The sequence below is a fragment of the Leptodactylus fuscus genome, chromosome 8 (assembly GCF_031893055.1).
Source record: "Leptodactylus fuscus isolate aLepFus1 chromosome 8, aLepFus1.hap2, whole genome shotgun sequence".
In the NCBI taxonomy this organism is placed as follows: Eukaryota; Metazoa; Chordata; class Amphibia; order Anura; family Leptodactylidae; genus Leptodactylus; species Leptodactylus fuscus.
This window is the reverse complement of record NC_134272.1, coordinates 90,294,517-90,362,739: the sequence shown is the minus strand read 5'-3', so window position 1 is coordinate 90,362,739 and position 68,223 is coordinate 90,294,517. Positions and strand designations below refer to the sequence as shown.

The window sequence follows — 68,223 nt, the reverse complement described above, 5'->3', positions numbered from 1 at the left end:
CAGGCAATGTCAAAGAACTTTGCAGGGAGCCTCAGACCAGTGAGGAGCCTCAGACTATCCTGCAGGGTTATAGATGTACAGTCCCTCAATGCCGGCTGGAGACAATAGAAGGTCTTACATACCCTGGTGTATAGATCTCTCCTGGTCTTACTCACCAGATAGGTCTTTTCAATACCCCATTTTTTCAGGCACCTTATGCCATAGTCCAGATACTGGGGGAGGTAGTCACGAGTCGATCGACCCCTCTTAAGGCTGCCGCCTCGCACCCAGGATTCTGCAAAAGGCAATATCCAGTCCCTGATACTATTTACCCACAGGGAGCTGTTATCTGAGTCCAGGCAACCAAAATTTACTTTTAGAAACATGGAGTCAAAAAACACCCTTGGATTTAACATATCCAGCCCACCCTCTCTCCTCTGTAGGTAGGTTATCCCTCTTTTTACTGGGTTCAACCTGTTCCCCCACAAAAGTTGGAAGAACAGGCTAAAGAGCCTAGCGGAGAAAGATTCTGGCAAAGGAAAGACAACAGAGACGTACAAGAAGACAGGGACCAGGTAAGTCTTCAACATTTTAACCCTTTCTCTATAGGTCAGCCTCCAGTTCTTCCATCGCTGAACCTTTGCATTTCCGGATTCCAACTTTTCTTCCCAATTTAGTCTGCAATTATCATCCCTCCCGAATTTCACCCCAAGGATCTTAATATAGGAGGAGGCCTGGGCAAACTGCGGCAGATCAAATGTAGGACCAGTATGACCCGTCCAGAGAGCTTGACTCTTCTCAAGGTTGACAAGAGACCCGGAGGCCTCTGAGTAACTTCTGATGGCTGCAGACAACATCTCCACCTCACGAGGCTCAGATATCACCACAGTCACATCATCCGCGTAGGCAACAACTCTCAGGGGCAAGCAGTGGGGGACCGGCGCCCCCTGAAAATCACACTCCTGCAGTGACCTAAGAAACGGGTCTATGGCAAACACATACAGTAATGGACTCAGTGGGCAACCTTGTCTCACCCCTGCCTCAACCCTGAAAGCATCACCCTGCCAACCATTAATCAGAGGAAAGCTCTCCGCCTCATGGTACAAAGTTCTCAGCCAATCCACAAATTGTCCCGGAATACCGTACTTTGTCAAAGTCGCCCATAGATACTCATGGTCTACTCTGTCAAAGGCCTTAGCCTGGTCAAGACTCACAACATATCTCCCACACCTCAGAGCTTTACATCTCTCAAACATCTCCCTTATCGAGATAACTGCTCCAGAGATGTTCCGCCCTTTAACTGTGCCAAACTGTGAGCCTGCCAACAGTGCCGGGGACAAACAAACTAATCTAGAGAACAGAATTTTTGCAAGAATCTTCCTATCGACATTCAAGAGGGCAATCGGCCTCCAGTTCTTGATGTCACTAGGCTCTTTACCTTTAGACAGCAGGATCAGGGAGGACACTCTCATGGATGGAGGCATCAGGTGGTTTTCTAGACTAGTTTTGTATACATCCACGAGAATTGGTGCCAAGAGGTCTCGGAATTTCTTATAGAACTCAGCTGTAATCCCATCTGGACCTGGTGCCTTCTTCAGATGTAACTTATCTATGGCCTCTTTCACCTCCTCCACTGTTAACTCTGCTGTCAAAGGAGAAAAGTCCAAATCATTAGTATCAGGACCTGGAGTTGCCTCCAAGAATTGAGCCACCTTCTCTCTATCCAAAACCTTCTTCTGAAACAAGTCAGCATAGTAAGTTCTCACCACCCCCAGGATACCCTCCCGAGACTCCTGTAACACACCCTGGGAGTCAGTGAGACCTGTGACCGATTTATTTGCCACCCGCTCCCTGCAATTCTCAAAAGGATCCGGAGCCCCTAAGGACCCATAATCCCGTTCAAGAACCAGGGATGTATACCTGCGGTACTGATACTGACTGATCTCAGATTTCAGCCGGTCAATCTTCTGTTGGTTATCCCCGCCCGCCGAATAGAGTGACTCTAATTCTTTCCGCAGCCTGAGATACTGGCTATACTTACTCTTCCCCTTCTTAACTGACAGTCTCCTTAAGAGGGATCTGATCTCCTCCTTGACATCCTCCCACCAGTCTGCCATGTTGTCATAAAACACCACTCTCTCAAGCTGGTTCTGAAATAGAGAGTGGACACAACTCCGGACACAGTCATCGTCCAAGAGGCTGGAATTGAGCTTCCATAGGCCTCTCCCAATATCAGGGCGTTTTGTGGAGCCCAAGCAAAAATACAAAGCCAGATGGTCAGAATAAGGGACTGTCTTTTCACTTTTCTCACTAACATGCTCAGCGGGACTGACCAGAGCTAAGTCTATCCGACTGCATCTACCAGCGCAGGAGTAAGTGAATTTTGGTTTCCTACCACCCTCAGTAAACACATCAGACAGACCAGCCTGTGAAATAATTCTGCTTAAGACCTTGCAGTCCCTGGTGAGAGGCCTACCAGTAGGTCTGTCACTGGATGACATGGTGGCATTGAAGTCCCCTGCCATGACTACCGGAACAGATGTAAACAAGTACTGCTTGACTTCATCAAACAGACGTGCCCTTTCAATCACCGACTGCGGTGGACCATAGATATTAATGAGTCGGAGCCTTCTGCCTCGGATGGTAACTTCTAAAACCAGGCACCTCCCCATCAGAACCTCAGTGAATCTGTGTATGGTGACATCAGGGGTGTTAAACAGTATAGAAACCCCGGCATAAGGTTCCACAGCCAGAGACCAGAAGGACGGGCCAGATTTCCATTCTCTCTCTGCTTCTCGTATTAGTCCTAAAGTATTTAAACGGGTTTCTTGTAAGAAATAGACATCGGCATCAAGATATCTCAGATGTTCATACACTGCGTGTCTTGTCCTCCTTGCTCGGATGCTATTCACATTACTAGAGATAACTTTAAGATAGAAACCTGCCATCAGAACAACTAGGAATATGAGAAACAGAGAGATGGGCCCCATTGTCATAGATCAGAGTCAGAGGTGTCCTGGTGACCAGCTGTTTCCATGTCTGATTCGGACTGCCCCTCATCTCGGTGGGGTCTCCTCTTATTGGGAGGATCGCCCTCTGGTTCATCCTCATACTCCGCCATCATTCGTGAGAGTTCTCTGTCTAGTTCTGCTTCTCCGTCTGACTCTGATAGGACACTAAATCTATTCCCCGTTGCAGTGACCTCGCCTGCACTACTTACTCTCATCTTTGTGGGCTTTTCTACCGTGGTCCACTCACCCTCAGGCTTACGGCTGGCTTTATCCTTCTTCCTCCTTTTATTATTGTTGGATGATCGGGCAGGAGAAGAGACGACCACTGAGGGTTGTACAACCTGCTCGACAACCTCCATGGTCGTCTCAATGGGACCTGACTCGGCCTGGTCTTGGGTGGTATCACCTGTATGTGGTTGAGGCTCCGCCTCCGTGACTACTGACCCTGACAATAGCGCCTCCTCCTCCTCCTGTATGTCATCAGCCGCTGCCAGCAAGTCCTCATCAGGGCTATCCTTACAGATGTTATGCCAGGCATCAGGACAATCTCTGTGGGGGTGACCGATCCGACCGCACAGGTTACACCTAATGCTTTGGCATGTGGCACTCACGTGGCCCATTTCATTACATAGGCTACACTTTACCATGGAGCATACACTGGCCACATGGCCGGCCTTCCCACACTTGAAGCACCGGCGAGGCTGACCCGCATAGAAGCAGATCCCTTTTTCTCGGCCTATAAAGAACGAATTGGGCAGATGTTGGGTTATGTTGTTCTGCTGACGCAACTTCACCAGGACCCTCCACCCACCGGTCCAGACCCCGTCTTCATCCCTGTTCTTAGTAAGATCGGACATGAGGTCACAATGCCTCCTGAGCCAGATGACAATGTCCTGAGGGGGAACGGCTTCATTCCAAAATACAATTGTGACAGAGGCTGTATCTGGCCTAGAGATGGGGATGAAACTGAACTTATCCCAACCTTCCGTATCTCTCAACCTGGTGAGATTGGCCCAGAACCGGTCCAGATCAGACATCAGCTTAAAACTAACATCATACCCCTGGCGGTCAGGAAGGTTTATGACGGCCAGGATATCAGTCGGCACAAAGCCCATCTGGGTACATAGGAGCTCTCGGACCACAAACCTCCTATCCGGCAGATCCTCCTTGGCACCTCCGTGCCTAAACCTGACTACATTCCTCCTCCTGAAAGCCTGGCCTGTATAATTGGAGTTTGATGCAAAAGATGGAGCACCGCGGCTCCAGGCATTCCCTGAGGAGGTACGGCCGGATCCGCCATCTTGGCGTGTTTGTGGGCGCTGTGTGGGCTGCTGAGCACCTGTACCACGTGGTTCTGCTACTGTGCGAGTATCCAGAGGGGGAAAGTCCTGCACACTGGACTGTCCTGTGTCCGCCCCACCATCAACCTCTATGTCTGCAATATCACCAGACTCCAGAGACTGGACTGCAGAGGGGTCTGACGCCATAGATAGTGAAGGATCCCCCCCAGAAACACCTTCCCCTGCTGGGCCGTTATCACATACAGGAATATCCATAATATCAGGCACATTAGTCAGACAATCAGCGGCAGCAGAGTCCTGCACAGCAGAGTCCATATTAGTATTATAGTCAGCGGCAGCAGAGTCCTGCATAGCAGAGTCCATATTACCACTACAGTCAGCGGCAGCAGAGTCCTGCACAACAGAGTCCACAACCTGTAACCCCAAATATGTTACTCCCCCAGTACCTTCAGGTAAGAGTCCATAGTCCTGCTGCAATGACTTGTCTCCTGGGACTTGTGGTGTCTGCACAGCTGCTACTTCATTACCATTAGGCAGGGGTCCATGACCTGGTTGCAAAGTGCTGGTTGCTGGGACTTGTGGTGCCTTGCTGAGAACTGCTGCAGGTTTTTGCTGTTGCTGAACACTGGTCGCTTTCCCGTACAAATTCCCTTCCTTAAAAGGGAAACTTGCTGGCTGCAGAACTGGTTTTACATGGGACTGCTGGCTGCCACCTTGAGAGGGTTCAGACCCAGCTTTAGCACAAGGTGATGGTGACTTCTGGTATTCCTGGAACCGCTGCTGGTTTCTGTATGATTCTCCCACCGGTCCCATTTGCTCCAGTACAGTCTCGGTCTCCCGTACGTTCTCGGCGAGCTCTTTCGCCAGTGCGCTCAGCTTCCTGTCCAGTAACACCAGTTTCTCAGGGCATGCAGACTTTTTTAGATTATACGCACATTCAATCTGTCTCTGCAGATATATTTTACTGGCCTTCAATGTCTCCAGTCGCTTGACCAGTGCTGGGATCTCATCTGCCAGGCGCAGTTCTGGTGCTCGCTCAGTAGCTGTGACAGTCTGTGCATTGTTGGAAAGCTTTGCAGGTTGGTTACCCCCAGTATGGCTTCTGGTTGGTGTAGCCTGTGATTTCTGACATGCTACGGCTGTTGTCACTGCCATGGGCCCACAATGTCCAGACTGGGGACTATGTCCCAGTTTATTTCCAGTGACTGTACTGCTGGTACCTTGAAGCTTCCCCGCTGGTCTCCCTTTGATCTCCTCCACTGCCTTCACTACATTTTTGTAGTTACCGCTTCCAGATCTTGTCCGCTCAGACCGTACCAATACAGACTGCTGCATGTTCTCCTGCATGGTCTGCTTCTCCAGGGATGTTCTCCTCTGTCTGCAGGAGGGTGGGGTGGACTGGACACCTGCAACCTGCAATGGAGTCTGCACAGGCTGCAAAGTTTGCTCCTTACATTCAACCATTTTGCTTGGTTGTTGCACCGTACTACTGCTTGCTTCCGTTACTTCTTCCTTTACAACTTTCTTCCCATCTTGGCTTGCTGCACTAGGACTGCTGACACACTGGACACGATTCCCATTACTGGGGACTTTAGGATTTCCATCCATTTTTTTAGTTGTCTGGGAATTGCTTCCCAGAGAAGGCCTTGGAGCCTGGGCCTTGGCAGGGGAACTTCCCCACCCAGGGCGGCCCCGCCCTGGGCTATCTCCAGACATCAGGAGCCTCAGGAGAGCTACAAAAACACGTCCTCACAGCTAGGAGGTAGTATTATAGTAGTTATATACTTATACATAGGAGTAGTATTACAGTATTTATATTCTTGTACATAGGAGCAGTATTATAGTAGTTATATTCTTGTACATAGGAGTAGTATTATAGTAGTTATATTCTTGTACATAGGAGGTAGTATTATAGTAGTTATATTCTTGTACATAGGAGCAGTATTATAGTAGTTATATTCTTGTACATAGGAGTAGTATTATAGTAGTTATATTCTTGTATATAGGAGGTAGTATTATAGTAGTTATATTCTTGTACATAGGAGCACTATTATAGTAGTTATATTCTTGTATATAGGAGCAGTATTATAGTAGTTATATTATTGTACATAGGAGCAGTATTATAGTAGTTATATTCTTGTACATAGGAGCAGTATTATAGTAGTTATATTCTTGTACATAGGAGGTAGTATTATAGTAGTTATATTCTTGTACATAGGAGTAGTATTATAGTAGTTATATTCTTGTACATAGGAGGTAGTATTATAGTAGTTATATTCTTGTACATAGGAGGTAGTATTATAGTAGTTATATTCTTGTACATAGGAGACAGTATTATAGTAGTTATACTCTTGTACATAGGAGGTAGTATTATAGTAGTTATATTCTTGTACATAGGAGCAGTATTATAGTAGTTATATTCTTGTACATAGGGAGTAGTATTATAGTAGTTATATTCTTGTACATAGGAGTAGTATTATAGTAGTTATATTCTTGTACATAGGAGGTAGTATTATAGTAGTTATATTCTTGTACATAGGAGCAGTATTATAGTAGTTATATTCTTGTACATAGGAGGTAGTATTGTAGTAGTTATATTCTTGTACATAGGAGGTAGTATTATAGTAGTTATATTCTTGTACATAGGAGGTAGTATTATAGTAGTTATATTCTTGTACATAGGAGGTAGTATTATAGTAGTTATATTCTTGTACATAGGAGCAGTATTATAGTAGTTATATTCTTGTACATAGGGAGCAGTATTATAGTAGTTATATTCTTGTACATAGGAGTAGTATTATAGTAGTTATATTCTTGTACATAGGAGTAGTATTATAGTAGTTATATTCTTGTACATAGGAGTAGTATTATAGTAGTTATATTCTTGTACATAGGGAGTAGTATTATAGTAGTTATATTCTTGTACATAGGAGTAGTATTATAGTAGTTATATTCTTGTACATAGGAGCAGTATTATTGTAGTTATATTCTTGTACATAGGGAGTAGTATTATAGTAGTTATATTCTTGTACATAGGAGTAGTATTATAGTAGTTATATTCTTGAACATAGGAGGTAGTATTATAGTAGTTATATTCTTGTACATAGGAGCAGTATTATAGTAGTTATATTCTTGTACATAGGAGGTAGTATTGTAGTAGTTATATTCTTGTACATAGGAGTAGTATTATAGTAGTTATATTCTTGTACGTAGGAGCAGTATTATATTAGTTATATTCTTGTACATAGGAGGTAGTATTACAGTAGTTATATTCTTGTACATAGGAGTAGTATTATAGTAGTTATATTCTTGTACATAGGAGGTAGTATTATAGTAGTTATATTCTTGTACATAGGAGCAGTATTATAGTAGTTATATTCTTGTACATAGGAGTAGTATTATAGTAGTTATATTCTTGTATATAGGAGGTAGTATTATTGTAGTTATATTCTTGTACATAGGAGGCAGTATTATAGTAGTTATATTCTTGTACATAGGAGGTAGTATTACAGTAGTTATATTCTTGTACATAGGAGCAGTATTATAGTAGTTATATTCTTGTACATAGGAGTAGTATTATAGTAGTTATATTCTTGTACATAGGAGTAGTATTATAGTAGTTATATTCTTGTACATAGGAGCAGTATTATAGTAGTTATATTCTTGTACATAGGAGGTAGTATTGTAGTAGTTATATTCTTGTACATAGGAGTAGTATTATAGTAGTTATATTCTTGTACATAGGAGCAATATTATAGTAGTTATATTCTTGTACATAGGGAGTAGTATTATAGTAGTTATATTCTTGTACATAGGAGTAGTATTATAGTAGTTATATTCTTGTACATAGGAGCAGTATTATAGTAGTTATATTCTTGTACATAGGGAGTAGTATTATAGTAGTTATATTCTTGTACATAGGAGCAGTATTATAGTAGTTATATTCTTGTACATAGGAGGTAGTATTATAGTAGTTATATTCTTGTACATAGGAGTAGTATTATAGTAGTTATATTCTTGTACATAGGATTAGTATTATAGTAGTTATATTCTTGTACATAGGAGCAGTATTATAGTAGTTATATTCTTGTACATAGGGAGTAGTATTATAGTAGTTATATTCTTGTACATAGGAGCAGTATTATAGTAGTTATATTCTTGTACATAGGAGGTAGTATTATAGTAGTTATATTCTTGTACATAGGAGCAGTATTATAGTAGTTATATTCTTGTACATAGGAGTAGTATTATAGTAGTTATATTCTTGTACATAGGAGCAATATTATAGTAGTTATATTCTTGTACATAGGAGGCAGTATTATAGTAGTTATATTCTTGTACATAGGAGGTAGTATTATAGTAGTTATATTCTTGTACATAGGAGCAGTATTATAGTAGTTATATTCTTGTACATAGGGAGTAGTATTATAGTAGTTATATTCTTGTACATAGGAGTAGTATTATAGTAGTTATATTCTTGTACATAGGAGGTAGTATTATAGTAGTTATATTCTTGTACATAGGAGCAGTATTATAGTAGTTATATTCTTGTACATAGGAGGTAGTATTGTAGTAGTTATATTCTTGTACATAGGAGTAGTATTATAGTAGTTATATTCTTGTACATAGGAGGTAGTATTATAGTAGTTATATTCTTGTACATAGGAGGCAGTATTATAGTAGTTATATTCTTGTACATAGGAGGTAGTATTACAGTAGTTATATTCTTGTACATAGGAGCAGTATTATAGTAGTTATATTCTTGTACATAGGGAGTAGTATTATAGTAGTTATATTCTTGTACATAGGAGCAGTATTATAGTAGTTATATTCTTGTACATAGGGAGTAGTATTATAGTAGTTATATTCTTGTACATAGGAGTAGTATTATAGTAGTTATATTCTTGTACATAGGAGCAGTATTATAGTAGTTATATTCTTGTACATAGGGAGTAGTATTATAGTAGTTATATTCTTGTACATAGGAGCAGTATTATAGTAGTTATATTCTTGTACATAGGAGGTAGTATTGTAGTAGTTATATTCTTGTACATAGGAGTAGTATTATAGTAGTTATATTCTTGTACATAGGAGGTAGTATTACAGTATTTATATTCTTGTACATAGGAGCAGTATTATAGTAGTTATATTCTTGTACATAGGAGTAGTATTATAGTAGTTATATTCTTGTACATAGGAGTAGTATTATAGTAGTTATATTCTTGTACATAGGAGTAGTATTATAGTAGTTATATTCTTGTACATAGGAGGTAGTATTATAGAAGTTATATTCTTGTACATAGGAGCAGTATTATAGTAGTTATATTCTTGTACATAGGAGGTAGTATTGTAGTAGTTATATTCTTGTACATAGGAGTAGTATTATAGTAGTTATATTCTTGTACATAGGAGCAGTATTATAGTAGTTATATTCTTGTACATAGGAGGTAGTATTATAGAAGTTATATTCTTGTACATAGGAGCAGTATTATAGTAGTTATATTCTTGTACATAGGAGTAGTATTATAGTAGTTATATTCTTGTACATAGGAGTAGTATTATAGTAGTTATATTCTTGTACATAGGAGTAGTATTATAGTAGTTATATTCTTGTACATAGGAGGTAGTATTATAGAAGTTATATTCTTGTACATAGGAGCAGTATTATAGTAGTTATATTCTTGTACATAGGAGGTAGTATTGTAGTAGTTATATTCTTGTACATAGGAGTAGTATTATAGTAGTTATATTCTTGTACATAGGAGCAGTATTATAGTAGTTATATTCTTGTACATAGGAGGTAGTATTATAGTAGTTATATTCTTGTACATAGGAGTAGTATTATAGTAGTTATATTCTTGTATATAGGAGCAGTATTATAGTAGTTATATTCTTGTACATAGGAGGTAGTATTATAGTAGTTATATTCTTGTACATAGGAGTAGTATTATAGTAGTTATATTCTTGTACATAGGAGCAGTATTATAGTAGTTATATTCTTGTACATAGGAGCAGTATTATAGTAGTTATATTCTTGTATATAGGAGCAGTATTATAGTAGTTATATTATTGTACATAGGAGCAGTATTATAGTAGTTATATTCTTGTACATAGGAGCAGTATTATAGTAGTTATATTCTTGTACATAGGAGGTAGTATTATAGTAGTTATATTCTTGTACATAGGAGACAGTATTATAGTAGTTATATGTTTGTACATAGAACAGTATTAATAATACATTTTATTTCTATATCGCCAACATATTCCGCAGCGCTGTACAGTTTGTAGGGTTCAAGTACAGATAGAAAGATACATTACAAAGAAAGTCCGATGGTGCCTGGACAAATAAAGTTATCGTGAAACATCCTGTAGGGTAATGTGGGAGCTGGAACAGAGGAGGGTTTATTTTAGGGATTCTAGTGACGGTATGGGAGGGTTTACATTAAGACATGTGATAAGATAAAATGTGTCTTTAGTTTGCGTTTGAAACTGTAGAAATTGGGAGTTAATCTGATTGTCCGGGGTAGAGCATTCCAGAGAAGTGGTGCAGCTCGGGAGAAGTCTTGTATACGAGCGGGGGAGGTTCTGATAATAGAGGATGTAAGTGTTAGGTCATTGAGTGAATGGAGAACACGGGTTGGGCGGTAGACAGAGATGAGGGAGGAAATGTAGGGAGGTGCGGCATTATGGAGAGCCTTGTGGGGGAGGGGGGTAACTTTATATTTTATTCTGTATTGTATAGGCAGCCAATGTAGTGACCGGCACAGACCGGAGGCCTCGCTGCAGCGTCTAGCCTGATAGATGAGCCTGGCCGCTGCATTCAGAATAGATTGTAGAGGGGAGAGTTTAGTGAGGGGAAGACCGATTAGTAAGGAATTACAGTAGTCAAGGCGAGAATGAATCAGAGAGACAATAAGTGTCTTTAGTGTATCTCTGGTAAGGGCGGTAGATTTTGTGCATTGCTTGAACAATTACTAAAACAAATATTAAGTTTGGCTTAAAGTGTGGCAATTACTTCTGGCTATCAGAAATGTCTTCTGAAGTTTTGTCACTTCTTTGGTAGATGAGTCGCTGAGGGATGATGAGAGTTGCAGTTATGATTATTGTGGCAGTGAGCGGTGTTGCCCTGTAAACTTGGAGCGGGGGGGGGGGGTTGACTCTAATAATAATTTCACTGTAACTCAGCAAAATAACCACATAGTGCAAGAATAACGCAGGATATAAACAGTGTCACCTGCTGGGAGTCTCAGGGTTTGACCTGGATAAGAGGGATCACTATGCAGCACCAGCTGGTTTATTCTGGGGTCATAACCCACAATATTGGGCAACAGCCGAGGCAAAACCACAGTCAGGAGGTGATAGAATCTGAGGACACAGGAGGTGCATCTGTCTGTCACCTATGCCCAGGCCGTCTGCCTACACAGTGGGATGGGCACCGCCTGTGTGTGGTCTCTAAGCCCAGAGCCAATGTAAACTTGTAGCAGGATTTAAGGCTCCATATTGGGAGACAATATAAACTGTGGGCAAAGCTGCCAAGGGAACACCAGAAATATCCGCCACACAGGAAACCTCCACAAAATACACAAAGATATGGCGAGTAATCTCAGCTACTACCGATCTGCTGTACATTGTAGATCGACATTGTTATCAGTTACAACGAAGTGGAATTCAATATTTTGACATTATTTACAGAAAATGTAACTCAGAATCAGTACAGGATAAGTAATGTAATGTATGTACACAGTGACTGCACCAGCAGAATAGTGAGCACAGCTCTGGAGTATAATACAGGATAAGTAATGTAATGTATGTACACAGTGACTGCACCTGCAGAATAGTGAGCGCAGCTCTGGGGTATAATACAGGAGAAGTAATGTAATGTATGTACACAGTGACTGCACCAGCAGAATAGTGAGCGCAGCTCTGGAGTATAATACAGGATAAGTAATGTAATGTATGTACACAGTGACTGTATCAGCAGAATAGTGAGCGCAGCTCTGGAGTATAATACAGGATAAGTAATGTAATGTATGTACACAGTGACTGCACCAGCAGAATAGTGAGCGCGGCTCTGGGGTATAATACAGGATAAGTAATGTATGTACACAGTGACTGCACCAGCAGAATAGTGAGCACAGCTCTGGAGTATAATACAGGATAAGTAATGTAATGTATGTACACAGTGACTGTACCAGCAGAATAGTGAGCGCAGCTCTGGAGTATAATACAGGATAAATAATGTATGTACACAGTGACTGCACCAGCAGAATAGTGAGCGCAGCTCTGGGGTATAATACAGGATAAGTAATGTAATGTATGTACACAGTGACTGTACCAGCAGAATAGTGAGCGCAGCTCTGGAGTATAATACAGGATAAGTAATGTAATGTATGTACACAGTGACTGCACCAGCAGAATAGTGAGCGCAGCTCTGGAGTATAATACAGGATAAGTAATGTAATGTATGTACACAGTGACTGCACCAGCAGAATAGTGAGCGCAGCTCTGGAGTATAATACAGGATAAGCAATGTAATGTATGTACACAGTGACTGCACCGGCAGAATAGTGAGCGCAGCTCTGGGGTATAATACAGGATAAGTAATGTAATATATGTATACTTTGTCTTCACTTGTCATCTATATTGTATCTACTCTATACCCCAGTGTTGTAGATAATCCTAGTATTGCCCTATATCGCTGTTACATTGGGACATTTCGGGGCGTCCAGCTGTGCTGAGGGCAGTTCCTAATGATTATGGAATCAGTAGGGGGATTAACAGAAACAAGCGCAGAATTTTGTGGCTGTCGGTCTGGTATGTACAGTCGTCCTTTCATCTGCTCCCAGCAAACAAGGCCTAGAAATTCTTTCTGTAATTCCAGTGTCTTGTTTCCTCTGCATCTCAGAAGTAAAGTGTTCAGAGTCCTGGGAACCAAACGCAGCTGTAACGTGAGCCAAGAACTTGTCGGCAGAGCAGGTAGAGCGCAGACAGTGGTGCTGAGGCTTCGTCACACTCGCAGCTTTTCCAATATGGAAGTACAGGACAGCGGGGGACACATTAGAGGAGAACTGCACCCACAAAATATCACTTAGCTGTTCATTAATGCACCATCCACAGGTGCATCTGCTTCTGAGAAAGCTGGGTGACAACCAATAACAGCATGTACAGTATTATCTACCTTTCAGGAGTTTTGGAAAGCTGGGTGACAACATAAATGTTTCTGTGCCACATAGACGTGTGGGAAAGCTGGGTGACAACCAATATGGGGATACAGAAGGGGGAGCAGCTGCATATCTTGCCATTCAGGAGTCTGGGAAAGCTGGGTGGTAAATCTTGCAGATCCTCTGTATTGTTTGGATTTACAGGGGGGTTGTGGTTGTATATTGTGGATTATCTATTTATCTAGAATATTTTTATGACATCACAGATTTGAAGATTCCTGAGAAGATTTTCCTGTGATCCCTGGAGACATCGGGGAATTCCTGGGTTGTATCTCCAGATCAGTGTGCGGGGGTATAAAGGATCAGGGCTCATGGGGCGGGCAGAGATGGTGGATGACATTAAATAGTAATATACCCCTCCCCCGATACACAGAGACTCCCATCATCCGTGTATGTCGTCATCACCCTGTTATCTGGTTATTATTCACATTCTATAATGATGAGAGATGAGAACCTTTAGTGCTGCAAATACTGGCAGTTATTAAAGGGGTCTTCTGACCTTACCCCATTCACTCTTTACATTGGATTACAGTTTGTCCATTTAGAAGCTTCGTGTATAGTCAGTGCCTCCATTATCTATTGGAGATCCGTCTCATGTGAGGTGGTTGCTGTTCAGTCCACCATGCTTTACACTGCAGCTCTGCTTGTTCAGACTGGCTACTGGGCATCAGCTCAAGCTCTGCAGAAAGTCAGTGCAAGAAGGGAAGATTAATGTTACAGACTACTGCAAACTGCAAGGAACAGCCACAGACTGGAGGCGGAGTCCAAATAAAGGGGAGGGGCCTCCATAAGGGGGGGGGGGGGGTCTTCTTTAGGCCAGGGCCCCATCTGGTGTAAAAATTGCAACGTTTTACAATCCCTGTAAAGTGAATAGGATTATAGCGAATCCCATTCACACATTTCTCCAAAATTCCCGTAGCGGCCGCTGTGATTTACAAAACTGTCACAGAATGTCCATTCTAACCCCAGACACATTGGCGGCGTCCCTGTAGGTGTAATGGAGGCAGAAAGTCCAAAGAGGAGAACTCTGCAAACATTCTGTGAAAATCGCTGCGGGAAAAACTGCGATGTGCGGTGATGTGCGGCCGCTGCTTATTTCCTCTCGGTGCGGCGAAGGGACGAAACCTGCTTGGTAAAATCATTATAGAAATAGAAAATTATTATTGTTATTAGAGAGGAGCGAACAGGGAAATGGTCAAAGTTCGATTTGATTCCAGTAGCCGCTCAATACTCGAGTGTTCGATCGAATATCGAACCCCATTATAGTCTATGGGGAATAAATACTCGTTTAGGGGAAAACCACTATTCACCTCAGGAGAGTCACCAAGTCCACTATGACACCCCAGCAAATGATGCCAACACCCTGGAATGCAACTGGGACAGCAGGGGAAGCATGTCTGCGGGCATCTAATAAGCACAAGTACCTGTATTACGTCGGGATCCCTGTCAGCTTGCGATAAGCGGGAACTGACTTTTTCCCATAGGAATGCATTGACCAGCATTGATTGGCCGAATGCCATACAGTGTACAGCATTTGGCCAATCAACGCTGGTTCTGCCAGAGGCTCATCTGTGAGGAGGCGGAGTCTAAGATCGGTCCACAGCAGTCTCCATTCTGGTCCGATTTCAGATGTAGCAGAGCTGAGTGTGTGCTGAACCCTGCTACATACAGTATGAGATATAGCAGAACTGGCTGTGACTGGAGTATAAAACCTGATGTAACAGCAGAATAGTGACTGCAGCTCTAGATGTTATCATTATTAGTTATTATTAGTTATTATAATATCCACCAATATTAATATTATAATTACTTTATCATTGTATTATTATTCCCATTATTATTATTATTATTATTATTATTATTATTATTATTACTATTTTATTCGTACTAGAAGTAGCAGTATATTATATTATATTACATTACGTTGCATTGTATTATATTACAATATACTAGGAGTACCCCCCCTTCCCCTCGCAGGCGCAACCCTGGGGCTTCTTTCCATCACCCCTCCTCCACGACCCCGGCCCTCTTCCCACCCCATCCACAAACCAAAAGAGCCGGGCTGACATCATCTCAGGTCCTGCAGCGGAGCTGGAGCAGACTTTCACTGGTAACATTCAGGATTTCGGGGGCTGGAGCGGTATACCAAGTAGCCTATCGATCCTTCCTGATGGCCATCTAGGTATATGTGAAATCTCACGTCAATCCGTTCAGCCGTTTGGGGGAGGAACAAACATCAAAACATCGAAACACACAAACTTTCACCTTTATAATATTAGTAGGATGATATCACATTACGTTACATTGTATTATATTACAGTATATTACATTACGTTACATTGTATTATATCATATTATAGTAGGTTTGTGATTTCTTTAATGCATTAGGTATCAGGCATCAGAATGAATAGTTGGGATCGCTATCTCTGAGTGTGCAGCCGCTGGTCATTGTCCTGACTATTTGGGGTTTTCTAATAGAAATGGGTCCCATATTCTATAAGTATATCTATATATATATATATATCATTGTAGTGTTCAGGGCCCTGCACAGACCTAGAAATAAATGTTGAGCTCTCTCTGCCTGTGGACAGTATTAAGGGGCGCTCCGCAGCTCAGTGTAGACGTGTGATATATTGGGGGGATTTTCCAGTTACAAAGTTACAATTGTTTGTACAAGCTTCATTTTATACTGTGCTCGCAGCTGTTTTTAAGAGTGGGTGTGTCTTAGAGTAATGGGGCGTGGCCTTTGTCAGCAATACTGACCTCAATAGTAACATAACATACAGTAGGCTCTCTAACTCCCCCTAGTGGTGGTGGAGGGGTTATGACGACCATCAGACCTGAAAACTGTAATGAATGACAGAGTATAAAGTATCGCTCTTCTTCTTTTCAGCTGTCACTTTCTGAATCCTTGTGCAAGTAAAAGGAAGTCAAATAAGTTTCACAAGTATTTGGTGTCACAGAAGAAAGTAGAAACTAAGTGAGAGAATAAGTATCCAGAAGAGCCACAGATTGCTACAATGTAACCCATATCGTTACAATGAGTGCGCGGAACACAAAGGGTTCACAATATACAGATTGACACTATAAGAGCAATATAATCCATTTAACCCCTTAAGGGCAGAGACAGTTTTTGCTTTAGGGCTCAGCAATTTTCCCAATTTTGTTCCCCAAGTTCATTCATTCCTAGCTGGATTGTAGCTGGTTGGGGGTTTGTTTTTTGCATGATGAGTTGCACTTTCTATTGATATTATTCGGGGTATTTACAACGTTTTGATTATTATTTATTCCTCTTATGATTGGCAAGATGGATTTGTGGATTTTTTACGCCACTCGCAGTGTTAGATAAATGTGCTATTTGGGCTGTAGGGGGCGTTGCACATGCGTCTAGGCTAATCCTGTATTGTATATTTATTATTTGGTTACAATATTTGTCGACTTGTTTTAAAATTAGAATTTTGCATTTCTTTAAATTTTTTTGTTTTTCTTTTAACACCCGCTATTGGAATGCAGCAATCCTATTGGTTTGGCTGGATGAGGGCGCTTTATTGGGGTCTGGGGGTATTGTTTATTTTTAAGGAGAGTTCCATGAACGTTTAAGGGGTATTATAGACCATGCAATGCCAAGAAGGATCATCTTACCCATCATCACCACTAGGTGGCGCACTGTGCACAACTCCTATTCAGATAGCTATATAAAGCTGTTTACAGATCGCCCTCTTGTGGTGACCACAGTGAATTTTTCACGCCTGTATGTGGGGTAGAGGGAAGCAAAGGTCATTTGTGATGAAGCGAAGCAGCGGAACCTTATCATGTATATTAGATAAATGCTTCGGATCCTTAATGCTGTTTGTTTTCGGCAGAAAAAATAGTAACATTAGATTTCCTTTAATTCTCAATGTTGTATCACAATCAGCCCAAAGTCACCCCCACGATGTGGGGACCTTTGTGAGAAGTCAGCGGATTAAGTGCCTCTCTCAGGCCTCTTACAGGATGCTCTGGGCTCCGCTCCATCAGTGATTAGCATTGTTGGCAAGACAAGAAGCAAAGTCTTGAAAGGCAGATAGATCTCTCCTCGCAGCAATCTCTATCCAGGAGGGAAAGCAAGACGACAGAGGAGAAGGCAAGGAGACGAGGGGGAGAGGCAGATAGAGATAGAGGGGAAGTGGAAGGGTCGGTAACAAAGTCAGCCCTATAATGTGCCCTGCGGAAAGAGAGACAGATACACATCCTGAGTATACGGGGCCAGTAGGTTTCCTTATACAGACCCCCTTCCCAAATAGAATAACTGTAAATCTCTGACAACCCCTAATCTTCTATTCTGATGTTTCTAAGTAACAAATAACAAATGTAACAAATAACAAATGTAACAAATGTTTCTAAGTAACAACTTCATGGCTGCCATTATATCATCCATAGAAGTTGTCACTCTGCTTTCCATAGACTCTGAATGGCAGATAATCACATTGCAGGGAGTCTATCACCTCCTCGGTAACTGCTGAAGACGCTGTAACATGCTATTTTTCACAACCCCATGAAAGGCGTAACCTTTGACCCTCCAGCGCCCCTTTATCTGTTGGAGAACGCACCCCTGATGCTGTTAGTTTGCCCCCCTTGGACCTCTGATGTCACTGAATCCTGCACAAGTACAATCTGGTCCTATAGTCCTTGGTATAAAGGAGCATATAACACATGCCTAGGTTAGTGCGCATGCGCCGCCCTCACAGCATCAGGGGTTAATCTCCAACACATACAGAGGTGCTTGAGTATCAAAGGGAACGCTCCAATCTCCTAATTTCCATATGGAATAAAACTTCCATTTTGCTGCGTCCACGGGACTGTGAAAACTAGCAAAGGCAGGATAGTTATTCCTGTTCCATCACAATGGTGGCAGATTACAGCGACCGGGCAGATGATCGACTTCCTGTGAATATCCTTCAAGTGATTGTGTAAGATTTAGGTTTTTCTGCCCCTTTTGTCATTTAGGGAATATTTCCATGAACTAACCAAAAGTAAAGACCTGGAAAATGGTGAAGAATCGAAGCTTATCAGGTGCTGAAATATCTGCAGCGAATACTCAGGAGCGGTGGGGGCTAGAGAAAAAAATGCAACTGTGCCGGAATCGGTAAAGTGGTAACAAGTGAAAGCTGCAAAGAGTTGGAATTGGTGGAAGTGGTGAAGGGTTCCTTTAAGTAGTTACTCAGATCAGAGTGCTGGACAGGAAGGAGCTGTCCATACCTCCCAACTTTTGAAGAACTGAAAGAGGGACAAAATGTGCGTAGCGCGCCGCGGCAAATTTGGCCACGCCCACTTTTGTGTTGACTCCGCCCACTCGTTAATTTTTCATGTGCCCGCACACAGTATAATCCTCCTACAGTCACCCGTAAATTATATGTCCCCCTCTATCTCTCCCCCAGTTTCATATACACCCTTCATCTGCCCCCAGATTCATGTCCCTCCATCTCTGCCCCCAGATTCGTGTCCACTCCATCTCTGCCCCCAGATTCGTGTCCTCTCCATCTCTGCCCCCAGATTCGTGTCCCTCCATCTCTGCCCCCAGATTCGTGTCCTCTCCATCTCTGCCCCCAGATTCGTGTCCTCTCCATCTCTGCCCCCAGATTCGTGTCCTCTCCATCTCTGCCCCCAGATTCGTGTCCTCTCCATCTCTGCCCCCAGATTCGTGTCCTCTCCATCTCTGCCCCCAGATTCGTGTCCTCTCCATCTCTGCCCCCAGATTCGTGTCGTCTCCATCTCTGCCCCCAGATTCGTGTCCTCTCCATCTCTGCCCCCAGATTCGTGTCCTCTCCATCTCTGCCCCCAGATTCGTGTCCTCTCAATCTCTGCCCCCAGATTCGTGTCCTCTCCATCTCTGCCCCCCAGATTCGTGTCCTCTCCATCTCTGCCCCCAGATTCATGTCCCCCATCTCTGCCCCCAGATTCATGTCCCCCATCTCTGCCCCCAGATTCATGTCCCTCCATCTCTGCCCTCAGATTCATGTCCCCACATCTCTGCCCCCAGATTCATGTCCCTCCATCTCTGCCCCCAGATTCATGTCCCCACATCTCTGCCCCCAGTGTCATGCCGTCCTCTCCTTCATCTGCCCCCAGATTCACGTTCCACCTCCACATTAAACTTACCTTCTCCTCCGCTCCCTCGTCGCTCTCTGCCCGCCTCTCTTGCTGACACATGCGGCTGAAGGAAGGAGCTGACACAGGTCAGCTCCTCGCTTCCCCGCTGCCCGCCTCTCTCCCTGACACATGCGGCTGAAACTGCTCGCGTGCTCGCTTCGCCGCTGCGTCTCTCTCTCGCTGACACATGCGGCTGAAGCGAGGAGCTGACCTGTGTCAGCTCCTCGCTTCGCCGCTGCCGCTGGCTCCTGTCTTGTACATCGCGTCTACAAGCCAGGAGCCGGCGGCAGCGGCGAAGCGAGGAGCTGACACAGGTCAGCTCCTCGCTTCAGCCGCATGTGTCAGCGAGAGAGAGACGCAGCGGCGAAGCGAGCACGCGAGCAGCTTCAGCTGCATGTGTCAGGGAGAGAGGCGGGCAGCGGGGAAGCGAGGAGCTGACCTGTGTTAGCTCCTTGCTTCAGCCGCGTATGTGATCAACTCAGATCGGCGTCCTCTGGACGCCGATCTGAGTTGAAATCGAGACATACCTCCCTCCAACCGGGACCGCGGGACATGTCACCCAAATCGTGACTGTCCCGCGGAAATCGGGACGGTTGGGAGGTATGGCTGTCACATGACACTGTGCTGACCAATGGCTGCTAGGGCTGAGCCGATCTTGAGATTTTAGGATCGTTTTTAAAATCCGATTTTTGATCATTTTCCAGCCGATCCCGATCGTGAAATTTGCTCGATCGCCAATCAGGATCTTTTCCGATCCCGATCACTGAACCCTAATGGCTGCACAACGTTACATCAACTACCGCGACAAACGTGTGCCTCAATATGATCAGCTTCTGGCATAGAGGGAATGATGAAACCCCCCCATTGTGTTTTTGGGCTACCCCGGGTGGTTGGAGCTTTCTGCCTATCCCGGGGACACCTACATGTGACTCCATCCTAATCCCAGGGTGCGAAGACGTGGAGATTCCCTTCATGGCTTTATAACCTTCCTCCTATGTCCCGGCCGCTCGCGTTTCTCATCCAGATGTTTCATGCTCAAAATTTCCAACCAGACAACTTTTTATTGCGTCTCGAAACCTCGGAGAGATTGAATTATGGCCGATAAAATCTACGAAGACAAAGTGAAGAGAAACTCGGCAACTTCCCAACAGCAGAGCGGAGAGCAACGAAGTCAGCGGCAGAGAGCCACGACCGTCCCAGCGTCTCGGGTTATGGAAAAGTCTCCGATAATCTCACATTGTGCAAGACCCAACTGAAAGGATGTGGAAAAAAAGTGAATTTGCTTTTGTGTCTTTGTCCTCAGAGTTAATCCCATCATTTGCAGACAGTTTTCTTCTCTTTTCTTATTTGCTCAGTTCTTATTGGGGAGGGAGATGGAGAAATGCAGAATATCCTGAAAATTCTAGATTTGTCTTAGGGCAGGTATCACAGCACCACCTGCTGGTGACAATCAGGTATTACAGCTGGACAAATGATCTCCGAGCTCATAGTGTTATTTGTTAGGGGAATTCATTTCTATTGAATAGGAGTCACTATATATACAACTAGGGGACATTATAATGTGGGACATACCATATTAGGGGGACTTTAGGAGCGTTATTCTGTATGGGGGCGCAGAAATAAATGAATGGGTGGAGTCAAAGTGAAAGTGGGTGGTGCTAAATGTTGCTGTCACGTTCACAGCCCACGAAACATTCTGTCCCTCTGTCTATCCTTTGAAAGTTGGGAGGTCACTGAGGGGCATTATATTGTATGGGGCCAATAGGGAGGCATTATACTATGTGGGGCCTATTGAGGGGGCTTTACACTACATGGGGTTCATTGAGGAGGCATTATATTATGTGGGGGTCACTAAGGGGCATTTCACTACATGGAACCCATTAAGAGGGCATTATACTATGTGATGGCCATTGAGGGGGCATTATACTATGTGACACCTATTGAGAGAGCATCATACTATGTGGGGCCCATTGAGAGAGCGTTATACTATGTGGGGCCCATTGAGAGAGCATTATACTATGTGACACCCATTGAGAGAGCATTATACTATGTGACACCCATTGAGAGAGCATTATACTATGTTACACCCATTGAGAGAGCATTATACTATGTGACACCCATTGAGAGAGCATTATACTATGTGGGGCCCATTTAGAGGGCATTATACTATGTGGGGCCCATTAAGAGAGCATTATACTATGTGACACCCATTGAGAGAGCATTATACTATGTGGGGCCCATTAAGAGAGCATTATACTATGTGACGCCCATTGAGAGAGCATTATACTATGTGGGGCTCATTTAGAGGGCATTATACTATGTGGGGCCCATTGAGAGAGCATTATACTATGTGGGGCCCATTGAGAGAGCATTATACTATGTGGGGCCCATTAAGAGGGCATTATACTATGTGGGGCCCATTGAGAGAGCATTATACTATGTGACACCCATTGAGAGAGCATTATACTATGTGGGGCCCATTGAGGGGACATTATACTATGTGGGGCCCATTGAGGGGACATTATAATATGTGGGGCCCATTGAGAGAGCATTATACTATGTGGGGCCCATTGAGAGAGCATTATACTATGTGACACCCATTGAGGGGACATTATAATTTCCTATGGTCAGGTATTTATAAGAGGTAGTGATGGGGGGACTTATGAAACCTTTGCCTTGGGCCCCCCAATATGTTATAACCACCCTGGTCACGTTCACATCTGTGCCAGAAATGATATTGGAAAATTGTGTAACGTTGCATTAAGCAAGTGAAAGCCTTTAATCATTGTGTGGTGAAACGTCCCGCTTCCTCATATACTCTGATTCCTCAAAGTTTTCAAAATATTTACAGCGCTGCGGTTTCTAGAATGAAACATGTTCACGTACTGGGGCAGCGCGGCTGACAATACAATGGGGGCATTTGTTCGCATCCTTGCAGTGCTGGAGTCCTGGGTTCGAATGGGCTTTATTATGGGGCCACAGAGGCGGCAGTGTTATGGGGCACTATAGGGGGTGTCTTGCTATGGTATTGGGATAGTCTGATCCTAGTATAGTGTAGCCATTCTGGCCCTGTATGGGTCTGATACGATTATGGCAGTATTATGGAGGCACTCTACCTGTATTAGGAGGTGCCCTGCCCCATCATACAATATTACAACTCCCAGAGGTTTGTGTTACTGGTTACTATAGTAAGGTTCGTCCTGCCTGCACTTACCATCGGGGCTCCTCCGAACATCACATGGCTCAGGGTTGGAGAGAACCCCAACTGGAGGAGTTGGTCGTGTCCTTAGCCTGTCTGTCATATCACTTCTGCACCTACAACTCCCATCCTCCGGTTCCCGCCATCGGCTTGCAACGTTTGGCTCTCATCGTCACACAGGACACGTAACCTCTGAATTCTCCCTAAAATTCTTGCCCCTGTTTCTGCACTGACAGTAACAATGACTCTACTTCCCATCCACTTACTTATTGTTCCTTGTACTAAGTTTTTGTGGAACCTCCAAATTGTTACATTCTTATAATAAGAACAAAACAGGAAACACATTTCTTTTTTTAACATCGGAGTAAGGGTTAAATGTGAATATGTTCCTGTTTTTAGGTTTGCACCGTGGGCTGGTGATTAAGCTTCAGGCCGGGGCCCATTGTGGTCTAGCGAATCCCATCCGTAAATACGTGCGGTGATCGCGTTGCGATTTCTACAACTGTCACGGTTTTGTAAATCAGAGCCTGTTAATTATACCTATGGAAACGGCGGCGGGGTCCCTATCGGTATGGGCGACTTAGTGGGGCAAACAAAGCCCGTGTCGTCTGATCCTGCAGTCGTGTGTTTCCATCTTCTATCTGCCTCCTTATCTGTAGATTAGGAACTGTAGTCTGTTACCATGTAGATGCATGGCTCTGCATAGGGGCTGTGTACACAAAACGGTAGAACGGAGTAAAGTTGCATTAGGTTCCATATTAGCCTTCTCTTCTCAGTACAGGCGGCTTTTATCACCTCTTCTCCTCCGCGACACGATTCTGTAAGTCCGAGCATGGCGGTGACTTTCTGTGCGGACGTGTAGTCAGATGTCGGGTTCAGATACATCCTGGGAGTCGTCTTTAGTCGGAGGACACTTTAATTACAGTCACAAAGCCGAGTCCTCCGGCCGCTCTCAGGTACCCGCCTGATGAAAGGATTGACCTTGTTTTCAACTTTGATAAAATTCCCGAACTTTGTAAAGCTTCTTTCTTTCCCCCCAAAAAAGGCAAAGATTATTTGACCGTTCCTGGGGGGTGGGGGGGAGATTATATATCACTTGTAACAGGGGACAGCAAGGCAAGATTAGAGGGGCGGTGAGATCTCCAGTCTCTGCTGGGAGAGTCTTTGTATAGTTTTATGGTTAGGCTGAGATTACCCAGCAGCACAGAGTATTTCAGCAGAGGAGTGCACTGATCTTGTGGGGGGGAGCAGCGATCATGGGCTGTCAGGATTGCCCAGTATTGTGATATAAGGAGGCAAATTTGTGAACTGTGTAGTGAAAAGAGCAAGAATGTAATCAGCACAGAGTATTTCAGGAAAGCAACTCATTTTCAAAAGGGTCAAAAACTTGCATAGTGGAAGGACCAGGCTCTCCAGCAGCACTAAATATCTCAGAAGAGGAGTAGGCTGACTTATATGAGGTCACAAAGTCACTTATTATAAGAAGTAGTGTCCCCAGCAGCACAGAGTGTTTCAGCCAAAGAGTGCACTGATCTTACAGGAACAGTGACTTGTCCGCCCGTGGGCTGATGTGAGGGATGATAATGTCAGAATGTGAGAAGGGCACTTTGAGAGTTGCCTAGTGAAAGGAGAAGGAATCACAGCAGCACAAAGTGTTTCAGGAAATCAGCTGATCTTAAAAAGGGTCATACAATGGATGTAGCAGGGTCCCCGGCAGCGCAGAGTGTAGATCTGGTAGGTGTCAATGAATATATAAAAACAATGTGGCGCCATTTTTTTCCTTTATTTATTAAAATTAGTGTTATCTATAGAGGTGTTATCTTCTATTGTAATCCTGACTGTGATGTAAATGAGGTGACTGCTGCAAAGAAAACTCCTACAGAATTGGGTGAATTGGCCTTAAATTAGTCTTAGTAGCTTGAGTGAAGACTACTACATTGAAGAATGGAGAAACGAAATAAATAACTCCAAGAAACTCACCGTGTACCAATCCCTACAAAGGGACTACACCATGGCCACCTACCTGGAGAGAATACGCCACCCCAAGCACAGACAGACCCTGAGCCGGTACAGACTGAGCGCCCACAACCTAGAGATAGAGACGGGGCGATACAGACAGACGTACAAGCCACGGGAGAAGAGACTGTGCCAGCACTGTGACCAGGGGGCCCTAGAAGACGAGACCCACTTCCTGCTACACTGCACCAAATACTCAGCTGTGAGGGCCGTCTACTACCAAAGACTCTCTGCCCACATCCCAGACTGGGAGAAGAGGAAACTCTACATCCTACTGGGAGAAGAAGAGGCCACTGTGGAGTATTATGGCTGAGCACACTATTGCAGGTCTCCTCCGCCACTATACGGTATAAAGAGTCAGACAGATGTAGCCAAACTTAACACAACTTTTAACACATTAAGTCAAGCTTGTTCATTGCTTTCAATGGCTCTTGATGTGAGTTATCAAAATGTAACAAGTTATCAGATTTATACACAAAACATTTATAGTTCAGATCAACCTGCAAGTTGCAATTACTTGTCAGGGAGCCAGATCCAGAAACAAGGCCATCCGCTCCTGACTGTCTGCAAACCCATTGGGCTTAACCAGATAAGCCGAACCCTTTAAGGCTAGGTTCACATCTGCGCTCAGTGACCGTCCCCTATTCCGCTTAAACAATGCATTTTTTGGGTAGAAACCCGGCAGACCCGATTATAGTTTAGTTTCCACGAGTAACCGGTTTTAAAGTAGATTAGATTTCCAATTTTTGGGTCTCCAAGTGGATCCGAAGAACGGAAACCCAAGCGCAGGTGTGAATGTAGTGTAAGCCATTGTATAAGATGGACACACAATATACTTCTTATTGGGAATTTGTCCCAAAAGTGGATTCGCTGGTGCCAAAGATGGAAAAGCAACATGGGCAACGTCTGTCTGCAGCTCGCACTTCTGTGGTTAATACCAGAGCGCCGGCCGCTTCCATCCATTCCTATGGAGCAAGGTATTCGCTCATCTCTAGTCAGGACTCAGGACCACAAGTCATCTGAACCATTTATCAATGATTTCACATTTCTTCTAAAGAACAACCGACCTTGTGTGTACTAAAAGCAAAGAAGAACCCGGGAGAATTTAGAGTCTAACTGAGCTTATTGGTTTTCAGTCTTTTGTTGAAACCCTCTAATAAGAAATACAAGAAGGAGGAAAAAGACACCTATAGAAGAAGAAGTTCTGGTAAATTGTCTTGAAAACTTCTTGAGATGAATCAGATTGTAATAATGTTTCCTGTTGACTCTCCAGGACATAAGATTAGGAAAGAGAACATATCCCCGGGTATTGGGAGACTATAAAGATCCAGTAATGAGCACAGCAAGTATCATTGGATGAGCTAATACGTAATGAAATAGTCACAGGTGGCGTTTATGTATCCTATGCAGAATATAACTAATATAATACTGCTCCTATGTACAAGAATATAACTAATATAATACTACTCTTATGTACAAGAATGTAACTACTATAATACTGCTCCTATGTACAAGAATATAACTACTATAATACTGCTCCTATGTACAAGAATATAACTACTATAATACTGCTCCTATGTACAAGAATATAACTACTATAATACTACTCCTATGTACAAGAATATAACTACTATAATACTACTCCTATGTACAAGAATATAACTACTATAATACTACCCCTATGTACAAGAATATAACTACTATAATACTACCTCCTATGTACAAGAATATAACTACTATAATACCTCCTATGTACAAGAATATAACTACTATAATACTACCTCCTATGTACAAGAATATAACTACTATAATACTACACCTATGTACAAGAATATAACTACTATAATACCTCCTATGTACAAGAATATAACTACTATAATACTACTCCTATGTACAAGAATATAACTACTATAATACTGCTCCTATGTACAAGAATATAACTACTATAATACTACTCCTATGTACAAGAATATAACTACTATAATAGTACTCCTATGTACAAGAAAATAACTACTATAATACTACCTCCTATGTACAATAATATACTACTATAATACTACTCCTATGTACAAGAATATAACTACTATAATACTGCTCCTACGTACAAGAATATAACTACTATAATACTGCTCCTATGTACAAGAATATAACTACTATAATACTACTCCTATGTACAAGAATATAACTACTATAATACTACCTCCTATATACAAGAATATAACTACTATAATACTGCTCCTATGTACAAGAATATAACTACTATAATACTGCTCCTATGTACAAGAATATAACTACTATAATACTGCTCCTATGTACAAGAATATAACTAATATAATACTACTCTTATGTACAAGAATGTAACTACTATAATACTGCTCCTATGTACAAGAATATAACTACTATAATACTGCTCCTATGTACAAGAATATAACTACTATAATACTGCTCCTATGTACAAGAATATAACTACTATAATACTACTCCTATGTACAAGAATATAACTACTATAATACTACTCCTATGTACAAGAATATAACTACTATAATACTACCCCTATGTACAAGAATATAACTACTATAATACTACCTCCTATGTACAAGAATATAACTACTATAATACCTCCTATGTACAAGAATATAACTACTATAATACTACCTCCTATGTACAAGAATATAACTACTATAATACTACACCTATGTACAAGAATATAACTACTATAATACCTCCTATGTACAAGAATATAACTACTATAATACTACTCCTATGTACAAGAATATAACTACTATAATACTGCTCCTATGTACAAGAATATAACTACTATAATACTACTCCTATGTACAAGAATATAACTACTATAATAGTACTCCTATGTACAAGAAAATAACTACTATAATACTACCTCCTATGTACAATAATATACTACTATAATACTACTCCTATGTACAAGAATATAACTACTATAATACTGCTCCTACGTACAAGAATATAACTACTATAATACTGCTCCTATGTACAAGAATATAACTACTATAATACTACTCCTATGTACAAGAATATAACTACTATAATACTACCTCCTATATACAAGAATATAACTACTATAATACTGCTCCTATGTACAAGAATATAACTACTATAATACTGCTCCTATGTACAAGAATATAACTACTACAATACTACTCCTATGTACAAGAATATAACTACTATAATACTACTCCTATATACAAGAATATAACTACTATAATACTACCTCCTATGAACAAGAATATAACTACTATAATACTACCTCCTATGAACAAGAATATAACTACTATAATACTACTCCTATGTACAAGAATATAACTACTATAATACTACTCCTATGTACAAGAATATAACTACTATAATACTACTCCTATGTACAAGAATATAACTACTATAATACTGCTCCTATGTACAAGAATATAACTACTATAATATTACCTCCTATGTACAAGAATATAACTACTATAATACTACTCCTATGTACAAGAATATAACTACTATAATACTACTCCTATGTACAAGAATATAACTTCTATAATACTAATCCTATATACAAGAATATAACTACTATAATACTACTCCTATGTACAAGAAAATAACTACTATAATACTACCTCCTATGTACAAGAATATAACTATAATAATACTACGCCTATGTACAAGAATATAACTACTATAATACTACTCCTATGTACAAGAATATAACTACTATAATACTACTCCTATGTACAAGAATATAACTACTATAATACTACCTCCTAAGTACAAGAATATACTACTATAATACTACTCCTATGTACAAGAATATAACTACTATAATACTACTCCTATGTACAAGAATATAACTACTATAATACTACTCCTATGTACAAGAATATAACTACTATAATACTACTCCTATGTGCAAGAATATAACTACTGTAATACTGCTCCTATATACAAGAATATAACTACTATAATACTACCTCCTATGTACAAGAATATACTACTATAATACTACCTCCTATGTACAAAAATATAACTACTATAATACTACCTCCTATGTACAAGAATATAACTACTATAATACTACTCCTATGTACAAGAATATAACTACTATAATATTGCTCCTATGTACAAGAATATAACTACTGTAATACTAGTCCTATGTACAAGAATATAACTACTATAATACTACTCCTATGTACAAGAATATAACTACTATAATACTACTCCTATGTACAAGAATATAACTACTATAATACTGCTCCTATGTACAAGAATATAACTACTATAATACTACTCCTATGTACAAGAATATAACTACTATAATACTACTCCTATGTACAAGAATATAACTACTATAATACTGCTCCTATGTACAAGAATATAACTACTATAATACTACTCCTATGTACAAGAATATAACTACTATAATACTGCTCCTATGTACAAGAATATAACTACTATAATACTACCTCCTATGTACAAGAATATAACTACTATAATACTACCTCCTATGTACAAGAATATAACTACTGTAATACTAGTCCTATGTACAAGAATATAACTACTATAATACTGCTCCTATGTACAAGAATATAACTACTATAATACTACTCCTATGTACAAGAATATAACTACTATAATACTACTCCTATGTACAAGAATATAACTACTATAATACTACTCCTATGTACAAGAATATAACTACTATAATACTACTCCTATGTACAAGAATATAACTACTATAATACTGCTCCTATGTACAAGAATATAACTACTATAATACTACCTCCTATGTACAAGTATATAACTACTATAATACTACTCCTATGTACAAGAATATAACTACTATAATACTACTCCTATGTACAAGAATATAACTACTATAATACTACTCCTATGTACAAGAATATAACTACTATAATACTACCTCCTATGTACAAGAATATAACTACTGTAATACTACCTCCTATGTACAAGAATATAACTACTATAATACTACTCCTATGTACAAGAATATAACTACTATAATACTACTCCTATGTACAAGAATATAACTACTATAATACTACTCCTATGTACAAGAATATAACTACTATAATACTACTCCTATGTACAAGAATATAACTACTATAATACTGCTCCAATGTACAAGAATATAACTACTATAATACTACTCCTATGTACAAGAATATAACTACTATAATACTGCCTCCTATGTACAAGAATATAACTACTATAATACTGCCTCCTATGTACAAGAATATAACTACTATAATACTGCTCCTATGTACAAGAATATAACTACTGTAATACTAGTCCTATGTACAAGAATATAACTACTATAATACTACTCCTATGTACAAAAATATAACTACTATAATACTGCCTCCTATGTACAAGAATATAACTACTATAATACTACTCCTATGTACAAGAATATAACTACTATAATACTGCTCCTATGTACAAGAATATAACTACTATAATACTACTCCTATGTACAAGAATATAACTACTATAATACTACTCCTATGTACAAGAATATAACTACTATAATACTTCTCCTATGTACAAGAATATAACTACTATAATATTGCTCCTATGTACAAGAATATAACTACTGTAATACTAGTCCTATGTACAAGAATATAACTACTATAATACTGCTCCTATGTACAAGAATATAACTACTATAATACTACTCCTATGTACAAGAATATAACTACTATAATACTACTCCTATGTACAAGAATATAACTACTATAATACTACTCCTATGTACAAGAATATAACTACTATAATACTACTCCTATGTACAAGAATATAACTACTATAATACTGCTCCTATGTACAAGAATATATCTACTATAATACTGCTCCTATGTACAAGAATATAACTACTATAATACTACTCCTATGTACAAGAATATAACTACTATAATACTGCCTCCTATGTACAAGAATATAACTACTATAATACTACTCCTATGTACAAGAATATAACTACTATAATACTGCCTCCTATGTACAAGAATATAACTACTATAATACTACCTCCTATGTACAAGAATATAACTACTATAATACTACCTCCTATGTACAAGAATATAACTACTATAATACTACTCCTATGTACAAGAATATAACTACTATAATACTACTCCTATGTACAAGAATATAACTACTATAATACTGCTCCTATGTACAAGAATATAACTACTATAATATTACCTCCTATGTACAAGAATATAACTACTATAATACTACTCCTAAGTACAAGAATATAACTACTATAATACTGCTCCTATGTACAAGAATATAACTACTATAATATTACCTCCTATGTACAAGAATATAACTACTATAATACTACTCCTATGTACAAGAATATAACTACTATAATACTGCTCCAATGTACAAGAATATAACTACTATAATACTACTCCTATGTACAAGAATATAACTACTATAATACTACTCCTATGTACAAGAATATAACTACTATAATACTACCTCCTATGTACAAGAATATAACTACTATAATACTACTCCTATGTACAAGAATATAACTTACTATAATACTGCTCCTATGTACAAGAATATAACTTCTATAATACTAATCCTATATACAAGAATATAACTATTATAATACTACTCCTATGTACAAGAATATAACTACTATAATACTACCTCCTATGTACAAGAATATAACTATAATATTACTACTCCTATGTACAAGAATATAACTACTATAATACTACTCCTATGTACAAGAATATAACTACTATAATACTACTCCTATGTACAAGAATATAACTACTATAATACTGCTCCTATGTACAAGAATATAACTACTATAATACTGCTCCTATGTACAAGAATATAACTACTGTAATACTAGTCCTATGTACAAGAATATAACTACTATAATACTGCTCCTATGTACAAGAATATAACTACTATAATACTACTCCTATGTACAAGAATATAACTACTATAATACTACTCCTATGTACAAGAATATAACTACTATAATACTACTCCTATGTACAAGAATATAACTACTATTATACTGCTCCTATGTACAAGAATATAACTACTATAATACTACCTCCTATGTACAAGAATATACTACTATAATACTACTCCTATGTACAAGAATATAACTACTATAATACTACTCCTATGTACAAGAATATAACTACTATAATACTACTCCTATGTGCAAGAATATAACTACTATAATACTGCTCCTATATACAAGAATATAACTACTATAATACTACCTCCTATGTACAAGAATATACTACTATAATACTACCTCCTATGTACAAGAATATAACTACTATAATACTACCTCCTATGTACAAGAATATAACTACTATAATACTACTCCTATGTACAAGAATATAACTACTATAATACTACTCCTATGTACAAGAATATAACTACTATAATACTGCTCCAATGTACAAGAATATAACTACTATAATACTACTCCTATGTACAAGAATATAACTACTATAATACTACTCCTATGTACAAGAATATAACTACTATAATACTACCTCCTATGTACAAGAATATAACTACTATATTACTACTCCTATGTACAAGAATATAATTACTATAATACTGCTCCTATGTACAAGAATATAACTACTGTAATACTAGTCCTATGTACAAGAATATAACTACTATAATACTACTCCTATGTACAAAAATATAACTACTATAATACTGCCTCCTATGTACAAGAATATAACTACTATAATACTACCTCCTATGTACAAGAATATAACTACTATAATACTACTCCTATGTACAAGAATATAACTACTATAATACTGCTCCTATGTACAAGAATATAACTACTATAATACTGCTCCTATGTACAAGAATATAACTACTATAATACTACTCCTTTGTACAAGAATATAACTACTATAATACTGCTCCTATGTACAAGAATATAACTACTATAATACTGCACCTATGTACAAGAATATAACTACTATAATTCTGCTCCTATGTACAAGAATATAACTACTATAATACTACTCCTATGTACAAGAATATAACTACTATAATACTGCCTCCTATGTACAAGAATATAACTACTATAATACTACCTCCTATGTACAAGAATATAACTACTATAATACTGCTCCTATGTACAAGAATATAACTACTATAATATTACCTCCTATGTACAAGAATATAACTACTATAATACTACTCCTAAGTACAAGAATATAACTACTATAATACTACTCCTATGTACAAGAATATAACTTCTATAATACTAATCCTATATACAAGAATATAACTACTATAATACTACCTCCTATGTACAAGAATATACTACTATAATACTACCTCCTATGTACAAGAATATAACTACTATAATACTACCTCCTATGTACAAGAATATAACTACTATAATACTACCTCCTATGATCAAGAATATAACTACTATAATACTACTCCTATGTACAAGAATATAACTACTATAATACTACTCCTATGTACAAAAATATAACTACTATAATACTGCCTCCTATGTACAAGAATATAACTACTATAATACTACCTCCTATGTACAAGAATATAACTACTATAATACTGCTCCTATGTACAAGAATATAACTACTATAATACTACTCCTATGTACAAGAATATAACTACTATAATACTACTCCTATGTACAAGAATATAACTACTATAATACTGCTCCTATGTACAAGAATATAACTACTATAATACTGCTCCTATGTACAAGAATATAACTACTGTAATACTAGTCCTATGTACAAGACTATAACTACTATAATACTGCTCCTATGTACAAGAATATAACTACTATAATACTACTCCTATGTACAAGAATATAACTACTATAATACTACTCCTATGTACAAGAATATAACTACTATAATACTACTCCTATGTACAAGAATATAACTACTATTATACTGCTCCTATGTACAAGAATATAACTACTATAATACTGCTCCTATGTACAAGAATATAACTACTATAATACTACCTCCTATGTACAAGAATATACTACTATAATACTACTCCTATGTACAAGAATATAACTACTATAATACTACTCCTATGTACAAGAATATAACTACTATAATACTACTCCTATGTGCAAGAATATAACTACTATAATACTGCTCCTATATACAAGAATATAACTACTATAATACTACCTCCTATGTACAAGAATATACTACTATAATACTACCTCCTATGTACAAGAATATAACTACTATAATACTACCTCCTATGTACAAGAATATAACTACTATAATACTACTCCTATGTACAAGAATATAACTACTATAATACTACTCCTATGTACAAGAATATAACTACTATAATACTGCTCCAATGTACAAGAATATAACTACTATAATACTACTCCTATGTACAAGAATATAACTACTATAATACTACTCCTATGTACAAGAATATAACTACTATAATACTACCTCCTATGTACAAGAATATAACTACTATATTACTACTCCTATGTACAAGAATATAATTACTATAATACTGCTCCTATGTACAAGAATATAACTACTGTAATACTAGTCCTATGTACAAGAATATAACTACTATAATACTACTCCTATGTACAATAATATAACTACTATAATACTGCCTCCTATGTACAAGAATATAACTACTATAATACTACCTCCTATGTACAAGAATATAACTACTATAATACTACTCCTATGTACAAGAATATAACTACTATAATACTGCTCCTATGTACAAGAATATAACTACTATAATACTACTCCTATGTACAAGAATATAACTACTATAATACTACTCCTTTGTACAAGAATATAACTACTATAATACTGCTCCTATGTACAAGAATATAACTACTATAATACTACTCCTTTGTACAAGAATATAATTACTATAATACTGCTCCTATGTACAAGAATATAACTACTGTAATACTAGTCCTATGTACAAGAATATAACTACTATAATACTACTCCTATGTACAAAAATATAACTACTATAATACTGCCTCCTATGTACAAGAATATAACTACTATAATACTACCTCCTATGTACAAGAATATAACTACTATAATACTACTCCTATGTACAAGAATATAACTACTATAATACTACTCCTATGTACAAGAATATAACTACTATAATACTACTCCTTTGTACAAGAATATAACTACTATAATACTGCTCCTATGTACAAGAATATAACTACTATAATACTGCCTCCTATGTACAAGAATATAACTACTATAATACTACCTCCTATGTACAAGAATATAACTACTATAATACTACTCCTATGTACAAGAATATAACTACTATAATACTACTCCTATGTACAAGAATATAACTACTATAATACTACTCCTATGTACAAGAATATAACTACTATAATACTACTCCTAAGTACAAGAATATAACTACTATAATACTGCTCCTATGTACAAGAATATAACTACTATAATATTACCTCCTATGTACAAGAATATAACTACTATAATACTACTCCTAAGTACAAGAATATAACTACTATAATACTGCTCCTATGTACAAGAATATAACTACTATAATATTACCTCCTATGTACAAGAATATAACTACTATAATACTACTCCTATGTACAAGAATATAACTACTATAATACTGCTCCAATGTACAAGAATATAACTACTATAATACTACTCCTATGTACAAGAATATAACTACTATAATACTACTCCTATGTACAAGAATATAACTACTATAATACTACCTCCTATGTACAAGAATATAACTACTATAATACTACTCCTATGTACAAGAATATAACTTACTATAATACTGCTCCTATGTACAAGAATATAACTTCTATAATACTAATCCTATATACAAGAATATAACTATTATAATACTACTCCTATGTACAAGAATATAACTACTATAATACTACCTCCTATGTACAAGAATATAACTATAATATTACTACTCCTATGTACAAGAATATAACTACTATAATACTACTCCTATGTACAAGAATATAACTACTATAATACTACTCCTATGTACAAGAATATAACTACTATAATACTGCTCCTATGTACAAGAATATAACTACTATAATACTGCTCCTATGTACAAGAATATAACTACTGTAATACTAGTCCTATGTACAAGAATATAACTACTATAATACTGCTCCTATGTACAAGAATATAACTACTATAATACTACTCCTATGTACAAGAATATAACTACTATAATACTACTCCTATGTACAAGAATATAACTACTATAATACTACTCCTATGTACAAGAATATAACTACTATTATACTGCTCCTATGTACAAGAATATAACTACTATAATACTACCTCCTATGTACAAGAATATACTACTATAATACTACTCCTATGTACAAGAATATAACTACTATAATACTACTCCTATGTACAAGAATATAACTACTATAATACTACTCCTATGTGCAAGAATATAACTACTATAATACTGCTCCTATATACAAGAATATAACTACTATAATACTACCTCCTATGTACAAGAATATACTACTATAATACTACCTCCTATGTACAAGAATATAACTACTATAATACTACCTCCTATGTACAAGAATATAACTACTATAATACTACTCCTATGTACAAGAATATAACTACTATAATACTACTCCTATGTACAAGAATATAACTACTATAATACTGCTCCAATGTACAAGAATATAACTACTATAATACTACTCCTATGTACAAGAATATAACTACTATAATACTACTCCTATGTACAAGAATATAACTACTATAATACTACCTCCTATGTACAAGAATATAACTACTATATTACTACTCCTATGTACAAGAATATAATTACTATAATACTGCTCCTATGTACAAGAATATAACTACTGTAATACTAGTCCTATGTACAAGAATATAACTACTATAATACTACTCCTATGTACAAAAATATAACTACTATAATACTGCCTCCTATGTACAAGAATATAACTACTATAATACTACCTCCTATGTACAAGAATATAACTACTATAATACTACTCCTATGTACAAGAATATAACTACTATAATACTGCTCCTATGTACAAGAATATAACTACTATAATACTGCTCCTATGTACAAGAATATAACTACTATAATACTACTCCTTTGTACAAGAATATAACTACTATAATACTGCTCCTATGTACAAGAATATAACTACTATAATACTGCACCTATGTACAAGAATATAACTACTATAATTCTGCTCCTATGTACAAGAATATAACTACTATAATACTACTCCTATGTACAAGAATATAACTACTATAATACTGCCTCCTATGTACAAGAATATAACTACTATAATACTACCTCCTATGTACAAGAATATAACTACTATAATACTGCTCCTATGTACAAGAATATAACTACTATAATATTACCTCCTATGTACAAGAATATAACTACTATAATACTACTCCTAAGTACAAGAATATAACTACTATAATACTACTCCTATGTACAAGAATATAACTTCTATAATACTAATCCTATATACAAGAATATAACTACTATAATACTACCTCCTATGTACAAGAATATACTACTATAATACTACCTCCTATGTACAAGAATATAACTACTATAATACTACCTCCTATGTACAAGAATATAACTACTATAATACTACCTCCTATGATCAAGAATATAACTACTATAATACTACTCCTATGTACAAGAATATAACTACTATAATACTACCTCCTATGATCAAGAATATAACTACTATAATACTACTCCTATGTACAAGAATATAACTACTATAATACTACCTCCTATGTACAAGAATATAACTACTATAATACTGCTCCTATGTACAAGAATATAACTACTATAATACTACTCCTATGTACAAGAATATAACTACTATAATACTACTCCTATGTACAAGAATATAACTACTATAATACTGCTCCTATGTACAAGAATATAACTACTATAATACTGCTCCTATGTACAAGAATATAACTACTGTAATACTAGTCCTATGTACAAGACTATAACTACTATAATACTGCTCCTATGTACAAGAATATAACTACTATAATACTACTCCTATGTACAAGAATATAACTACTATAATACTACTCCTATGTACAAGAATATAACTACTATAATACTACTCCTATGTACAAGAATATAACTACTATTATACTGCTCCTATGTACAAGAATATAACTACTATAATACTGCTCCTATGTACAAGAATATAACTACTATAATACTACCTCCTATGTACAAGAATATACTACTATAATACTACTCCTATGTACAAGAATATAACTACTATAATACTACTCCTATGTACAAGAATATAACTACTATAATACTACTCCTATGTGCAAGAATATAACTACTATAATACTGCTCCTATATACAAGAATATAACTACTATAATACTACCTCCTATGTACAAGAATATACTACTATAATACTACCTCCTATGTACAAGAATATAACTACTATAATACTACCTCCTATGTACAAGAATATAACTACTATAATACTACTCCTATGTACAAGAATATAACTACTATAATACTACTCCTATGTACAAGAATATAACTACTATAATACTGCTCCAATGTACAAGAATATAACTACTATAATACTACTCCTATGTACAAGAATATAACTACTATAATACTACTCCTATGTACAAGAATATAACTACTATAATACTACCTCCTATGTACAAGAATATAACTACTATATTACTACTCCTATGTACAAGAATATAATTACTATAATACTGCTCCTATGTACAAGAATATAACTACTGTAATACTAGTCCTATGTACAAGAATATAACTACTATAATACTACTCCTATGTACAATAATATAACTACTATAATACTGCCTCCTATGTACAAGAATATAACTACTATAATACTACCTCCTATGTACAAGAATATAACTACTATAATACTACTCCTATGTACAAGAATATAACTACTATAATACTGCTCCTATGTACAAGAATATAACTACTATAATACTACTCCTATGTACAAGAATATAACTACTATAATACTACTCCTTTGTACAAGAATATAACTACTATAATACTGCTCCTATGTACAAGAATATAACTACTATAATACTACTCCTTTGTACAAGAATATAATTACTATAATACTGCTCCTATGTACAAGAATATAACTACTGTAATACTAGTCCTATGTACAAGAATATAACTACTATAATACTACTCCTATGTACAAAAATATAACTACTATAATACTGCCTCCTATGTACAAGAATATAACTACTATAATACTACCTCCTATGTACAAGAATATAACTACTATAATACTACTCCTATGTACAAGAATATAACTACTATAATACTACTCCTATGTACAAGAATATAACTACTATAATACTACTCCTTTGTACAAGAATATAACTACTATAATACTGCTCCTATGTACAAGAATATAACTACTATAATACTGCCTCCTATGTACAAGAATATAACTACTATAATACTACCTCCTATGTACAAGAATATAACTACTATAATACTACTCCTATGTACAAGAATATAACTACTATAATACTACTCCTATGTACAAGAATATAACTACTATAATACTGCTCCTATGTACAAGAATATAACTACTGTAATACTACTCCTATGTACAAGAATATAACTACTATAATACTACTCCTATGTACAAGAATATAACTACTATAATACTACCTCCTATGTACAAGAATATAACTACTATAATACTGCTGCTATGTACAAGAATATATTTCAATGCTACCTCCTATGTACACAAATTATAATATTATGGTCATAGATCAGTACTAGGTAGCAGTCTAAAAGTGAAAAAATTGTGTGTCAAAGCAGTTTTGTAAATTTGCCATTGTACGGTGGGTAATAATTGCATTTCACCATATATTGGCCCCAGACAATGGATTCCTCCATAGGGCCACAGGCCCCTCAGTCCGTCATTGAGTATTATCCAGTCTGTGATGATATTGAGATGACTTCTATAGAAGGATTTCTCTCTATAGAACAAAAAGTGTCAACATGAAAGCTACAAGATTTCAGTATTATTTTTTAATATAGTGACACAGAGATATTGAGACGAGAAACACCATAATAGTAAGACATTTCATATAACAGAATCTGATGTATCTTGTAGGTCTTATTTGACTACACATTGCCTTTAATTAGAAATCTGTGAAGACGAGTATCTTCTCACACTGCACATCTGCACATTGTATATCTGACGCAACGTCTAGACCAGGGGTAGGGAACCTTCGGCTCTCCAGCTGCTGTGAAACTACAACTCCCAGCATGCTCCATTCACTTCCATGGGAGTTCTAAGAACAGCAGAGCAAGTATGCATGCTGGGAGTTGTAGTTTTGCAACAGCTGGAGAGCTGTACGTTCCCTACCCCTGGTCTAGACTTTGTTGTCCATGTCCCGTAACATTTGCCCTTTTGACTTTAGTCCATAATTTGTGATCTTTTCTCTCATAAGCCACTTGTGAATGTAGAACTTAGATGGTGGTGGACGTATGTGCCGACGAGGACATGACAGAGAGGCTCCGGCTAAATCTGGACAGTCTATCCTTGCTGATAATCCCCTTGTTGGCAAGTATCGTCAGGAAACTGTGCCGAAATTTGTGTCCTATGAATGCATACAAGATTGGGTTAATACAGCTGTGGGTGAATCCAAAAATTTCAGTGACATACAAGGCGGTGTCTAGATGATTTCTTAAGGCGCACGTCTCGTTGATATGTCCAGTTCTCATTAGAGAGTCTACCATGACGGTGATGTTATAGGGGAGCCAGCAGATCAGGAAGACAAAAAACACAGCAAGGATGACCTTCATAGCTCGGTGCTTCTGACTATTTTTGGCCTGAACAAGGGTCTTAATGACAAACCCGTAACAGAAGACCATCACTAGCAACGGAATGAAGAATCCCATCACAAAGCGTCCAACGCGAATGTTAATCATCCACGTCTCGGTATTTTCCTCTAAATTCTCATGACACACGACCCCTGCGTAACCGGCCAAAAACACATCTCTAAACCAAATGGTTGGAATGGACAGGCCGACGGAAAGGATCCAGACGGCAATGGTGATAAACTTCACCCAGTGCTGCTTCCTCGTAAAGAATTCGGTGGCATGGACAATGGCCATATACCGGTCTACGCTTATACACGCCAACAAGAAGATTCCGCTGTAGAAGTTGACTTCTTGTAAGGTGGAGATGATTTTGCACATGGCGATGCCAAACACCCACTGACTGACCTTGTACGCCGCCCAGAAGGGGAGCGTCATGGAAAAAAGGAGGTCGGCAAGGGCCAGGTTCAGCAGGTAAACGTCTGTGGAGGACATCTTGAGTTTGTTGTAGCAGAGGACAAGGATCACAAGGCTGTTGCCAATTATGTTGAGTAAGAAAACAATGGCGTAAATCACAAGAACTATGTATTTGTTGGCCGGTGGTGAAAACAAGCATGGGGAGGCATGAGCGGGGGGGATGTAGGTGTTGGCGTCCGTGAAAGTGTCATAAAGATCTGTGAGGTCGATAAAGATGCTCATGTTTATCTTCTGAACCTGATGGGAAAGAGAAGTAAAAAATGAATAGGCATAAACCCATTACGTGGCTTCTTCTCAGTTCTACCAACAACACCGTGGGGAGATCTCCTGGCAAGCACATGGACCCCATTATAGTCTATGGGGTCCATGTGGCTTGCAAATGCGTTCAGTAATCCGTCCCCATGCAGACTCCCCCCGAACGGATTACCAAATGCAGATGTGATCTAAGGGTAAAGTTGCAGATTATCTTCAGGGAACATCCAAAAGAAAGAAAAAAGTGAGCCCCGAGGGGTTGTCAAATACAGTGCAGGAAATAAGTATGTGACCCCTCGCTGATTTTGCAGTCTAGAATTTTACGGGTCGGTTCATTTCAACAGTGAGAGATAGAACATCAAAAATAAAATCCAGAAAATCACATTGTATACATTTTAGAAATGTATTTGCATTTTGCAGAGAGGAATACGTATTAGTGGGATGATCTGCTCTCAAATCTCCAAAAACCCCTTTGCAATAGACAAATTGCTGACAACCCAAGGTGTTGTGTATACCCAGTTATATACAGGAACGACACGTGAATCCTGAGCAGACATGTAGCGTGCAATCACATTGTGTAACCGTATACTAAGTAACTGTGAGAACTTCATTACAACAAGATGGTCAAAACTTTAGCAACATTAGGGGTATTTCCATCAGTGATAATACACATGGGAATCCAGTCACTTCTAGAAGAGAAAACATACCCGGACACGCCGAGCCAGCTGGATGGTTATTTGGATGCTCACATTGTCCTTATATTAAGGCTTGTGCTCCCCCCACTATACATTTATAGGAAACCATTCACCCCCTCCACCTCTTTGGATCCTTAGATAGACACTGATCCACTGATTTCAACGCACTTGGATTTTTTTTCTCTAGCCCCCACCGTTCCTGAGCAGTCAGTGCTATTAATTTCAGCACCCAGTATGCTAATTAAGCTCTTAACTGTCAAGTGGGCGGTCCTAGACCAGAGTAGATAGACAGAAACTTCCCACCTGACAGTAGGGAGTCTAATTAGTATATCAGGCACTGAAATTAGAGCTGATTGCTCAGGAATGGTGGGGCCAGAGATAAAATTCTGAAATCAGAGGAGCGGCGCCTATTGATGGATGAAAAAAGTTGGCGGAGATGATGCATGAGTTTCTTCCCACACTCCAAAAACTTACTAATAGGAAATATAGATTGTGCAGGCTATATGGGACTGACAATGTATGTAAAGCGCTGCGGAATATGTTGGTGCTATGAAAATAAAAGGATATCAATAAAATGATCCGTATCGGGGTCTACAATGGTGCTCTTTAATATGTTGTCCTACAGGTGATGTAGGGGCGCACAACACTCTCTTGTTTAGCATCCTAGCATCTTAGTTGCCTTTGCAGCAGCTGCCTTGCATTGAGAGCCTTGTTGATCGTCTTGCACGTTAAATCCTTCTACATCTCTCATTTTAGGTTCACCCTTTATTAGAAATGTGTAAAGTATCAGGATTGTACATCTGTCTATTAATGACCGTGCACCATTTTTTGGCACAGCTGGAGCCTCCCTCCTCCTCCTCCACCATTCTCTTAAGTTCCAAAAAGCGTTTTGATGTCTTTCAGGCTCTAAAGAGTTAATATTTGTTTATAGGACAAGACAGGGACTGGACAGGACGCATTACCACACAGATACAGGCGTTGCACAAAGCCCATGAATTCCTGACACAGATGAAGAAACTCGCTGTTGCAAAACAGAAGGGGTTAATTTCCTATGAGGTGTTTGCGTCCAGCACCTTTGACGGTTTGTTGGAGGCTTGTAGATTTTTTTTAATCCAATTGACTCCTCTGTAAATTAGATTTTTTATTTTAGATGCAATGAAATGATACAATTTATTGCAGAATTGTAGATGCCTTGTTCAATACCATTAGGGTGTGAAAATCTGTTTCTTGCATACAGATTGGGTTACCAATGTGAATCAATTTCTGCAAATATCAGACACCTCTTAACTTTTTGCAACAAATCTGCCTTATGTGAACTACCCAAAGTTCTGGGCCTGTGACCTTTCAGGGTCCCGCGCACTCCTGCTTGATTCTCTCTATGGTGCTGATATCAAAACTGCAATTCTTTGTGAAATTCTCCGCAGTGATGGAGCAAGCTCTTCTTCCCTATTACAGTTTGTTTTTGACTTTTAGATCCCAATATATAAAAATCCCCCGTGGCAGGTGGTGGTCACGTGATCTCAAACGTCAGGAGGCAAGTCCAGGACCCCTGCCCCGGTACTAGGGATTGCAAAGAGCTGCTCTTGTTCTTAAGGTCTAATGGCAAGGGAAAGTAAGAAAAGCATTGGATCACTGCAGAATCCGAGCAAGAACAGTCCCTATGAGCCTCTAAGTGCAAGGGGACTACTTTAATAAAGGAGGGACAAAACCCCTGATATCTTATCAATGCTATCACTTTTTAAAGGGGCTCTATCAGCAAAATTTATCTGTATGAGCCCCACATATGCGTGAGTAGCCTTTGAAAAGAAACAAATTCCTCCGGCAGCTCTCCGATAATATAAAATGTAACTTTTAATCAAGAAACATCATAAAATGACAAAAAATTGATGTCGATTGCAAAAAAATAAAGAAAAGAAGAAATATATAAACCCTAAACCCTAAAAATCGCAGACGCATTGCGGAACCATCGTTCCTTCCTCAGTGAGTAGAATGACCTGAGTTAATGTAGGTTTCTGACACGTCAAGGCTTCCGGTTATCAGAGTAATTGGAAACCACCCTAGTTACTAATGAAATTCTTTATCACCTGGACCTCAGCTCTAGTAGCTGTATAAAGAAGTTAGTAGAAAACACCTTCACTGTTATATCCATATCCCACTACTAAATCCTAAATCATATCATACATTTTGTTATAAGATAAAGAGGGATATAAATATTCAATATCATGCAGAGAAATTGCTCCGACTAACCAAAGATATACAGTCCTATGAAAAAGTTTGGGCACCCCTATTAATTTTAATCATTTTTAGTTCTAAATATTTTGGTATTTGCAGCAGCCATTTCAGTTTGATATATCTAATAACTGATGGTCACAGTAATATTTCAGGATTGAAATGAGGTTTATTGTACTAACAGAAAATGCGCAATATGCATTAAACCAAAATTTGACCAATGCAAAAGTATGGGCACCTCAACAGAAAAGTGACATTAATATTTAGTAGATCCTCCTTTTGCAGAGATAACAGCCTCTAGTCGCTTCCTGTAGCTTTTAATAATCAGTTCCTGGATCCTGGATGAAGGTATTTTGGACCATTCCTCTTTACAAAACAATTCAAGTTCAGTTAAGTTTGATGGTCACCGAGCATGGGCAGCCCACTCTCAAATGATCTGAAAACAAAGATTGTTCAACATAGTTGTTCATGGGCAGAATACAAAAAGTTGTCTCAAAGATTAAACCTGTCAGTTTCAACTGTGAGGAACATAGTAAGGAAATGGAAGACCAAAGGGACAGTTCTTGTTAAGCCCAGAAGTGGCAGGCCAAGAAAAATATCAGAAAGGCAGAGAAGAAGAATGGTGAGAACAGTCAAGGACAATCCACAGACACCTCCAAAGAGCTGCAGCATCATCTTGCTGCAGATGGTGTCACTGTGCATCGGTCAACTATACAGCGCACTTTGCACAAGGAGAAGCTGTATGGGAGATTGATGAGAAAGAAGCTGTTTCTGCAACCATGCCACAAACAGAGCCCCCTTAGGTATGTAAAAGCACATTTGGACAAGCCTGTGGACTGTTGAAACAAAGATTGAGTTGTTTGGTCATACAAAAAGGCGTTATGCATGGCGTCCAAAAAAAAAAACAGCATTCCAAGATAAACACTTGCTACCCACTGTAAAATTTGGTGGAGGTTCCATCATGCTTTGGGGCTGTGTGGCCAATGCCGGCACCGGGAATCTTGTTAAAGTTGAGAGTCGCATGGATTCCACTCAGTATCAGCAGATTCTTGAGAATAATGTTCAAGAATCAGTGACGAAGTTGAAGTTACGCCGGGGATGGATATTTCACAAGACAATGATCCAAAACACCGCTCCAAATCAACTCAGGCATTCATGCAGAGGAACAAGTACAATGTTCTGGAATGGCCATCCCAGTCCCCAGACCTGAATATCATTGAACATCTGTGGGATGATTTGAAGCGGGCTGTCCATGCTCGGCGACCATCTAACTTAACTGAACTTGAATTGTTTTGTAAAGAGGAATGGTCCAAAATCCCTTCATCCAGGATCAGGAACTGATTAAAAGCTACAGGAAGCGACTAGAGGCTGTTATCTTTGCAAAAGGAGGATCTACTAAATATTAATGTCACTTTTCTGTTGAGGTGCCCATACTTTTGCACTGGTCAAATTTTGGTTTAATGCATATTGCACATTTTCTGTTAGTACAATAAACCTCATTTCAATCCTGAAATATTACTGTGTCCATCAGTTATTAGATATATCAAACTGAAATGGCTGCTGCAAACACCAAAATATTTAGAACTAAAAATGATTAAGATTAATAGGGGTGCCCAAACTTTTTCATAGGACTGTACATGGCCCTTTACTAAGAGGTAAGTATGGGTAAATTCACACTACCTGCGTTTATTGTGTCCCTACATACGTTTCTAGTGAAACTTCCTAGAGCATAGTCTCCATTATTAACAATTAATCCTGCAGCTATCCCTACCGGTAATAGAAAATACTGCCGACAACACTTTTATCTTAGTCTCCTACTAATAACTTTAACTGTTTTTCCGGAGTGAAGACGTTCGCGAGTGTCCTGCACATGCTCGCGTAGTTCTAATGATACTTAGAACTACAACAAAAATGGCGCGTGCGCAGTGTAATACGTAAAGCCTTGATGACTAGTACGTGTATTACATGAACTATTTGGTGTAACAGTTCTGCTTTGGCCATTCCTGCCTCCCCTTGTATGCTTCTCCTCCTTATCTTATTCCCCTCATGTTATATATCTATACAGTGGCATAACTAAAGACTTCAGGGCTCTGGTGCAAATTTTTGTCCAGGTCCCCTATTCCCTCCCTACAGCGCATTCTTGATAGTGACAGTTATGGGTGCTGCAATGGTATCTCAAATACTTGAAAGGGATACAACTACAGTACCCAAATAATAATAATACGGTGAGTGAGCAATGTAGTGCCCGGCATGTACACAATACTGGGAGCTGTCTGGTGTGGAAAACATCTGATCTGCAGGGTGCTAACAGTCTAAGAGATGTAAGAGATCAGTGGAGATACAACACCTGCGGAGAGCACCGTGACTCCTTCACTATTTACATTGTACAGTATCTGTTTTATAATCACCATGCAATGTTATTACATCCAACTAATAGTGCACAGCTGCTATAAAACAGATGAGGTGTGATGTGATTACTGAAGTGGCCCCACACAGTATTACATGATCCACAATGGCCCCACACACAGTATAATATACTCTACAGTGACCCCTGCACAGTATAATATGCTGCACAGTGGCCCCATGCAGTAAGATATATTCCACAATGGCCACACACAGTATAATATGCTGCACAGTGGCCCCCACACATAATAATATACTCTACAGTGACCCACACACAGTGTAATATGCTTCACAGTGATCCCCACACAGTATTATACGCTTCACAATGGCCAAACACAGTATAATATGCTGCACAGTGGCCCCCACACAGTATAATATGCTGCACAGTGGCCCCCACACAGTATAATATGCTGCACAGTCATCCCCCCACAGTATAATATGCTGCACAGTGGCCCCCACACAGTATAATATGCTGCACAGTGATCCCCCCACAGTATAATATGCTGCACAGTGGTCCCCCCATAGTATAATATGCTGCACAGTGGCCCCCACACAGTATAATATACTGCACAGAGGCCCCCCACAGTATAATACGCTCCACAGTGGCCCCCACACATGATAATATGCTGCACAGTGCCCCCCCCACACCCACCCACAGTATAATATGGTCCACAGTATAATAGGCACCACAAAGGATAAAATACTCCCAGGACCCCAACTGGAGCTGCTTTGGGTGAACCCCACAAAATTTGATGAATATTCATGAGGTTTGATCCTCAGTGTCGTTGCTATTATTATTCTCCGGGGTCTCCTCAGACCCCAGAATATAATAAGTAGAAGCCCAGGGGAGAGGAATAAGGATAAGAAGCACTTATATAGCTTGACCTCTTCTGGGCATCCTCGCTCCGTCTGGCTGTTTTTACTTGGCTGTGGGGCTGTTGTGAGTGTGAGGATGTTGGTGATAAGATTATCACTGCAGATGGACCAGTATTGATAGAACTATCACGTGGTCGCTCATTGTCATCATTCTCGCCCATACTCATTAGTATCATTCTCCATGTATTCTGTTTTATCCACTTAGGGCCATTGTATAATAGTAGAGCGAGGCGGGGACACTGTCTATGGTCCTGTTCACACTCTAGTCTTGTGTTTTCTCTCTTGTATCCGCAGTATACTCTCTGAGTTATTAGTATGGGTTATGATATGAAACTGTATCACTGAAATTTCCCCATTGTGGGACTATTAAAGGATTATCTTATCTTATCTTATATTCAGTGAGTGCATTTGCATTAACCTGAGTCTCATAATCCACCGTCTATAATTCTGTGCGCTCTTGTAACAATGGCGCAGTCTTTATTAGCTCAAGGCTTTATACATTGTATCAAATAAAAGTTAGATTTTATTTCTCACGTTCTGTCGATCTAGTTGTTGTTTAGTGAGATAGATCGGATGGGGTGTCAGTGTCAGATCTCTCGGATCCCCAGAGATCGGGAGAACGGGGAGGTGAAAGGTCTGCATCTCACTTTTTGTATTGTAGCCACATTATTTATATTCGGTTGTATGGGGGGGGGGGTATTAAGTGCATCATGTGCTATTATTTGTGGTGTTTTGGTTGTATTTGGGGGGGGTCACTGGAGACTTTTATCTAAATGGTTTGAAAATATAGGTAATGTTGCAAATATAGTAAATATAGTAAAACAAATATATAAAAATTATATAAGACTATGTATTATATAAAAAATAAAAGCCAAAAACATTTGAAAAAAAAAATGCAATAAAAATACCTGAAATTTATAGCAAAAAGTGTCAGCCAGGCAGAGCTTACCCAAGAGGACAGCCCAGGGGGCACAACTTACCCACCTCCCATATTTATAACAAGATCTATATTCCTATGTATAAGAATTCATAAAAATATGTCACTGTATTTTGCCCCCCCCCCGGTCTGTATTTCCAGTCCTTCTCCACCCCATGTCATATATAAGTTATAGTAGGATGATCCCGGTTACCTTATGGCTCCTCCAGCGGCAGCTGAGTCTACACGAGACTCTGGAAAGAAATGATTGAGAAGAGGAACTGACAAGTCATCGTATGGTTCTTATAAGGGGGAGTGGAATGGACCAAGGATGTGGAAATCCTGCGAGTAGCTCATTGTCTTATCACATCACCTCCAGGAGGCGCCTTGTGCAATCATCACATCTACTGATATCTATAGGTGCCCGCAGGTTGTCACAATGTATCAGAGGATTTCACTTTGCTGATGTCGTCTAGACAAATTTCCTGTAAATTGCCCAATGAGCCTTACGGTAACGCACCACTGACTATACGTCTTCACAATTACTGTATCTTTTCCAGAGAAAGCTGGGTGACAAGCAATATGGCTGCCATTACAAGGGTTGTAACTGGAATCCTGAAAGTGGAGACTCTTTGTAGTAATAAATCTCCTGCAATGCACAATGGTTGGATTCTTAATAATCACTGGGAATGTTCGGGCAAAAGTGGAAGAGGAATGTGAAACATCAAATTCTTCTTCCATTTCCATCCCTGAATCTGTTGCTGATTTTGCGATGGAATCCGCCATAACATCACCTTGGAATTCAGACCTGTGAATGGACCTTATGCTTCATTAGGATTGATAACCATTATTGGGATTGTTGTTCCCCATCATTGGGACTTTTACCCATCATTGGAATTGTTATTCATCATTGTTGCCCATGATAGAGATTCAATTTCTTACCCATCATTAGGATTGTTGTTGTTGCCCATCACAAGGATTGTTACCCATCATCAAGGTTTTTACCCATCACAGGGATTGTTACCCATAGTCAAGGTTTTTACCCATCATTGGGACTGTTGCCCATTTTCCAGAACTGACAATAGTGTGATGAGTATAGTCAGTCAGTCTTATTGCTTATATCATTATCCATCCCATTTTGTCACCCGACCTCCCATCAATCAGCAATTTTTTGGAAACCTGTAAATATTCACTTTCCCAATAGCACCACCACAGGTCAAATGAAGTATTACACAGTGGCCACTGAAATGAATGATCTGGCCATATAATTCATTGAGCCACCAGGTCCTCTGGAGTATTCACTATAAGCTCTCCAGTGGACCTGGAGCATTGTTACTTCCTAGGGGCCACACATGGGGCATTATTACTTTGTGGGATTATCAGCCTGCAAAAGAAATGATGATTTTTTGCATTGCATTAGCATTGTAATGCATTGCATTAGTGATCAGACCCCCTGGGGTTCAGAACCCCTAGGGGGTCTAATAAATGCAAAAAAAAAAAAAAAAAAAATATAAAAAAATATAAAAAGTATTAAAAATTCAAATCACCCCCCTTTCCCTAGAACACATATAAAAGTAGTTAAATACTGTGAAACACATACATGTTAGGTATCCCCGTGTCCGAAATCGCCCGCTCTACAAATCTATAAAAATATTTTTCCTGTTCGGTAAACGCCATAGCGGGAAAAATAGTCAAAAGTGCCAAACTGCCTTTTTTTCACTGTTTTGATTCTGATAAAAAATTTTAATAAAAAGTGATCAAAGCAAAAGCACTTCCTGAAAATGGTAGAACTAGAAAGTACACCCGGCCCCGCTAAAAAAGACGCCCTATGCATCCCCGTACACTGACGTATAAAAAAGTTACGGCTGTTGGAATATGGCGACTTTTAGAAAAACATTTTTTTAACACAGTTTTGGATTTTTTTTTAAGGGGTTAAAATGTAAATAAAACCATATAAATTGGGTATCCCCAGGATCGTACCGAAACACAGAATACAGGGGACAGGTCATTGTGGCTGCACAGTGAATGCTGTAAAACCGAAGCCCGTAAGAAAGTCACAGAAATGCATTTTTTCTTCAAATTCTGAATTTTTTTTCCAGCTTCCCAGTACATTGTACAGAATAATTAATGGTGGCATCATGAAGAAAAATTTGTCCCGCAAAGATTAAGACCTCATATGGCTCTGGGAGCGGAGAAATAAAAAAGTTATGGGGTTTAGAAGGAGGGGAGTCAAAAATGAAAAACGAAAATCAAAAAATGCCATCGGCGGGAAGGGGTTAAGACTTTTTGACCTTCCTTGCAATATGACAATGGCAATCCTAATCAAGGGATAAAATCATTTTCTTGGTTCTATATGGAATTTCCAGCTACCGTTCCCTAAATCCCCAAAATATCAATACTGAGTTTTGAAGTTACGCAGGTGGATTCATAGCTATCCAATGATCCCCGAGGTGTTTCTTTCATTATTTATTGTGTTCATGTTTTTAGCTGACTATATTAAACGTTATGTTTTATGCTCATTTGGAATAGGTGATGTCAATTGTATCAGTTTAGTACCCAGAGGACTACTTATGTGGAGGTAATTAGATCTAAGATATAACAGAATATTTTATGTAAATACTGTAACAGGACAAAAAATCAAGATCCCCAAACCACACTGTTTGGTCACCTCTCCCCTTAGGTCTCTTACACACGACCATAGTTGTCTTCAGTTTATTGTCCATAGACTTTGGACCCATTCATCTCTATGTCCCCATACACACGTCCATAGTTGTTACTGATCAGTGTCCGGCCCGTACAATCCATCTGCCTATGGAGCCGGTCCTATTCTTGTGACAGAGATTCACCCATACAAGTATTTTTTGTGGATCGGTGATTGACATGCTGATGCAATGTTTTTGCAGATCCATTTTGCGGACAGTCTAGTCACATTGGGATCTCGTCCTGCAAAATAAGAGCCCTTACACAACTCCACTGATCCAGCTTAATACTTGGGGTAACTGATATGGCGATCAGACGGGACGCTTGTCATATGATGGGTCCTGTCTATCTTACTCTTCTGTCCACCTGAACACTCGCAGTCATGGGTTAGGGTCTCTCCTCTTCTTCCACATTGGGAGTGGGCACCATTCAATCTAGTAACCAAGACGCCTATATACTGATGGTCTATGGGGAGACTCTCCCCGACCCTCCAAGCATGTCTATGGACCTGTAAATGACTTTGTTTCTATATACCTATGATGGCGCCTGAGTCCTGGTGAATCATCGTTACTAAGGAAAATATATGGCATATATCAAAATATATAAACGTGTTCAGAGAGATAAACTACACCCACGCCCATGTTGTGGGGAACAACCTGAAATGGTCGACCATAAGAATAGATAAGATCACACCTTGTGTACGCGCTGCAACTTTGACTCTGACAACTAAAATGTATTCTGTAGGGGTTTTCTTTGCAGCAGTCATCTCATTTACATCATAGAGAGGATTACAATAGAAGATAACACCTCTATAGATAACACCACTGACGGACAGTAGATGATGTTACAGCTGTTCCCTGCACAGAACATGTCCTGAAATCTCCCCATAGACCTCAATGAGTTGGCTCCAGACTATGGCCATGACTATTGGTCATTAAATGCTATTAAAGGGGTCATCCAGTTTCTATTATACATGGATCAATATTAGATCTGCAGGGTCCGATGTACTGAGACAGCACGACTCCCGGTATTGTTGGGTTTTGGTGCAGCACTGCTCCACTGACGACAAAGACTCCCAGTATAAAACCAATACTGGGAGCTGCGTTGCATTGATAGTACTGTGGGCCCATCCTAAGAATAGACCATTCATAGTAGAAAAGTGGATAACTCCTTTAAGAGAGCATAGGAGGAGAAGCTCAGGCAAGATGGCCGCTCCCATAATCATTTACAGAAAATAGAGAATGAAAAAAAACTACAATTAAATAATAAAAACAGATTAGAAAAAAGTGACCGATTTCACCTGGTTTTAATAAATAATTTTTTTTTAAAAGTGGTGATACATTCCCTTTAAATGACTATAGTCGAGGTCCCCTCCCTTCCTATAGACTTACTCAGCAGTTCTCATGACTTACCACTAGAAGGCGACAAACACTGGGTATGGGCTTTCTATTATTCTAATAACAGTAGTTTACTTCTATGTTATAGTCACTTGAAGAAGTCGCCGACGTCTGGAGAGTTGGTCAAATCCTCAGTCATTGGGCTACGAGTACTCAGAGGACGTCGTCTATAGAAAGCGACCAGTCCGAATATACTACAAAGGAGTCCCGATCACGAGTTTATCTATTCTCCATACCTGGCTATATTTTATAGCAAGTCCAATGTGTCGGGGGCAGAAGAATCGCCAGGAAGTCGTCTCTACATTGTATCAAGAATTAGCAACAATCTTCAATACTGGGGACCCCTGAGTCTACCCCACAAAGCTGCAAAATATATAGGAGGTCTGTAAAAGTGGGAAGAATATGGAAGTTACCCCTATGTGGAGACACCCAACATTGGGGGAACATTTCCTCTTAAAGGTTGTGTACATTGGGAGAGAAGAGGAGCACACGAGGCCAAGTGCTAAGATTAGGACAATCGATCTCAGCTCTACAAGCTCAGGAGATCCTTGGTAAAGACCCTGAGATGGGCCAGATTTTTACTTACTGTATATACTCGAGTATAAGCCGAGTTTTTCAGGACAGTTTTTGTGCTGAAAAAGTCCACCTCAGCTTATACTCAGGTCATTATGGTCATTCAGCAATATCATAGTTACAGACCCGTCATACAGACATTGGGACGGGTGCCGGGCCGCAGCATCGCCAAGCTCATAGAAGGAGCGTAGCAATGCTGCTCATTGCAAACTGCAGAAGTACTTAGGGTACTTCTGCTAGCAGGCCCGGAATACAGACCCCGCCCCCCCACTCCATCACACGCCGGGTGACGTGGCCACGTAAGCTCAGGCCCGCACCCGGCATGTATGTGCGTTCCGGGCCTGCTAGCAGAAGTACCGTAAGTACTTCCGCAGTTTGAAATTAACAGCATCACTACACTCCTGCTATGAGCGTGGCGATGCTGCGGCCCGGGACCCACCCCGGTGTCTGGATGCCGGGTCTGTAACTATAATGGCGCCACTCTGCTTCAGAGCGGTCACCATACCAACTGGCACCTCCGCTGTAACTTTTACAGCGGTAATGTAAGAGCTCCCTGCACTCATTCCTGAAATCAGAGATGGCAGGCATGGGGAGCTAGGACATCTCCACTATAAGTGTTACAGTGGAGATGCTCTACAACGTCCCAGTACGAGGGGTCCGGGCTCGACCGCTCTTACAAGGGCGATCCTTTAGATAGGAATAACGGCCGGCAGAAGTGCTTCTGCCGGGGATTCCCGCGCGCTCCTGCACAGCCGGCTGCAGTTCTCCTTCAGGTCTGGCCGGCTGGAGATTCCATTCAGAGCTCCTGTAAAGGCTCCCCGGCCGGCAGTGCTCTATGCAGCCTGCAAAAGAAATGATAATTTTTGCAATGTATTACAATGCATTAGCATTGCATTAGTGATCAGACCCCCTGGAGTTCAAGACCCCTAGGGGGTCTAATAAATGCAAAAAAAAAAAAAAAAGTAAAAAAATAAATAAATAAAAATACAGTATTAGTAAATAAAAAGTATTACAAATTCAAATCCTCCCCCTTTCCCTAGAACACGTATAAAACTAATACCGTAAATACTGTGAAACACATACACGTTAGTTATCCCTGTGTCCAAAATCGCCCGCTCTACAAATCTATAAATATATTTTCCCTGTACGGTAAATGCCGTAGCGGGAAAAAAAAAAGTTGTCTAACTGCCCCTTCCCCTAGACTGAGTCCCCCCCCACACACACACACTACATCCAGGCTAAGTATAGGGTATCTGCACTGCTCATATTCTGTCGTCAGGAAGGGGTTAATAGGAGCACTACAGATCCCCTATATTCAGCCAGGCTGAATTCCAAGTGGGGGAAAAAAAACGGTCCACAAGCTCAGGGAAGGGGCAGACAGACAACCAAAACACCCCCTCCCCTTCCCCAGCACCTACTGCACCCAAAAACTCCGGCCACTTAAATTTTTGAAATTTCCCAGTAGCTGCTGCATTTCCCCCCCTCGGCTTATACTCAAGTCAATAAGTTTTCCCAGTTTTTTGTGGTAAAATTAGGGGGGTCGGCTTATATTCGGGTTGGCTTATACTCGCGTATATATATTAAAAAATGTCTTTGTGTAGTCACGGCCTACAGCTTCTTAATAAAGCTCCGCATGGGCGGGGCTACAGAGTCAGCCACTCAGAGCGCTCACTCAGTGACATATGCAAATGAGCTGGTGACTAAAAGACACATAAGCCACTTCTTCTCAGCCGGTGGCCGAACACTTTACAATCTCTTATGATGTCGTCTCCCTAAGGGTCAAGGCCTGGCCTATAAATGGTTCTCAGGTTCACTAATATGATCGGGTGGGAAGGAAAGGTACACAGTGTGTGGTGGGATGGCGGGTTTGTTGTGATGGCCCTCAGGGGAGGGCTTGATGATGTCAGTCTCCCATGCCCACCCACTTTTTTCTAGATTTGTATATTGATGTATGCATACAGGTAAGGGTCACGTTAAGCTGCTTTCACATAAGCCGGGTTATATTTGTCCTTGCTTTTTTCGATAAATGATGTAACCTATAATGGAGTCATGAAACACCCTACAAATAACATTGATTTATTCTGCCATTTTTCTTCAGTTTTGAGGTCTATGATATCACTTTAGATGGCCAGCATGGATATGAAAGAATCAGCAGTGTGGTAGCCCTATGCCACTGCAGACCCGCGCACCCACGGCATCCAATCGCCTTGTGATTTTGCAGGTAAGACCATACTTGTCCACTAGGGTCGGGCAATTACTAGCCAGGACTACTGTGAGGTCACCTAGGTTTCAGGTGAATGTAGAATGAACCCTCCAAAAATGGCCAAGGTGCCCTAGGCATGTGGCGCTGCCCCGACCCACACCTGCCAGCACATTGTGCAAGAATTGGAAAGACTGCGCTAAAAATGTCCTGCCATTGCCTTTAAGACAACAACCCCTTTAAGAATTTTTTTTTTTTTTTTTTAAACCTCTTATGCCTTATTTGCTGCCCCCCCCCTCCTAAATCTTCATATGTTGCCATGTAAAGAGATTTCAATACTAATTCTAAGCTATAGGTTATGGAGATAAAACTGAAGTGAATGTCTGGCATTCCAATGAATGAGAACTGAGCCCTTCTCCTCCCACGCCCTATTTTTCCCACTTGAGCCAGGCAGTACGCTAGACAGCCCTTCTGACTGACTGGGGGCCTTCCACCTCCGCAGGCGCCATTTTGTTGTACGGAAGAAACTGATTTTCATCAACCAAATTTAATTAAAAATGATAATTTCTTTGCCGGAAATGTAAGCTGCTTATACTGGGATGTGAATCTGATAGGTTTAATGCTGTTTTATTATAGTAGGAGATGTTTAGGTACAGGCGCCATGTTGGTGTACGGCGGAAGAGTGAGCAGGGAGCCGCCATCTTGCCAGTCTCAGTACGGGAAGCGGTGAGCCTGGGCGGGGAACGGCGGCCTGTCACTGACCGAGAAGCAGCCTTGAGCCCTCCGTGAGGTATCCCCGCAGTCAGGAGCCGCCATGATCCTGCTGGAGGTGAACAACCGTATCATCGAGGAGACCCTCGGCCTCAAGTTTGAGAATGCCGCGGCCGGGTGAGTGTCGACGGGTGTGGGCGGCAGAGGCCTCCGGGCTGTCAGCCGTGGTAGATGACTAGGATGGTAGGAGAGGCCATGAATTATCGATGTTTAGGTCATGGGGCCCTTGACACAGCCTTTGGGGGCCCTTATAGAGGACTCTGCATTATAGTAAGAGCCTCTCCATTGGGTGTAATAGAATCCACAGCATTGATGCAATTGTAACAAATCCTCAGCTATGAGATGCATCGGGGGTCTGTCACTGGAAACCATTGCAGATCACTGGATGCAACTGTGACAAACCCTCAGCTGTGTGGAAAGATCTGATTTATTACATGAGGCTGAAAATGTAATGCAGAGCTAAGGGGATGTTCACACTGGATGTTGCAGATTTTGTCATATTCAATGGCACAGGAGCGGCTCTATCTAATGGAATGGGGCTGAGCCGCAATACTAAGAGCAGCCACTATACAGTGTATGGCGCTGTGCTTGGTATGTAGTGAAGAAGCCTCACCAATCAGCTGATCGGTGGCGGTCCTGGGTATCCGACCCCCAACCAATCCCATATCAATGAATCCTTTTAGTCAGTGGTTGGATTTCACCCAGAATATGAGCCATGCGCCCCAATACAGCTCACAGAGGATTGTCCAGACTGGATCCAATGGTAGCAAACCCTCAGCATTGAGAAGTTTATGGTCTGCACGTATTGTAAAATACCATATTCACTACAGCAAACAGAGATATTGAAAATGTAAAGTGGGTGTATAGAGGGGGCCGGGCTGTGACCATCACCTGAGATATATATATATATACACACCCCCTGTGGCTTCTGTAAGTTCTGTGGTGGTGAGTGACGTCCTCTGTGACTTCCTCATGTCGGCTGCATTCAGCGCAGGCCCCATCATGTCTGCAGCGGGCGCTTCCCCCATGTCGTGCTGCTACAAGCCTCTAGTAATGTGGAGCCCCAGCGCTGCCTGTTACTGACTTGTCACCGTAGGGTCCCGTATTCCCAGTAATGTAGATAGACAGCGGCCTGTCCTCTACCTGTTATTCCATGTCTAGGAAAGCTGGGTGATGATGATGATTGCCTCTCTAGGTTCAGTCCTTGACTTGGACACTTTCTCTCCAGTAGTGAAAATCTTTTTCTGGAAAAGCTGGGTGAATATTAGTCTGGTGGTCATCAGGATCAGATCAGTTGGGGTCCAACACCCAGATACCATACTGACCAGCTGATGTGGCCGCATATAAGGTAGAGATACCTATAACGCAGGGCTAGGGAACCTTCGGCTCTCCGGCTGCTGTGAAACTACAACTCCCAGCATGCTCCAGTCACTTCCATGGGAGTTCCAAGAACAGCAGAGCAAGAATGCATGCTGGGAGTTGTAGTTCTGCAACAGCTGGATAGCTGAAGGTTCCCTACCCCTGCTATAACGTCAGAAGCGGCCCTGCTAACATTCAAGTGAATTGGAAGAGGGCCGCAGTTCCCCAGCACCACCACTAGAGTGTACGGAGCTCCCTGTATACAGCTTACTGTCTGTATACTCTAGATTTGCAGGTCCGATTCTCTTCCTATACCTGGTATATATTGGTATACCTGATATACGGCTTCCGGCGGCTGCGTTAGCTGATCAGCACGGGGTCTTAGACCTGTCCCTTCAGATACTTCTTCAGATCCTGGACCATCACTGTAATGACGCTCAAAGTTCACCAGGTAATCTCCGCCTCGTGCACCCGTGTTATAGGCGCCATTGGTGATGGTCGGGGAACTCACAGCTGTATTGGGATAGTACATTTCTGACTAGAATGGTGCTGCAGCTCTGCCATTCACTGTAAGGGATTCGTCCTCACCCCCCAGCAGCCTGGAGTTCCCCTTTTCACCACCTAAAACTTCCTCAAATACCAGTAAACCAAACCAGTGTAATAGAGGGCGGAGGAGGGAGATGCAGCTGCAATACCTGGAGTAGGAAGATCATCTCAGCAGACCCAAGACGTCTACCTAAGGAGAGAGGGTGGATTTGTAAATGGGTTTTTAGCAGTATGTCTTAGATGTTGTCCGAACCCACCGGTTACTAAAGGGGCCACCTAATAGGTGTTGGAGACCCCCCAAAGGCCGATGTCAGGGGGGACATAAGGATTGGGCTGCTGGATTTCAGCTGCTTCTTTTGTTCGCAGACATGTGATCTGCAGACGCCTCTGCCACAAATCAAGATGATAAAGGGGTTTGTCAGCCACTTTCTCCTCTTCCTCCATGGCCAAGCATGCATGTATATGGCTGGATCAGGAGGGATAGCTGGCTGACAAATAAGGGATGCGCTGACTTCCATCTCTATGTATGACCTGCCTGACACTGTCCCTTTCCATAGAGATCTGGGCTGGTTTATGTGCTGGGGTCCCCTCGCTCCAGACTGACCATAAGTGTCTCCATAGTCTTTGTAGGGCCCCAGACGAGGCCGACGGGGTCGGGGTTAAACTTTGGGTCCAGTTCTCTGCAGGTTTCTCGCTAATACTTTTGCTTTCTCTCTCCTAGGAACAAGCCAGAGGTCGTGGAGGTGACGTTTGCAGGTAAGGTGTCTTCATAACATCGAGGATTGTCGTGTGCCGGGCCTGCAGGCTTCAAAATACATGGCTGCTTACTTCCATAAACGGCGCCACACTGTGGTGTGTGTGTGGTACTGCAGCTCAGCCCCATTTGCTTCAATGATGCCAGACACAACCCACGGCAGGGTGCAATGCTGTTTCAGTAAGAAAGCAGCCATGTTTTTCTTGATTATTAGTCATAAACATCCCTTTATGGTCTGTGGGTTTGTGATCTCTAGGACTCGCCTTAAAGGGTCTGTGCTGTGGTAGACACTTCTCCCCGTTCTGTGGTAGGTGATGTGTCCGGTCACTGGACTATCGGTCCCCCATTCACCGGTCCTCCAGGAATCGGACATTATCCCCTGCCCTGTGTGACCGCAGGTAGAACGGTGACCGGTTTATTAGAAGGTGGCAGAAGTTTTCGCTTTATGTCAACCTAACTATATATAGTGATTCCAGAGTTGCGCTTCTCTTGCTTCTTATCAGGGCGGAGCGCTATCTCCATCTGCTACAGAGCGGAGTGGTTTTTCTGCACCGTGTTATCTTTTGCAGTTGTGCCTATGACAACACTCCCTGCCCTATATTCAGTCTTATCTAAGAGTCCAAATTACCCTATAGATGAGTGCTCACATTATAACTGAGGCAAACAAGCAGGTTCACACCCAATATGGTCACCATTACAGCTGTCTCTGGCATTGTGACCCAGCTTTCCCAGAGTCCTGAGTAACAAATATCCCTAACTAGTTGCTAAATGCGTATACACCCCTTCCTCTTCAGCCATCACTGCAAATGATTCAAGCCAAACTGTGCGGTCAACCCCCGGAGAGCTGAAAAGGCTGATATGGCTTTGTACTTGTGGTCACCCAGCTTTCCCAGAGGCAGATGTAGAGCGGTACAGCAGATATTACAATCCGTTCATCGTTTTATCCTCTTTATTTCTCCTCAGACTTTGATGGCGTTCTGTACCACATCTCCAACCCAAATGGAGACAAGGCGAAGGTGATGATCAGCATCTCCCTCAAATTCTACAAGGATCTGCAGGACCACGGGGCCGACGAGGTGAGAGGGGAACGTTATACCTTGGGGGTCTATGGGGAATGGTAATGCTGAGAGGCTCTTGGGGTATAAACCTGCTCCTGGACCCTGAGCGTGCGACTTACAAAATGTGACTTCTAGAGATGAGCGAGTACTATTGGAAACGGCCGTTTCGAATAGCGCACACCCATAGGAATGAATGGACGCAGGGGATTAAGCGGCCGGCTGCTTCCATTCGTTCCTATGGGTGCGTGCTATTCGAAACGGCCACTCGTCTCTAGTGACTTCTCCGCTGCTGACCATTATGATGGAGGAGCCTGAACAAATCCCCGGGATATCCGGCTGTTCTAGTCTGCAACTCGGCTCTGCTGCATTGATTAACCCAAAACTGCCTTTACTTTGTACTGGGCAATGCAGTGGCTCAGTGGTTAGCATTGCTTCCTTGCAGCGCTGCAGACCTGGGTTCATATCTGACCAAGGGCAATATTTGCTTACTGACCCTTGTGGGTGTTGGGGAGGAGCACCTGTATGGCTGCCACAAGATCCCCTACTGCACAATGGTCCGGCGGACTACATTGACTTGACCTCCGTGCAGGACTTTTCTCTGCACTGATTTTTGCAACAGAGACAGCAGATTACAGACGGTTGTCATTGTATTTTGCAAGTCTATTGGTTTTGGGTTGTAAACCTTGTATGACATGGACTTGTGTGCAGGTTTTATTTCAGTCCATGTATTTGCACCCACCGCTCAGTGTATTCCTATGGACGCTGTCCGCCATGACACTCTGGCTTATACACCTATTAGTTATTATTCTGCTGGCTTCTGCAGTGCCAACACTGTACAAATCTTCTTACCATATAATATTCAGACTCCTTGCAGAGGATGTCCTTGGTTAGAGTTGAACCCCGGGCTTCAACGCTGCAAGATGGCAGTGCTCCATTATAAAGCTCCACATGGGAGGATCTGCAGTGTCAGCCAATCATAGTGCTCGCTCTGTGACATATGCAAATGAGCTAGTGACAAAAGGCAGTGGCCGAAAGGAGAGATGCACAACACACGACGGGATGGCGGGTTTACGACATTTCCTTACGATTGTGATTGGTGGGGTCCGATACCTGAGACCCCCGCTGGTCCACTGTTTAAAGAGGCGCAATGTTCACAAGCACTGTGGCCGGTATCTGGTATCACATGGTACAGCTGCAGCTCAGTCTCATTCAAGTGAATAGGACTGAACTGCAATACCAAGCCCGGCCACTTCAGTATATCTGGTATTTGAGGCGCTGGCGCTCTCCTGAATGCTACAGCCTCTTTATAGAGCTGATAGGCGGTGGTCTCAGGTGTCGGACCCCACCCATCACATATAGATGACTTCTCCTAAGGAATGGCCAGCTATATAGATGTCCCAGAAAATCCCTTTAAATATTCTCTTCCACAAGCTGCAGCCCCAAAGTGTGAAGTCAGTAATGGCTGCGACTTTTACCTGCTGCAGGATGGCAGGAAATCTATAGCAAAAAACACCCGGTTTCATGGAGAATATCGCCGAATGTTTCTGCATGTGACAATTCTGAGACAGTGGGTGTGATTGTTCTGACTTTATGCGTGCAGCGCCACCTGAAGGAGATGGTCTATCAAATCAAATTTTTTTGTAGATCGCAGGAATACCCTTAAGAAAGGCTCTTCTTCTCCTACCTTTAGATGTCTTCTCTGCGCCACTGTTCGCATGAAATCCTGGTTTTCTTCGGTATGCAAATGAGTTCTCTTGCAGCACTGGGGGCGGGCCCCAGCACTAAAACAGCACTGGGGGCGTCCCCAATGCTGCGAGGGAATTCTCCAGCGCCGCCTCAATCTTCTTTGCGTCTTCTTCCGGCGCTGGCTTCAATCTTCTAGGCCTAGGGCAGAGCCGACTGCGCATGCCCGCCAGCCACAAGAAAATGGCCGCTTATACAGTATTGTAAGCAGCCATTTTCTTGTGGCCGCGGGCATGCGCAGTCAGCTGCCCGAGGCTTAGAAGATTGAAGCCAGCGCTGGAAGAAGACGCAAAGAGAGGACGTACCTAAAGAAGATGGAGGCGGCGCTGGAGAGATCTCTCGCAGCATTGGGGACGCCTCCTGTGCTGTTTGAGTGACGGAGCCCGCCCCCAGTGCTGCGAGAGAACTCATTTGCATACTGACAAAAACTGGGATTAATACCAAAGGGCGGCGCGGAGAAGAATAGGCTTTCTTAAGGGCATTTCTAGGGAGAAATGAATGTGTTTTAATGGTAGAATCCCTTTAACCCCTCAAAGGAATTTTCTGGGACCTATATATTAATCATTACACAGGTAGCCCCCCCCCCCCCCCCCCTGCCTGTTAACCCCATGTGTCCTGATAGTGAGTATAGAGGGACGGCTGCTAATAACGGTGATACATTGCAGCTGTATCATTGCTAGTTATGTATCTGCAGACTTCTCACATGGTCTCCGTCATTATATTGGTTCCATATTTGTCTCCATCTGGCGGCACGTCGACTAGAGCAGCTCCTTTTATGGTAGAGATGAAACATCTTGAGTAACGTGTGTGCGGTTGGAGGCAGGAAACGTGTCAGACTTCCTGAGTCACCCTGCTCTGCAAACATCACTAGACTGAAGCTGCGGCCACTGCCCGCCATGTTTATTCAGTAATCCCAGCGCGGCTTGTCCTCTGCTGACTGCACATTTCTGAATATTTCATGGCATCCGGCTGCAAATCTCAGCAACGTACCATTCGTTTCAGCTGAAACTGCTCCATGTATACGACATGTTATATTCAGCTCTGCGGTTTGTTCTCTCCATAGCAGGGGCATTGTCTATTCCTAGGCCATAAATATCTGCTCTATAGGGAGAGCGCCTGCACGGATCTGGAAGCAGTAAAGTGGCTGCCCCCGGTATACAGGGCACAGAACAATCTCCTGTCAGGTCGAGCATATATCCTACAGCTGGCAGCCCCTCACCCATCACATATTATTAATATAGGGGGATATTTGGAAATCTGTTATCTGAGTGCTCGGAGTTATCACCCGCTGTATAAGCACGCTGAGAGTTACTGCAGTAATAGAATAATCTTATGAATCTAAACTTTTTTTTCCCCATTTCTAGGTCCTGAAGAAAGTTTATGGCAGTTACTTAGTATCTCCTGAACCAGGTACCATTTTATGATTTTTCTTGTTGCAGTGCAGTTCTGTAAGGTCAGGCTTAAAGGGATTAAGTTAAGGATGCATAACCTCTTCCAACAGGACAAGGGATAAGTGTCCTATTGCTGGGGGCCGACTGCAGATCAGGGGAACGAAAGTGCCCCCCCAAAACCTCACTGTGAACGGTGCGGCGCTGTGCTTGTGTGTCCAGTGCTCCATTGACTTCTGTGCTGGAGATTTCAGTCCTGGCCGCCCCATAGCATTAAAGGGATCCTATTATTAAAACTCATTTATTTTCTGCCTACCACATAGGAATAGCCTTAAGAAAGGCTATTCTTCTCCTACCTATAGATGTCTTCTTGGCACCGCCGTTCCGTAGAAATCCCAGTTTTCGTCTGTATGCAAATGAGTTCTGTCGCAGCACTGGGGGCGGTCCTCAGCACTCAAACAGTACTGGGGGCGTCCCAAATTCTGCGAGAGAACTCTGCAGCGCCGCCTCCATCTTCTTCAAGAACGGATCTTCTTCACATCTTCATCCAGGGGTTGGCTTCAAACGTCTAGGCCAAAGCCAACTGCACATGCACGTCAGCCACAAGAAAATGGCCGCTTACACAGTATTGTAAGAATATAGAGGCGGGGCTGGAGAGAGTTCTCTCGCAGCATTAGGGACGCCCCCAGTGCTGTTTGAGCGCTTGGGCCCGCCCCCATTACTGTGAGAGAACTCATTTGCATACCGAGAAAAAACGGGATTTCTACGGAACGGCGGCGCGGAGAAGATATCTATAGGTAGGAGAAGAATAGACTTTCTTAAGGCTATTCCTACGTGGTAGGCAGAAAAACAATGAGTTTTAATGATAGGATCCCTTTAAAAAGGGAGACTTATAAGCTTGAATTGTATTACATATTCCTTATGAAGAAAGAAAAAACGAAAAGCAAAATCTGCAACAAAAATACAGCTTTGCCCGCAGTGTGTGGCCTCACCTATCCTTGGTGTGGATGTCATTGTATCCCCCTATATCAGATTTGCTGTCTTTACTAGAGCCCGCTCCCCCTTCACTAACAATGAATAAAGGTTTAGCTCTCAGACAACTTGGCGGACAGAAAAAGTCCGGACTCTAGAGACATAGTGGTAAAAAAAAAAACGTTACAAAAATGATTGCGTCTTCAAGAAGTTACAAATGTGCAGGCACAAAAATAGTGAATCCAGCAGAAGGCTCCAGGTGTCCTACGTGTATATAATGGAGTTGTCGTATCTTGTATTGTCACCATCTTCTCGTGTGACAGTGACGATGGATTTCTCCTTTCTCCGCAGGTTACAATGTGTCTCTGCTGTACGATCTGGAGAGCCTTCCCCCAAACCGCGACTCCGTCATCCACCAGGCCGGCATGCTGAAGAGAAACTGCTTTGCCTCTGTGTTTGAGAAGTATTTCAGGTTCCAGGAAGAGGGAAGGGATGGGGAGCGGAGAGCCGTCATTCACTACCGGGACGACGAGACCATGTAAGTCCGATGGACAGAGCTCACCAGGGTCATGTCAATGAATGTTCATGAGCTTCGGCCTTCAGTGAGGTTTTGAGTTTGGATACAACCAGTAGTGCTGCTGTTATACCCCGAGAAGTGAATAAAGAAGAAAAAAAAAACCATTTATACTCTCTTACCGTTACCTCTTCTGGGCCTCCTAGCGGCGTCCATGGCTCGGTGTCTTCCTCCTCACGTTCTTCTTTGACGCCATGTGCCCGGGGTCAACACTTAATGTCGCCCCTCCCTTACCTCTCCTGGCCATCTTTGCAGCGCTGGCACCCTTCTTTTTTTGACCTCCTCCAAACAACACCACACCCCGGGGTCACCACTGAGGCCTGTGATTGAGACCAAATCACAAGCCTCCATGATGATGTAGGGACTAGTGACTTCAGGCCCTTTTTGGCCTCAAAGGACTGCTGGAAACTCAGGATAGGTGAGGCCCGGTTCACATCTGCGTTCGGTAATCCGTTTGGGGAGTCCACATGGGGACCCACCGAATGGACTACCGAACGCATTGGCAAGCGGTGTGCAGTGAAAGCACACGGACCCCATAGACTATAATGGGGTCCGTGTGCTTTCCACATGAGTCGCCGAACGGATTACCGAATGCAGATGTGAGCCAGGCCTGAGTGTTTATTTTCCCTCGCCTCTCCTGGGCCACCACTTTGTACTCTGAGGAGACCCCTGAATAATAGTATTTCATGGGTGATGAACCCCAAAAGTTTTGTGAAACTTTTGAAAATTTCAAGTCCAATCCAGTTCTAAACATATCGACTTTCCCATCCCTAATTATGAACCCAAACTCTGTAAGGGCTTTATTCACAAAAAAATAAGTCGAAAAAAAAGTTTATTCCGCCTCTGTTTATAACCCATGTTTTATATTCCTCTTAACATGAAAGGAGTTTTGTGTTCTGTTCACTGTATCACTAGTAGTTCTAATAGCGCTTCTGTGTATAAGATGATTATTATTATTATTTTCTATAAAGGTATGTGGAAGCCAAGAAGGACCGGGTGACCGTGGTGTTCAGTACAGTATTTAAGGATGATGATGATGTGGTGATAGGGAAGGTCTTCATGCAGGTAAGTAGTTGTCTGTCAGTTCCGTATTGCACAAGGCCGATCCATTACTGCGCTTACGCTCTTTGTATATTTAGCAGGGAACATGTCTCACCAGTTCTTTGCTTACAGGAATTTAAGGAGGGACGCCGTGCCAGTCACACAGCACCTCAGGTTCTGTTCAGCCATCGGGAGCCTCCCTTAGAGCTGAAGGACACGGACGCAGCAGTGGGGGATAACATTGGATACATCACATTTGGTGAGTAATCTATGGATAGGCCTTTATTGTACAATGATACCGCTCAGGGTGTCTATGGGACAGGAAGTTTTCACTGCCCATGGAAAAGTTGCAAACAATCCAGTACTGGCAAGTAAGTGTGCGGGTGTAAGGCTGTTTTTGGAAGACCCTTTCAGTGACACTTCTAGTTTTTCCTTCTGCTTGTCTTTCTGCCTCCAGTGCTCTTCCCACGTCACACCAACGCTAACGCTCGGGACAACACCATCAATCTCATCCACACATTCCGGGATTACCTGCACTACCACATCAAGTGCTCCAAGGTGAGTTCTCAGCACATCAGAGGACCTGGGGAGGAAGTGGCTTCTCTGTCTGGGTGCCCGGGTTATGTCCTATTACTAGACCCCAGTGATGCCTTGTAATAAGATAAGATAATCCTTTAATGTTTCTAGTCTAAGATTAGTTGCAGCATTAGGTGTGTGGATCAACCCATTGGATCCACTTTACAGGAAAATCCCACAACCCTCAGTTGTCAGTGACATGTGATATCGTATTTCATTCATCTTTCTGTCCCTCCCTCTCCTAAAGGCTTACATCCATACTCGCATGAGAGCAAAAACATCCGACTTCCTGAAGGTCCTGAACAGAGCTCGTCCTGACGCAGAGAGGAAGGAGATGAAGACTATATCGTAAGTAGCAGCGCAGGGATCACCAGATTTATCACAGTGACGGATGCTGGAGGATAAATCTGATGCATCTCTAGACTGTCTGGTCTATATTTGCAACACCTTTAGGCTCAGGTCCCATGTTATGGAAACACTGCGGTTTTTTTTTCTAACCAGGCCCTAGACTGCTTTAATATATGGCCGACCCACTGTGCTGACATCTTAATTTCTAGTGGAATAATCCAGATCCAAGCTGACAACACATATAGATGGCTGTCAACCAAACCGCCGGCAGCTATCTCACCTGACTTCTATATATACGTGCATGCTCAGCTCAGCCAAGTGAGACTTGAGGAAGTCTCTACCAGTAGTCTGCCGTCCGCCATATATGTTAAATGATCGTCAGGTCCGGCCAACATACATATATACGGAGTTTGGTCTTGCTTTGAGACATTACTAGTCAGTCGCTCTAAAATCTAGTTAACAAAGCAAGTTCCTGAGGGAGGATTCCCCTTACTATAGCATCTATATGTTGTAATAGACCTTGTAGAATCGGGTTACCTGCATGAGCTTAGAGGGTGCGGGTCCCACACTGGATAACCCCACCAAATATCAAGGTGAAGCATCTTTTCTGTGCATTGCTCCATTCTTCTATTATTCTTCCTGGAAATGTATGAACAAATTGATAACAGGCCCTGACCATGCCCCTGATCTTTTAGTGCTGATTGGACAAGGTGACAAGTAATACCCAGTTATCAAATTCCCCGTCTATTTCCAGGAGGAGTCACTGAAGAATGGCCAAACTCAATATTTAATTTATTTTTCTCCAGGGGCAAGACTTTTGCCACTCGTTGACCGCGTGGCTGATGCCGAGTCAATACCGTTAGAAAGCACCAATCACCCCAGGTGTCAAAATTCCATGTGGAACGGTTCCAGTGCGACCCTGGGGTACAGTCCAGTGGAATACATTATATATTTGAAGTCGCGCTTTGCCAAGACCGAAATCAAACAAAACAAGACGAGTGAGACGTTCTCTGTTTTCTTCATGTCCCTCTACTCTGCGCCATCTTCTGCTTTCTGTACTTGTTTTCTTATACAAAAAAAAAAAAAAAATTCCTGGTGAAAATACGTTGTGCAAAGAAAATGTTTTTGGAATTGTTAAATAAATCTTTCTATCCTATTCTTGTTCCACCTTTTAATTCTGCGTCGTAACATGGCCTCCATATTGAGGACAACGGAACGTTTAAAGGGAGCCCGCGGCCTATATGCGGCCGGAGCCTCCTATGTTATAGAGCTGACGCCGACCGGGACCTTCCGGCGCTGGAAATGATTGCAGAATGTTGTACAAGTCATCTAGACAGAAAAGTGCAAGAAAGGCAAATCCAACATGGCTGCTCTGTGTGGTTTCCCTATATGTCATAGAAGTAAATGGGAGTTACAGAAACAGTGTTGCACAATAAGCTACACTGTTTCCAATTGGTGTCTTTATAAATCCCAACCTCGGACGTCACATATTCTCGTCTTAACCAGGATCAATTTACACCT

General features: G+C 40.8%; 2 protein-coding genes across 2 annotated transcripts; one reads left to right on the top strand and one right to left on the bottom strand.

The window, feature by feature from the left end:
• Window positions 1-40,503: 40,503 nt before the first annotated feature.
• Window positions 40,504-48,944, bottom strand: LOC142217465 (C-X-C chemokine receptor type 2-like). The gene is made up of 2 exons (XM_075285714.1): window positions 48,917-48,944; window positions 40,504-41,568 (listed from the first exon to the last, which is right to left on the bottom strand). The coding sequence occupies exon 2, from the start codon at window positions 41,551-41,553 to the stop codon at window positions 40,504-40,506; it is 1,050 nt and encodes a 349-aa protein (XP_075141815.1). The 5' UTR covers window positions 41,554-41,568; window positions 48,917-48,944.
• Window positions 48,945-56,274: 7,330 nt separating this feature from the next.
• On the top strand, window positions 56,275-67,858 carry ARPC2 (actin related protein 2/3 complex subunit 2). The gene is made up of 10 exons (XM_075284660.1): window positions 56,275-56,460; window positions 58,970-59,004; window positions 59,966-60,078; window positions 63,168-63,213; window positions 64,515-64,701; window positions 65,709-65,802; window positions 65,911-66,037; window positions 66,236-66,336; window positions 66,602-66,702; window positions 67,509-67,858. Exons 1-10 carry the CDS (start codon window positions 56,387-56,389, stop codon window positions 67,531-67,533), a joined length of 903 nt encoding a protein of 300 aa, XP_075140761.1. The 5' UTR covers window positions 56,275-56,386; the 3' UTR covers window positions 67,534-67,858.
• Window positions 67,859-68,223: the final 365 nt, after the last annotated feature.

What these genes read in the sequence shown, in the direction of transcription:
- ARPC2 (XM_075284660.1), top strand. Translation starts at nt 56,387, where the DNA reads ATGATCCTGCTGGAGGTGAACAACCGTATCATCGAGGAGACCCTCGGC. An exon ending in TTTGAGAATGCCGCGGCCGG is followed by an intron (nt 56,461 to 58,969) that starts GTGAGTGTCGAC and finishes TCTCTCTCCTAG; the next exon opens with GAACAAGCCAGAGGTCGTGG. An exon ending in ACCACATCAAGTGCTCCAAG is followed by an intron (nt 66,337 to 66,601) that starts GTGAGTTCTCAG and finishes CCTCTCCTAAAG; the next exon opens with GCTTACATCCATACTCGCAT.
- LOC142217465 (XM_075285714.1), bottom strand. Translation starts at nt 41,553, where the DNA reads ATGAGCATCTTTATCGACCTCACAGATCTTTATGACACTTTCACGGAC.